Source organism: Elgaria multicarinata, chromosome 3 (genome assembly GCF_023053635.1).
Source record: "Elgaria multicarinata webbii isolate HBS135686 ecotype San Diego chromosome 3, rElgMul1.1.pri, whole genome shotgun sequence".
Classification (NCBI taxonomy): Eukaryota; Metazoa; Chordata; class Lepidosauria; order Squamata; family Anguidae; genus Elgaria; species Elgaria multicarinata.
The window spans coordinates 16,717,124-16,777,382 of NC_086173.1; the positions used below are offsets into that span (position 1 = coordinate 16,717,124).

At 46.4% G+C, this 60,259-nt stretch overlaps 3 protein-coding genes across 4 annotated transcripts; 1 reads left to right on the forward strand and 2 right to left on the reverse strand.

Annotated features, from left to right (window-relative positions):
• Positions 1–283: 283 nt before the first annotated feature.
• ATP6AP1 (ATPase H+ transporting accessory protein 1) lies at positions 284–14,838 on the reverse strand. The gene is made up of 10 exons (XM_063119411.1): positions 14,743–14,838; positions 11,763–11,889; positions 10,540–10,614; positions 7,947–8,140; positions 5,698–5,738; positions 4,929–5,014; positions 3,818–4,053; positions 3,113–3,160; positions 1,543–1,777; positions 284–1,165 (listed from the first exon to the last, which is right to left on the reverse strand). Exons 1-10 carry the CDS (start codon positions 14,835–14,837, stop codon positions 956–958), a joined length of 1,347 nt encoding a protein of 448 aa, XP_062975481.1. The 5' UTR covers position 14,838; the 3' UTR covers positions 284–955.
• An 8,668-nt stretch (positions 14,839–23,506) lies between these two features.
• TAFAZZIN (tafazzin, phospholipid-lysophospholipid transacylase) lies at positions 23,507–38,873 on the reverse strand. 2 transcript variants are annotated; one of them, XM_063119419.1, is made up of 11 exons: positions 38,715–38,873; positions 30,459–30,613; positions 29,281–29,409; positions 28,949–28,994; positions 26,862–26,947; positions 26,383–26,463; positions 26,178–26,219; positions 26,032–26,094; positions 25,140–25,192; positions 24,909–24,986; positions 23,507–24,192 (listed from the first exon to the last, which is right to left on the reverse strand). In XM_063119419.1, exons 2-11 carry the CDS (start codon positions 30,565–30,567, stop codon positions 24,091–24,093), a joined length of 789 nt encoding a protein of 262 aa, XP_062975489.1. In that variant the 5' UTR covers positions 30,568–30,613; positions 38,715–38,873; the 3' UTR covers positions 23,507–24,090. The 2 variants fall into 2 exon arrangements, with proteins under 2 accessions (XP_062975489.1, XP_062975488.1); XM_063119418.1 differs by lacking the exon at positions 38,715–38,873 and adding an exon at positions 32,633–32,843.
• Positions 38,874–39,167: 294 nt separating this feature from the next.
• FAM50A (family with sequence similarity 50 member A) lies at positions 39,168–55,284 on the forward strand. Its single transcript, XM_063119413.1, has 14 exons — positions 39,168–39,274; positions 39,649–39,773; positions 42,641–42,725; positions 42,900–42,999; positions 44,905–45,062; positions 45,247–45,323; positions 45,539–45,605; positions 45,883–45,944; positions 47,253–47,329; positions 48,126–48,180; positions 49,868–49,916; positions 50,555–50,625; positions 50,892–51,002; positions 55,107–55,284. The coding sequence occupies exons 2-14, from the start codon at positions 39,663–39,665 to the stop codon at positions 55,113–55,115; spliced, it is 1,032 nt and encodes a 343-aa protein (XP_062975483.1). The 5' UTR covers positions 39,168–39,274; positions 39,649–39,662; the 3' UTR covers positions 55,116–55,284.
• Positions 55,285–60,259: the final 4,975 nt, after the last annotated feature.

A 60,259-nucleotide genomic window follows, 5' to 3' on the forward strand; every position in this document is an offset into this window, starting at 1 on the left:
ATTAAATGTAATAAATTAATTAAATGTAATAAAGTAATTAAACGTAATAAATAAATAAATAAATACCTTAATGCATCCCCCCCAAAATCACCTGTATGTCTACCCAGTAATGTTGATCTAGCAATATCTAGCATTGGAACCTGCAATAAGACATTGGTTGGGGGAAAAGAGAGAAAGGTAACACGCTCAGTAAGACATTGTCCAAAGGTCCCAAAAAATGTGCTTCTCTACACAGCCCCCAAAAGGAGCTTCCCCCATTCCATGCAAACACACTCTACACAGATTTGTCTTTCTTTTTTATTCATGTCTTTCAAGTTAATAGAACAGCAAGGGGTCATAAGTCAGGAACCCCTCCCACCCCTGATCAAGAGCAGCATGGAGTCCCAAATACTGAGTCACTGTAAACAGAACTAATCACAGGAACCACGTAAATAAATAAGGCAGGGAGGGAGGAGAACCACTTAGAACACAACACAAAGGTTGCCAAAAAGGATTTGGGGAAGGGGCAAGTTAAGAAGACATTTAACACAACAAACTGGGAAAGAATGTACATCACATCACAAGGCAGGCCTGCTTTTATCCCACTGGAAATTGAAGCGGGAATGACAGTGCGTCCCTGAAGAGATTTGTCCTCAGTAAATTTTAGCGCAGATAGTCTCAACACTGCAACACGTGCACCTCCATCCAGCAGGAAAACTATACCTCCCACTTGTTTACAGCATGTCCCCATGGTAGGTTTAGGTTGGGGGAGCTAGAAAGGATTAGAGGCGAAACAAAACAATCAGGGAAAGTTAGTGGGGAAGCAGAAGGGCGAAAAGGGTGAGAAACTGGGACCAATACAGGATTTAACGCATTGTGCTGAGGGTGGGGAAGATCTGATGGCAGATGGAATGAACGGAACAAAGCCCAGCATTGTAAGAAGGCTCCCAAAGGCAGGGAGTACACGATCTGGTGGCTACTCTGTCTGAGGAACAGAGATGGTAGGTCCCTTGGGGTCGTCGAAACGGTCCATGGTCTTGAGGCTCATGACCATGTGGAGGCCATAGGTGAAAATGGCAACGAGAAGTAGGGAGGTCAATAAACCCATCCAGATTCCAGGAGAGAAGAAGCCGGCACAGTCGCTGGCATAGGAGAACTTTTCACTTGTCACATTGTAGCTCTGGATCTGAAGAAATTGGAGTCGGGGGCATTAGTGATGGAGCCTGATTTCTGCCTCCCCGTCACCCCCAGTCCTCCATCCCAATGGCAGCCCAAAACATTCCATGATCACAGGAGAGGGCAAAACACAGGTCTTGTAAAGCTGCCGTTTGCAGGGGATGTGGGGAGGATTTCCTCGGCCCAGCTCTCTGGCGTTCAGTCACAGAAAGCGAGCAATGCCCAGCCACCTCCCATTGCTAAAAGAGCTTGTGAAAGAGGAAGCTGGCCCAAGGGTGAAGGCCCAGGAAAGCACATAACTGAGAAGGCATGGATGGGCTGTCTTCCAGAAGGGCCCAAGCGCTGATCCACTTCGCTAAGCCTCCTAGAATATACCTGAAAGCATACCTGGAAGTTCGTGAACAGCACCTTCCAGTGGCTGGTGTTGCTGCTGGGTACCAAGATGGCCTCTGAGGCTGGCAGACTGCTGACGTGGGCACAGCTGAAAGAATAGTTGCTGGGTGCCGTGACCTGAGTGGCATTGAAGATAGCTGGTGGGTTTGAAGGCCTGACCAGCTCCACAGTGTGGATGGTAAACCAATGCCGTGCAGAAACTGGGTAGAAGATGTTTGTCATGCGGAATCTGGAGCAAGAGGTGGGGGAAGAATGGGGGCAAAGCAGGAGAAGAGCAACTGCCAGTAAAGATTACCTGCAGCAGTTCTTTAAAATCCCATTACTTCCCCATGACTCCATCCCAAACTCACAGGCCAACGCTCTTAAAAGCCAGCTCTAGGATCTCTTTGCAATGGCAGGATCCCACCCCATAACGTAACAATGTATCAGCCTTCCTCAAGTTGACGCCCTCCAGATGTGTTGAGACTACAACTTCCAGCACTGCATCTGGAGGGCACCAGGTTGGGGAAGGTGGCAATGTATAATACCTGGTGAAGTAAGTCCTGTCTCCTTTTACAAGGGACTTCAAAATCCCTATTACGTTACTGCTTCTGCTCTAGAAAGAGAAATGGAATCTAGTTTATATTTCACCTGGCTTGGGGGTGGGGGTGAAGATGGGCTCAGTATTGGGGTGGGGGGAGACACACACATGAAGCCTGACCACAGCATTTTCCTTCTGAGCATTAAAGACACTGCTCAGTTCTTGATTCTAATGTAAAACGAAACGGTGGAACCAAAACTTCAGGAAATGTTATGCTTTAAAGCAGGAGCAGGCAACCTTTTTCCTGTCTAGGGCCACATACCTTCATGGGCCATGTCAGGGGCCACATGTTGGTAGTGGGGAAGGCTACAGCTAGCTGTGGGCAGAACATAAGGAGTGCCCTGATGCTGGATCAGACCAAGGGTCCATCTAGTCCAGCACTCTGTTCACACAGTGGCCAACCAGCCATCGGCCAGGGATGAACAAGCAGGACATGGTGCAACAGCACCCTCCCACCCATGTTCCCCAGCAACTGGTGCACACAAGCTTATTGCCTCGAATACTGGAGATAGCACACAACCATCAGGGCTAGTAGCCATTGAGAGCCTTTGCCTCCAGGAATTTATCCAACCCCCTTTTAAAGTCATCCAAATTAGTGGCCATCACTACACCTTGCGGTCGCGAGTTCCATAATTTAACTATGTGCTGTGTAAAGAAGCCCTTCCTTTTATTTGTCCTGGATCTCCCACCAATCAGACTCATGGGATGACCCTATTGGGCTATAGTATTTTGAGAGAGGGAGAAAAATGTCTCCCTATCCACATTCTCCACACCATGCATAATTTTGTAGACCTCTAACATGTCTCCCCTCAGCCTCCTCTTCTCCAAGCTAAACAATCCCAGCTGATGTAACCTTCCCTCATAGGGGAGATGCACTAGCCCCCTTTCCCCCCCCTCTTTGCCACTCCGTTTTTGTCTCTGCTCCTCTTCCTCCCTACCCAGTGCTCAAAGTCTGAACTGACTGCAGGTGGCCAACATACTTACATGATTGTCAAAGATTTCCCACCCACATCGGGATACTTCAGTACCAACCTAAGAAATGGAGAAAAAACAAAGTTAGTGTTAAAAAGCACCGATGTTCATCAGCCCAAGCCTATGCAGGGGTGTAGAGGTGTGTATACAATGAAGCCAAGTTTCTAGTTCATAAGTGTCTGCAGAGAGATAAACTTTGGATGGAGGGGGGGGGGAATCCCACCAGCCTGCCTCGATGGGCCCCCAGAACTGGTTTTCCTAGTGGTTTGGAGATAAGCCAGGGTAACCTGGCACCCTCCAGATGAGTTGGACTGTAACTCCCATCACCCACAGTCAACACCGCACACAAACCCACTGACTGGGGATGATGGGGGTTGTAGTCCAACACATGTGGGGGGCACCAGGATGGGGGAAGTCGAGAGGGCTTGAGAATCCTCCCTATCATGACCAGCATAAGCAGAATTAAACCCCCCCCCCAAAAAAAAATACAGGCAGATTTGTATGTAAGTAATTTGATTCATTCAAATCAGAATCTGGCTGCTCAGTTTGTGCAAAGCACAGACACAAGTTGATCCTCAGCTGCCAACTTCCAGCAGACCCACACACAAACACCCCACTGTCCCAGCTCATGTGACTGACTCAACCTCTCTCCCTCTATTCTGACTTTCCCTCGTACGCCTCTGATCCCTGACCTGTTACCTCTTGCCCCCAACTCACTCAGAAGCATTGGCACTCCAGCTGGACTCCTCCACGTCGACAACGGCTCTATCCCCAAACGTGAGGTTAGTAAGGTCGTGCCACGTGTCATTAATAGCCACCGAGACGTTGCTGGCCCAGAAGAGGATCTGAGGGGTCCCAGTGGCAGGGAAACGAACTGGCGCAACCACAGTATCCTTCTGGAGCAGCTGCCGGCCCAGCCTCTCGGGGGCCAGATCAGACACGTCCCGGACAACCTGGGAGGGAAGTTTTATTTCAGTTTTACACAATTTTTAAAAATCATTTCACTATTTTATCCTTATGTTCACTGCTCCAGAGTCTGTTTTAGATATGAAGTGGTATTCAAATGTTTTAAGTAAATATTTATAGGCTGCCTTATAGCCAAGTTATCTGGGCTACTTACAAAGATTAAAACAAACAATACACAGGTATTACAAAATCACTTTAATAGAGAGTGGAGGGGGAAACGGGGGTGGGGGAGGAGAGAAAGAAGAGAAATGGGATTGAGAGGAGTTAGAGGGCTGCTATGTATTTCAGAATGAAATGCCTCCCCACAATCTCAGGATGCCTTGTTTCAGGTGCTATAGCCATCCAAAGTCATCCTGGTGGCTACGAGGAACAGGCCCCACTCAGCAGTGGCACCTGGGCTCTAGCACCCTCACCCTAGAGAGGCCTAGGTTTCCCAGGCTCCCTCATTACTGGCTTTCTCACAAAATAAATAGCCTATTTCGAAAAGAGAGCATTTGGATAATCCTGCTCGTTTCAGTTAGATTTTGTATTGGTTTAACGTAGTTTTAATTTGTTGTATTGTAATTGTTAACGTTTCTACTATATAACAGCTTTCCCCAACCTGGGGCCCTCCAGAGGAGTTGGACTGGAACTCCAAGCATCCCCCAACATGAAGTCTGACACCTCTGGAGGGGGGATGCTGCTGTATAACATGTTCCTGTCACAAAGCTACTTCAGAAGCCTGTTTGGGGGACTAAATGGCAGAGTAATAAATGGAACAAATAAAATTAATCAAGTGTCAGGGCATATATTCTCAGGCATGGGGAAAAATACAGAGCAGGAAGCCAACCAAAGTAGCATAAGAATCAGGAAGTCCGTGTACCCGGGAGGGCCGCAAAGCGGTCAGGATGGCTGTATAGGGGACGTCCTCCGATTGCAGGGCACTCAAAACCTGTCCCAGGATTTCATCTGTATGTATGGAAAAAAATATGAAACAATAAGGCTCTAACTCAAAGGCTAGCACAGCCTCCCCCAACCTGGCACCCTCCAGATGTGTTGTACTACAACTCCCAGCATCCCCAGCCAGAAACCTGGCTGGGAATGATAGGAATTGTGATCCAACACATCTGGAGGGAGCCAGGTTGGGGAAGGTTGGCTACGGTCTCTGACCAATGAAAACACAAGCCTGTGAACGAACGTCTGCCTCACACAGCACCGCTTATCTCCTCAGTCTTTGGTCCAGGTTGCCCAACCGCTCTTGGCCTCCCTGAGTCACATCCAGCATCCATATAGAACTGCTGCTATAGCACGTGCATTAATGCAGTCTTCCCCAACCTGGTGCCCTGTAGAAGTGTTGGACCGCAATGGGATTACAGGAGTTGCAATCAAACACATCCGGAGGGCATCAGGTTGGGAAAGGCAGCATTCATCCATTCAAGAAATAGAAAGAGTCAGCTAACAAGCACTTGTTCAGAAAGCCGGATACACAGCCAAGCCCTGAGACAGTAGAACACCAACCAAATTTTAGGCCAAGTTGACCCTGCAGCCATGCCTCACTCAGCGAGTGAAAATTCAGCCCAACGTGCCCAAGCCTCAATGCCTTGAGAGGCCATTCTTCCCCGCTGAGCTTGGGGTTCCACGTTGTTGCTCACCGTTGCTGGTCAGAACTTCTTTCGGGGCCATGAGACTAGAGCTGGAATAGGGAGGAGAGAGAGAGAAGGGAAGTTGCATTGTTAATGTCTCCCCGTTTGGTATGAAACTAGACTGGAGGAGAAGGTCATCAACGGCTACAGTCATGGGCTGAACCCATGGTTTCTTTAAGAGAACATCTTTTGCTTCATCCCAGGGAGAGGGAGAGGAGTTTCTTTGTGTCTGAAAAGGGAGTAGCAAGGGAAATGCCAAGGCTGCGCTGGGCGAGAAGTGCCTGGCATCTGATAACGCCTCCCCGGGCTGGTACTGGGGGGAAAGCAACAAGTTGCAGCTGTGCAATGTCTGAGAGCATTCCCCCCTCCCTTCGGGAGAGGTGTGGATTGCTATGGGGTTTCTATTGGTCAAGGTGGGTCTGGTGACAAGGGGGTCCCAGAAAGGGATAAACAGCCTAGGCACCTAAGGATCCGGCCTCTTTCCTGTGGGTGTTAGGAGGCCAGCGTGTGTGTGGTGAGTCAGAGCATCCAGGCCAGACCAGCTGGATGGCGGAGGCCCCATGCGGCTGCTGAGGGAAGGAGTTTAGCTCGAGTGGCATAAAGCCAAGTCAGGGTGACCAACAAAGGTTGAGTTGCAGAGTTAAGTGTTTTGTTTTGTTTTAGAATAGGTTTGGGTACAATTTGGGCAAGGGATCTTGCCGGAGTTACAGCTGGTGGGGTGGTTAAGTGGGGAGTGAGTGTGAATTCTGTTAGGCTTGAGCGTGTGAAAGGTAAGGGTGAGGTATTAGTCCCTGCTGTCCTATGTGTGTCATTCCTTTGTCCGTGTTTCCACCCCAAACCTCTTAAGTGTGAACCTTAATGTGTGGACCCTTATGAAAGTGTGTAGTGTCAAGAATAAAAGCGTTTGGTCCCTTCTTCTGGAGTGTGGTGTGGTTTCCTTGAGAATCTAGACTGTAAAGGGTTAACAAGCGGCAGTGAAGGGGTTTGTGTCTGGGCTGGCTGAGTCAGACTCCCCGTCTCCGGCCAGAGAATTGCTAAGCCAAACGGAGCAATTCCATTACAGCTACTGGAGGCCACGTGCTACCTCCAATAAGCCTATATACACCAGTTGCTGGGTAACATGGGTGGGAGGGTGCTGTTACACCGTGTCCTGCTTTGTGGGTTCCTGGTTGACAGCTGGTTGGCCACTGTGTGAACAGAGTACTGGACTAGATGGACCCCTGGTCTGATCCAGCAGGGCTCTTATGTTCTTAGTCTCTGTCACAAAGTCAGCTAGACAGGTAGGTTTCACGAATTGGCATTTGGGGCTACGCAGCCTCTTTTCGCCTGGGACAAAAAGGAGTCCATGCCCTTGGGAACGGGTCATCTAGGACTACGAACCAGTGACGGTTATCTGAAAAGCCAGGGTAGCCTTCTCCAAGTTGGTGACCTCCAGATATGTTGGAAAACAACTCCCATAATCCCACAGCCAACTGAGTAGGGAGTTGTATTTCAACACATCTGGAGGGTGCCAGGCTGAGGAAGGTGATGCTTGGAAACAGACTGGTTCAAGGCAGAAGCGGAAGGATGCATCTAAATATACTGGAAGATGTATATGCTGTTGAGTGTCTTTCAGCCTGAGGAAGGAATTCAATTTTGGAAAAGATCTTGTGGGAGGGGGTGCATTCCACTGGTGGGAGGGGCAGAAGGAAAAATAGCTGAGGCTGAATACAAAAGGGGTGGGTCCAAAAGTACCAGAATATTTTAACTTAAAGCTTTCACTGCCAGTAATGATGTCTTAGGAGAGGAATTTCAACCTTTTACAATGGGAAGCCACCAAATGATATGTTGCTATGGGGAAGTGGGAGGGGCCAGGGGAAGGGGGTGTGGTCACCTGGGGAGCCCAGAATGGCTGGATTTGGCCCTAAGGTTCCTCATCCCTGCTGGAGTCAGCAGAAAGACACACGGGCAGGTTGGATAGAGGTGCTTGTAGGCTCTGCAAACACCAGGTTGGAGATGCTGTGATCTTTGGGTGCCAGAGGTGCACAGCCTTAAAGTTCAAATTCAGCAACTACGAGAGCTAGAAACATGCCTTTTAAAATGGCAATACGCTATCCAGACGCTGAATTTAATGCTCAATAGGCAGACTCCGCCCTTGCTAGTCAACCATGCAGATACATGGATGCGCGTATCCCCTCATGGTACCTGGTGATGCAGCAGCTGAGGGCATAGTGGCCTTTGACAATATAAGGAAAGGTGCTGCAAGGCTGGTTACATACCCAGTGGTATACGGCAGTCGTATCAACAGTAGGGACGGCAGGCTGGCGTTGAGCCGCAGTTCCTGGAGGGTGTTCTGATCCACGTGGAGAGGCGAGATGCCCAGCTTGGCCTTCAAAAAGGCCGGGACAGCACTGGCTGCAAACCAGTCCACAGAGGGAAGGACCAAGGAGGAGGGAGCAGCCCCTAGTGCATTCTGTCAGGAAGGCAGGGAGAGAGTCAGGTGCGTTTGCCAGACAACAGCCCCAAGACACACAGCAAGTAACAAGGCAGCCCGTGCTGCTGCTCAGCTCCCATCACAGCCCTGAGCTTACCTGTGCCCTCCCCCACAACTACTCATCTCTTGTAGATTTCTGACTTTCAGCAGCCCGCCCCCCCCGCCCTTCCAGTCTGCTAATGCCAGCGATGCGAAGACACCTCACTCCCCACCTCCAATGTTCAAAGCCCACTCAAAGTCATGCAGGTTTCTAATCCAACGTTTTATTTTCCACCTAGCACAGCCTTCCAAACCTGATGCCCTCCAGGTGTGTTAAGACTACAACTCCCATTCATTGCTGGCGTGGGAATTATGGGAGTCGTAGGCCAACATAGGCAGAGGGCACCAGGTTGGGGAAGACTGAGCTAGGGTGGGGACAGAGCATCCGTCGAATGGTGAGGCTATGCAGGAAAAAGTGACTACTGACACCTCTCAACGCATTTGCATGGCTGCAAACCAATACTAATGAACCATGGATACCACAAATACACTGCAGTGGAGATGCAGTGGAACTATGCTTGCACTGTATTAGCAAGACAGCGGCCTTTAAAAACGAACACCTGCAACATTGTCATCTTGCTTGCACTCAATCAAGAAGGTTAGGCTATCAGGAATGAGCTTGGCCATGTCCTGGAAGCATATATTGGAAAACACCACAGGATTGCTTCTCCTTTGATCGAGCAAATTCTGTTAGGATGCTGCCAGATGGCTGCTTCTCTCAGCAACAGCAATAATTTTTTTAAAAAGCTTGAAAACAAGAGACAGGAGGGGCAAGGGAGAGAGAGAAGGTACTACCGCGAAAAGATGGAAATAACACAGAGATTTGGTACTAGCACCTCTGGCATTTCATCACAGATGAACTATTAGGAATCTAGCATTATACAAGAAGAGCGGCCAACCAGCTGCCTATGGAAGCCCACACAAGGAGCACAGTAGCACTGCCCCGCTCACGCTCCCCAGCAACTGGTGTACAAAGGTATACTGCCTCTGATACTGGAGGCAGCATACAGCCATCAGGACAAGCAGCCATTGACAGCCTTCTCTTCCAAGAGTTTGTCTAATGTCCCTTTTAAAGCCGTCCAGGTTGGTGGCCGTCACTACATCTTGTGGTAATGAGCACCAGCATGACAAGCAAGAGTCCCTGAATCAAAGATCTGTCGCATGGGACGCTCAGTTCATGCACTGTCTGTATCATTACTTCCACGGACATAACTACATATGACACTGAATCATTTCCATCTCTACAGAGAACTTCTCTAAAGTTGCTATGCACTTTTGCAGCATTAAAAAATATCTTACCCTGATGCACAATATTTAGCACCTTCAAGGAAGTCATGTATGTTTTCTACTTTTATAACACTTAATCTTCTAAGATCTCTAAGCGGGGCATATATAAAACCAATCTAAAAACTGTGAAAGAACAATAAAAACAATAAATAATTAAAATTTTAAGATGTATTTCTTTTATGCTTTCCTGTGTAATTTCTTTTCCTAAATAAATATAATTTGTTTTTGTTTTTGCACACCCTGGAAGAGTCAATGCCCAGAAAACGTCTTGGCTTCTTGGAAACAAGTTATTCTCGTATTTATTTGTGATTTAATACAGAAGGGAGTTGGTATGGCACGGATGGAAAACCAGCTGCAGAAAATAAGAAAGGTGTGCACAGACCTTTGTCGGACTTACACCCTGCTGCCGTCATCTTCCAATTCAGCCACTATAGAAAGACCTTACTGATCACCAAGGAAGTAAAATTAGCTACAGCTTTCAGACATTGCAGCTGGAAACAGATATAATCTATTTTTAATTCAGCTCTTCCTCCAAGGAATTCAGGGCAGTATGCAAAGCTCTTCCCCATCAATTTGTCTCACAATAATCCTGTGAGGTAGGCTAAGCTGGGGGGGGGCAGAGGGAGAGAGCCCCTCATGACTAAGTGAAGATTTGAACCCAGTCCCTGAGATTCTAGTCCAACATGCTAACCACTGCACCACACTGTTTCTTCAGTCTTAAAAAAAGAAGGGGAGTTCCACCCCACATCCAGCAAATAGCCTGAGCTTGAGTTATTTTTTCCATTCTTAGATCCTCTGATAAAGAAAAGGAATGACAAGCTGTTCCAATGTATACTGCAGGTCCTGGAAGAAGAGGAATGGAAAAAGAACTCTAGTTGGTTGGACAGGAAATGTGAACAATTATGTTTTTTAAGTTCCTCTTTTTATGTACATTCTTGACAATTCACTAGAATGCAGAGGACTGTTAGAAGTGCCATCATGGGGTGCGGGGGGTGGGGAGGGGGAGAAATGAGTGACTCACCCCAACATACAGTTCATCATTCCTCACTCACCTCCAAATTGGGGAAGGCGCTGTCTGGCTTGTTCCCAAAAACCCCTCCATAGGCTGTAAAATCCTCAATGCTGAGCTGGGAGGGAAGACCAAAGTACCGTTTTAAATATTAACCATGACATTTCTGTATTGCAGTTCAAACAGGTCTTTCCCTTTTGAGTATCCGGAAGCCACCTTCAATTTAGTTCAGACACGCAGAGCAGACAAACAGGGATAAAATGGGAGCAGGGATTTTTGCTGGCTCCCAGGCTCTCCAGATTAGGGGAAAGATGACTCTCACAACCTCCATTCCAAGACTTTTCCCATCATGTTAACAAGGGGTTGACATGAAAAACACACACAGAGAACCCAATCACACCTTCATAAAATTAGTTTCAATCTGCAGAGGGCCCAGCAAAGGAAAGATGGTGATAAATGGAATGAGGAAGTGATAAATGGAAAGTCACACGGCTCCCAGCTCACATGACAAAGAGGCTTCCTTCTCCTTTACTAAAGAAAAAGAAGCTCCTCTTTCTGCTGAGCCACAAAAGGGATGGGAAGCAATCCCCGGACAGTGAAGCCCGTGATGATATTATGAAGGATACTTCCAGAATTGATTCTATGGTCAGGGATTAGAGTGGGACGGGCGACTCAGGAGTCTGAGCAAACCTTTCAGGACTCGATAAGTGGCATGGTGATAGCCCTAGGGCAGGGCTGGGGAACCTCAGGCCCAAGGGCTAAATCCACCCCAGATGGCCAAGCCCCCCTTCCCTTGATTCCCCACTTTCCTCCAACCTCCAATCATTTCAGTTTCCTGGCTTTTGTGCAGTTTTTCCTCCAGTTCTAAAAGTTTGGCATGCTTCTCCTAAGATTTAGTTATTGGCAGTAAGAGATTTGAGCGAAAACATGCTGGCATTTGTCATAATTTTGGTCCCACACCTTTTGCCTTTGATCTTGGCTGCTACCGGAATGTGGCCCCCAAGAGCTTTTTAGAAATTGGATTCGGCCCTCAGGATGAAAGAGGTTCAACACCCCTGCTCTACGCTATGTCCACAGTCAAATAAGTAAAGCTGTCAAGCCAGTAACTGCAATCCACCCCCTCACGGAGGGATCCTGGGAGTTATAGTTATCTGAAGGACTAGAAGAATTCTCATCACCTTCACAAGACAATTCCCATTTGCAGTCTTATCTGTGTTCTCAGTGAAAGAGTTCTGCTGGGGACCAGGAAACAAATAAAGCACTCACTTTCTCCTGAAGGAAGAGCAGGACATTGCGAGGTCCACCGTCTAGTGCCGAGTCCAGCAAAGCTGCAAGCTGAGTTTCTGTCACCACGTGCCCCTCGTGTGGGGCTGCCGAGGGGGACCATAAGGAGCTGTGCTCACAGAAGGGAGATGGTGGAAAAGGTGTCAGAAGAGAGAAGACCTGCCACCCAGGCACCTTAATCTTGCACAGGCACCTTCTGCCAACTCTGGAATATCAGACAGGGCAAGAGTGTCCTCATGTTTTTCATGGGGGTTAAAGGGGCCACTGCTACAGAGAGACTATCAAGAATGAACTTTTCCATCTACTCTGCGCTCCCCCATCAAGACCCCTTAGAAAGTTTCCCAGGCAGGGAAGGAGTGTGGGGAGAAACAGAGTTACTTTGGAAGATAAGGTTATCAACACTACTAGTCCTGATGGTTACATGCTACCTCCAGTATCGGAGGCAGTATGCCTCGCTGTATAACAGTTGCAGTGGGCACATGGGTGGGAGGATGCTGTTGCACTCAAGTCCTGCTTAGGGGCTTCCCGTGGGCAGCTGGTTGACCACTGTGTGAACAGAATACCACACTATATGGGCCTTGGTCTGATCTAGCAGGTTTTTCTTATGTTCTTACGTACTCTTGCTCTTTTGGCATTTAGGGGTGGGGGAGGGATAGGGTTTTGCTTTTAAGCACAAGGAAAGATGTGTTTGGGTTTTAAGATTTTTAGTTCTAAATATGACATTCCTACTCTAAATTTGTAAAGCTGTGTTACACTGTATTGTTTGGTGTGTTTTTATTAACTTTTGTGAGCCACCTTTGGGACCCTTTTGGCACAGGAATAAAACTTTATGCATTACAAAAGAAGCGGCAGAAAAGCCCAGTGAGACTTTGTGTTCAGTATACACATGAGGCTAACTTCAGTTCCAGAGGTGTGTGTGCATGTAGACTGGGTTCAACCATAAACTCATTGAGAAAATCACTGTAGCTTTAGCTCTTGCACTTGTAAAATGAGAAGAAAGCAAATAGTTTGAATAAGGTTTTTTAGATCCTGTCCTCCCAAGGGAAAAAAAAATCATTTGAAGATTTGTTTGTTTGTTTTTTTTGTTTACATCTCAAAATAAGGTGATTTTACTAGCAGTGGCAGACTCAGCTTCTATAGCAACTAAAATTTGAGCCTTTTTTTAACTCTCTATGAGGAATGAATGTAAGTTTTACGGATTATGCACTTGTTTTTGCCATATTTTATTTTTAGTGGTATTTTTGTTGTTTCTCTCTGTAGTTGTTGTAAACCATAATTGTAACAATAAAATTTTATTCATTTATTCATTCACATTCACTGTTCACCCCCATCCATCCTATAGCTAAGGACAGTCTGAAGAAACTTTTAAAAACATCTACCCAACCCTTTCACAATTTGTCACTATACTTGAGCAGTCTCAACTATGAGGGCATGAGGATGAAAGAAAGGGGAGATATTGAATCAAATAGGGAAACACGTGAAAAGAGGGGAAATCAAATGAAAAGAGATGCACCTTTTGGTACTAAGTAACAATATATAGAACAATTCTATGGTGGAAGCAGGGAGAAACTGAGGCAGACGAAACACCCTTTCTATGCCCTGCTAGCTTGTCGTGTCAGGGCTGGTGTAGTTTTTCTCTTGTACCAGGGGGAATGGATCCTATGGATCGACAGCCTTTCCTGTCATGCCCCCCCTTTGGTCCTCTCCAGACACCTTTCTTGGGACAATAGGATCCCACCATTAGTGACTACTCTGGAAAAGCATAAACATTATGTGTTTGTCAAGTATGGACAATGCCATAACTTGGATTGTCTCTCTGCCATATTTGATGCAAGACATAATTAACAAATGGCACTTCTCCTGAAGATGGAATCCTACCACTCTACTAGAGATATCCACCTGTGTGTTGCTTTTATCCGTCCCATCTATGTACATTTAGCCAAGCCGCAGCACCAGAGGAAAAACCAAGCTGCTGCTGTTTCTCTAACTATGCATTTCCCAGCTGTTCTATTTGGGGAAATGCTTCCCACATTATGCTCTTGGTAGTGGTGGGGACAGCAACGGTTATGCTCACTGACAATATGCAATACATATATGTTTTCAGGCATCTATTTTGGATGGGCAGCAGCATCAGGAGCAGAGATTGCCTGCAACCTCGCACTGCTGCACATACATACAACGGCAAACACTTTTGCCTCTATGTAATGTGTGAAGCAGCCCTGAGAGCGTGACACAGAGATGGCCAAGGAAAGTGGTAGAATCGTCTCTCCTCCCTAACTTAATCACCCCAAAACACTTACTTGCTCCTGTAGCCATGCTGATAAGAAATGAGCCAAGAAGAGACTTCCATGAACAGGGTAAAAGCACAACCATTCACCAGCCTGTTCCTCATCCCATGGAGAAGCAGGAGGAAGCCTAGAATCAGCGTTCCATCCTACCCAAACAGTGTACATTTCTACTTTCCCCCCTACTCCCCACGACATCCCCACATTACCCAGTTAGCATGTTACCTCGCTATTCCTGCAACCCACAACATCCCTGAAACAAACGACTAACCACAGCTCTGGGCTCACTTATATTAAAAAAAAATGCAAGTTAATGAATCCCCGTTCCCCTCACGGGCATGAGTCAGAGGTCCACTTTTATCCCCTGTCATAACAGGGGCGCGTTTCACACATTACCCGGGGACGCACACGCGGTAGAGAGTTGCAGCTAATCACTTCTCTCTCACGAGTGCATACACACAGGACACGCGACGGCAAATACTTGCTTGCCATATTCACGCGTGACAATTTCGGTACATGAAGCCAACCTCCGAAGCCGCTACGTGTGAATAAGGCGACCCAGAGCAACCGGAGAGGGTAAGGGGTCAATCTTCCGTGTCCAGCCACCTCCCTGCCCCAACCTCCTGCGAACTTATTCCGCCTCAAGCCCCCGCAGGGCAGCCCAGGGCCCCACCTACCTGCGGCTAGACCAGGCCAGCAAGGGCACCTGCCCTGTCTGCGCGGCCACCAGCCCCAGGCCGAGCAGCAAGAGAGCCGCCGCCTGCAACGCCATCTTCCTTCCTGGCTCCTTTCCGCCCATCGTCCTTCTCCCTCCGTACCCGGCCCGCTGCAGCCAATCAGAACACGAGGGGGAAGTCCTCTGCCATCGGCCAGCCAATGAAGGCGCGAGGCAGGATCAACAAGAGCCAATCAGAACCCCCTTCACTTTGCCTCGGCCTTCCTTCCTCTTGGATCGCAGGTTCCTCCCCCGAGTTTCACCAAACCGACCGGCGAATCCTATCGCGTGTGTACTTGGATGCAAGTCTCACTGCACTCAATGGGGCTTACTCCAGAGTCGGAGTGCATTGGATCTGGGGCCTGGCCCTGCGTTCAGCTGGGAGAAGCCGCGGAGTTTCGTAATCATGGGACGTTAGTGTCTCATCACGCATGGTGAGCTTCTCCCCCATCTCCAGGAAAGGAGGGTATGATTTTTTTTGGCAGGAAGAAAGCAAGAGAACGGAGTGGGTAGTGTTTCCCCTCTGACAGATTTCAATCTTAGCCCAGTGAGTGGGCCTTGAGCATGTGCAGAGTGCATTTCCTTCCTCAGAGGACTTATAGCATGCAGAAGACAGGTGTGAAATTCAGTGGATCCAGTGTCTGGCTAGGAAGCTGTAGTCATAGCTTCAAATCTTCTTGTGCCGGTAAAACTCAGTGGGTGTCTTTTGGCCAGTCAACTTCAGCCTGTCCATCAAGTATGGACAATGCCATAACTTGGATTGTCTCTCTGCCATCTTTGATGCAAGACATAATTAACAAATGGCACTTCCCCTGAAAATGGAATCCTACCACTCTACTGGAGATATTCACCTGCGATATCTCTCAGAGTCGTTGTGAAGATAAAATGATGTCAGGGAGAGAAGAGATCTACATTACCTGAAGTTTCCTGGAGGAAAGGTAGAATATACTTAGTAGCTGTGCTAAGACTGTAGACTCTTCATGGGCTCCCCTTGAAGAGCAATGAGCTAAGCATGAACAGGAATCACCCAAAGGGTTGGATATTAATCATCCAGAAGAATAAGAAGGTCCAAAGAGGTCTGTTCCCTCCACCCCCATATTAGCTTTCTTCTTTGTGCTACACAATTTAGGAACTATATAACTTTGCTAGATGATACTACCTTCATACGAAGTAATTTAAACTTTTAATGCAGCAGCCACAAAATGACTTTTTATACATCCAACATTTCCCTGTGCCCTGCATCTTGAGAGTCCTACATAGAGTTTATTACTAAGATTAAATCACCCTCCTCGTCCTCCTTTGTGTAACATTTAGCCTCATGAAAAGATCTACACATCTCAAGTTTGTTCACAATTTCATGCATTTTTGGTTACCTAAGAGTGTTTACCTATGCATGTTTAGGAGAAAAAAGTCCTACAAATCCTAGCTGGGGAATGCTGGGAGTTGTAGACTTTGTTCTGTCTAAACATGCATAGGATTACACCCTAAAGCTGAGCTTTCCAAACTTTTCATGTTGGTGACACACTTTTTAGACATGCATCATTTCGCGACACAGTAATTCAGTTTTACTAGCAAACCGGAGGTTAAACTGACACATACATAAATTGTAATAATGAAATGTCTGGGGACACAATATATCTCATGAAAACCTTTCATTTATATTTTTAAAAATATATGATTTGTAAGATAATAACATACATTTCCAAGATTGTTGTCATTTATGAGTAACAATATGTAAATATGTGCAAGAATTTTAAAAAATTGAACAACAATAACTACTTACCATTTTAATGAGATGTATGAGGTTGATGGGATGAACACAGCTTTTGAATATTTGGTGGAATATTAGATAAAGACACTTGCATTTTGTCATCAAGCATTTTTAAACTTCCACGTTTCAGTGTCTTTAAGTTTGTCATCGTTGAAAAGGATACTTCACAAATGTATGTAGTAGAAAACTGCAGAAGAATTTTTAATGCTTTTTTCCCTATGTTTGGATGCATTTTTGAAACACGAATCCAAAAGCTGTCTAAGTCACCTTCTTCATACATCATTAACAGACTTCGGTACGTTTGCGCGACACACCTACCATATGAAAAGGAGGACAGGGCTCCTGTATCTTTAACAGTAATGTAGAAAAGGGAATTGCAACAGATGTCAATTGAAGTGGATGAAATGCCCTCTTCATCGCAACAGTTAAAGCTACACTAACTATAGTAGAGTGGCCAGATACAAAAGAGGGCATGGCTTCTGCAGCCTTAACTGTGTTGATGAAGAGAGAATTTCACCCTCTTCAATTGACACCTGCTGAAATTCCCTTTTTTATATTAAAGATACAGGAGCCCTGTCCTCGTCACCCTAACACCTACACACTGCAGCCGACACACCAACGTGTCGCAACACACAGTTTGGAAAGCTGTGCCCTAAAGGTATTATGCATATGGGTGTGCACGGACCCCCCCGCTCCGCTTCACTTCCAGATCCGCGATTTGCGGATCGGGCAGCTTCGCTCCGCCCCCGCTCCGCCCATGTCCGCTCCGCTCCGCTCGGAGCTCCGGATCCGGATCGGAGCTCCGTTTTCCCCCCCCATAGGGTTGCATTGAAAGCTAAAAAAGTAAACAACTTTTTTTCTGTTCAAGTTAGAAACCTCACGTTTGGCACCATGACACCTCATGGACGTATACACATGCACGCCAAGTTTCAAGGGAATGCCATCATCCCCTGATTTTTGGGGAATTTTTGAAAATCGGGCACCCCATTCACACCCCTTTCCATAGCTCCGTCAATTTGCACACTAAAAATCTCAAACTCGCCACCATGAGAGCTTATCCAGGGACACACACGCACACCCAGACTCAAGGCAGTCCCATCATCCCCTGATTTTTGTCGCGGCTCTAACCTCTAACGCACCACCCATTACCCTAATTCACACCCCTTTCGATAGCTCCGTCAATTTGCACGCTAGAAATCTCAAGCTCGGCACCATGATAGCTTATCCATGTGTCCACATGGACACCAAGTTTCAAGGCAATCCCATCATCCCCTGATTTTTGGGGAATTTTTGAAAATCGGGCACCCCATTCACACCCCTTTCCATAGCTCCATCAATTTGCATGTTAGAAACCTCAAACTCGGCACTATGAAAGCTAATCCATGTGTCCACATGGACGCCCAGACTCAAGGCAATCCCATCATCCCCTGATTTTTGGCGCGGCTTAACTCACCCCAAATTGTCCCATTCTACAACTCCGTCAATTTGCACGTTAGAAACCTCAAACTCGGCACCATGATAGCTTATCCACGTGTCCACATGGAAGCCAAGTTTCAAGGGAATCCCATCATCCCCTGATTTTTGGGGAATTTATGAAAATCGGGCACCCCATTCACACCCCTTTCCATAGCTCCATCAATTTGCACGTTAGAAACCTCAAACTCGGCACCATGAAAGCTAATCCATGTGTCCAAATGGACGCCCAGACTCAAGGCAATCCCATCATCCCCTGATTTTTGGCGCGGCTTAAACTTTTTAACTCACCCCAAATCAAGTCCCATTCTACAACTACGTCAATTTGCACGTCAGAAACCTATCCTTTGGTCCCATGACAGATTACCCATGTGTCCCCATGGACGCCAAGTTTCAAGCCAATCCCATCATCCCCTGATGTTAGGGGAAGTTTTGAAAATCCGACACTCCAGTATGTCAGGGATTTTAAAGTTGCAATGCAGACAGCTCAATGGGGCCAGTTGAAAGGAAATCCCAACATGCCATGAGATAACCCTAAATCTTCTTGCACACTTGAAAAATGGATTTTTGAACTTGATAAAGTCTAAGTGAGCACAGGAAGGACTTCTCCCCTGAGTCAAAGCAAGACACATACACCATCCCTGCGAGGCGGGAAGGGGAGAAGGGAGGGAAGGCAGGCAGGCAGGCAGCATGCATTGTAGTGCTTCGCGGACCTCGGGCTCGAAGCGCCTGCCGGTGACGGGATCCTTGTACTCCAGAAACTCACCCATCTGTTTCTGGAGATGCCTGCATACAGGGATCACCTGGCTGAGGAGGGCAGAGCTAGTGCTCAGGGTCTCGGTGGCCTTAAGGAACGGCTTGAGGACCGCCACCAGCTGGGACATGGCGTCCCACTGCTGCTTGCCCAGGGCTGGGTGGACGCCCATGTCCCTGACCCTAAACAAGTCGTGGATGGCACGCTGTTGCTCCACCATACGCTCCAGCATCAGGTAGGTGGAGTTCCAGCGTGTCACCACGTCTTGCACTAGCCTGTGCTGTGGGAGATTCAACTCCTCCTGCTTCTCCAGCAGCAAGCGACTGCCCTTGACGCTGTGGTGGAAATGCCCTGCCACCTTTCTGCAGCTCTCCAGGAGGTTACGGATCCCGGACAGGGGACCGAGGTTGGCCTTGCTGCCCATCCCAAGGCCATCCCTCACCACCAGGTTCAAGACGTGCGCAATGCAGCGGACGCCCTCGAACCCGCCGTCGCGCACCGCCTTCAGCATGTTGGCTCCCCCGTCCGTGACCATGTAACCGCGGGTGACCTTCTGCCCAGCTAGCCACCCATCCACCATGCGGTTCATGGCCTCTGTAATCTCCCCTGCCGTGTGGGACTGGTCCATCACTTGCGTGTGGAGGAGGGCCCAGCAGTAGCCCTCCTTGCCAGTCCCTCTAGTGCTGGATGATGCTTCCTGCCCCACGCCTCCCCACCAGTGAGCCGTCAGGGACAGGTAAGCGTGCACTCCGCCCTCGCTGGACCAAATGTCTGAGGTGAAGTGCACCATCCGTGCCTCTGCCTGGCACAGACGACCCAGCACTAACTCCCTGCAGGAACGGTACAGGGAAGGCACCACCCGCCTGCTCAGGGTGGTGCGACACGGCAGCTTATAGTATGGCACCACAAGCGCCATCAGCCTCTTGAAGCCTGCATTGTCGACGAGGGTGAATGGCTGGTCGTCCAACACCACCATCTCACCGATGCAGGTGGTGATCTGGGTGGGCGTTGGAAAACGCCATCTTGTGGGTCCATACTTCCCCTACCCCATTTCCGGCAGGGTTGCCTGCCTAACCCTTGTGGGGATGGGAGATGGAGAGCTTAGAGTGGCAGTGCCAGCAGCAGCCTTCGGCTTTCCCCTGGAACCAGTCGCCTTGCCTGCCTCTTTCCCCAGCAAGATCGACTGGTGCTGCCTCTGAAGATGCATCTTCATGCTGCTGGTTCCATAATGCCCTGTAGATGAACCCCTGCTTAGGGTGACTTTGCAGTGGCGACAGACAGCAAAGCGGGGATTCGCTCCCAACTCAAAGTGGTCCCACACTATGCTTATCTTTCACTTCCATGGTGACACCACCAATTGCCCGCCTGAGCTCTCTGGTGTTGCCACAGAAACAGGGGTTGCAGCGGAAGAGGTGTGGGATGAGACTGGGGAGAGAGCCTCGGCCTGCTGCTGCTCCTCCTCAGCCCCCACATCCTGGAGGACCACCGCCTCCTCCTCCTCCCCCTCCACTGTGCTGAGGACCTCGTCTAGGAGGTCTGGAGACAGGTCCATCAGCGGGCTCAAAGGATAATGAAGGAGTTGGGGATACTCCTCCTCCTCCTCCTCTAATGGCACTGCTGCTCCCACCCTCAAAAAGAGAACGCCGGGCACAAGTTGCAGAAGAGAGTGGCTCTGCCTGCTCCTTCTCCTGCTTCTGTTGCGGAGCAGCCAGCCAAGGAGTTGCCTGTTTGATTTTCACAGCAGGAGAGGCAGCCTGCTTACTGGTGCCAGCCTGAGCCTTGCCTTGACCACTGCTTTCAGCACGCCCCGCCACAGACATGTGCCTGCTCCCTCTTCTCATGATGATATTACTAATAATAATATCTATAAGAATATACTAATATACTACTACTAATATGTATAAGAATAAAATATTAATACTAATAATAATATGTATAAGAATATACTACTACTAATATGTATAAGAATAAAATATTAATACTAATAATAGTATGTATAAGAATATATGTATAAGAATATAAGAATATGTATAAGAAAATTAATGTATGTAGGGAAATGGGACAAGAAGTGTGTGTATGCTTTGCACAAACAGGATTTGAAATGCTCAATCAGTGGCTGTTGCACTTCACAAACAGTGCACTGCACACACAGCACGCTCACACAATCACACAGTCACACACAGAGTCCAAGTAACAGAGAGAAGAAATAGAGAATAATTTTTTTTGGTATTTTTTTGTATTTTTTGGTATATAGAAGGAAGGAAGATGAAACACAGTCAGGCTTTAAGAGAGGGGAGGGGGGGGACAACCAACCAAACACACACACACACACTCCAAAGTTTAAAAATAAAGTTTATATTAAATCAAAGTAAGGGAAAAACACAGAGCAAACTAAGCTAAAAGTCAGAAAGAAGCAAACAAACACACACACACGCACCAAGCTAAATCCTAATCTATCTCCAAAGTCCAAACACAGCAGCAGCACCTATAACTAACTCCTCTTTCCACGAACGCCAACCCCAAAGAGACACAAAGCAGAAAGGTCTCAGGGTGGCTCTGCCTTAGTCCCCCCTCCAACACTGGGATTGGAGGATGCTTCATGAGGTGATCAATTCTCATCAGGATTGGGAGTTGAATGTGCCTGTCATCGCTTCAAAAAAATCAAACAAAAAAACCCCAAACCGCCGGTTTACTGCGCTGTCCCTGTTTGTTGACCCGATTTTTAAAAAAATATAGCACGTGAACCGCACCACGCAGAGAGCTCAGAGTAGTCTCAAAATGACCCCCATCCACGAGTCTCTAAGCACAAGAATTTTCAGAAAGATAGCATCAAAAACAGCCCAGTTATCCGCGATTCTTTTCCACAATGCAGTCCTATGGGCGAAATGTTTCAAGATGGCGATAGAAGCGGACCGCGGAAACCGGAGCGCTCCGAAAATAGCCGCTTCTCTTCGCCTTGCTTCTAGGGGTCCGCGGTCCGCTTCTACTCCGCCTCTGGGCAAGGCGGAGCAGGCCAATTCGCTCCTGCTTCTGTGCTTCTAATCGGAGCGGAGCACATGCCTATAATATGCAATTATGGATATATATTTTTATTTTTGGACCAACACAGCTTCTTTTGCTTACAGATTTTAAGAGTGTGTACCTAGGCTATTTGTAATTACATGTCCAGCAAAAGCCTTTATTGTATTTTTCTCATAATTCTTGATGTTCACTTACCTGAAATAAATGCATTTATACAATCATCACCTTGTGCTTCTTTCAGTAGTTGAGTGATTTGTTTTTTTCCTTAAGGTTGGCTACTTGGCAATGTGCTCACCTTTAATAGCATTCATTACTCCAGATAAACCATGCTTAGGAAGAGGATGCCACATGCATAACTGATTACTTGTAATGTGCTTTTAGTGGGGCTGCCCTTAAAGATGGCTCATAATTGGAGCAGACTGAAGCAGCCAGAATGCTTGGAGGAACTAGGTGCTCCAATCATGTTACATTAGTTTTTGTGAACCGCCCAGGGAGCTTCGGCTATTGGGCGGTATAAAAATGCAATAAATAAAAATAAATATTTTGTATTGGTTGCATTGGCTGCCTGTTAATTTCTAGACCCAATTTAAGGTGCTAGCGTTAGCTTTTAGGGCCTGAAATAGCTTGGGGAGGACTGCCTGCGCAGATATTTATTTTATTTATTTATTTAGAATATTTATATACCGCTCCACATTGAAAAATTTCGGAGCGGTGTACAAGGTAAAATGAAAATAAAAACAGAATAAAACAGTTAAAACAAAATTTAAAAAGAATCAAAAACAGAAATCCAAGGCTGCATGTTAAAGAAAGGCTTCTTGGAATAAAGATGTTTTCAGGAGGCGCTGAAAAGAGTACAAGGTTGGCGCCTGCCTGACCTCCAGAGGCAGGGAGTTCCACAGGAGGGGCGCCACCATGTGCCTACCCAACTTTCAAGATCAGCATCTGAGGCATTGTTCTGTGATCCACCAGTGAGAGCTATGAGACTAGCAAATATCAGAAACAGGGCTTCTCCGGTGGTGCCCCCTCATACCTTTGGGATGCACTCCCCCGGAAGTGCATGCAGCTCCCCCTTTGATGACCTTTAAGATGATTTTAAAAACATTTATTCTATCTGCATTTTGTTAATTTTAGCATACGGCACAACACCCATTCATTCCACTGACACTTGTACAAGACTGCTTTTCCAATCGACTGTCTCATGGTTTGTTACTGTCTGCCACCCTTAATGCCAGCTGAACTCTGTCCTTTAAGGTGGCCATCTCACTTTGCTGTGCTTCAGGTGAGGCAGGTGTCCACCTAGCATGATTGCTTCAAGTGAGAATTTCTGCAGGTCTTTCTCGCACTTCACGAATACCTTGCCGTGGCATCAGAACCACTCTCCCCCTGCCTCTAAAGGTGGGGCAACTTCACAATGGGTATTTTCTCTGTGTGGTGCTCAGCTCCTCGTGGCATGGAGAGATGCAGAGGTAAAGAACAGGGTGCCCTGTCTACTTTTCAGCAAGATGCCTCCTCCACCTGTTGGCAGTGGGAGAGCCCTGCCCATGGCACTGTCAGCAGGTGTGTTGGAGGGGATGGACCAGAAGAGGCACCCTTCTTTGAATGGGTACATCTCTGTCTAGAGCCAAAGTGTGTGCAGAAATCCATCCTCAGCCTTAACCTACCCTCTTCCCCACACCATATCACCACATAACTCAGCACAGTCTGGAGCAGGGTTTGGAATAATTTACTGGAAAAAGACCACGTATAAAAACCACCTACAGACCAAGACTCCACAAAAAGGAAGGAACTTGCAGAACCCATCACCTGTTGCTCCAGTCCCCACTGAGCTGAGCAAGGGAGGCAGGTGCAGAGGGCGATCACTGCAAGGAAGGGGTAGAGCCTCCCTCCCCCCTCCAAACTCCTCCCCCTGCTCCTGTACATGCACCACCAACATTGACAAACTTGAAGCCCCCACACCTCTGGTTTCTGGCAACAGGGAAGTCCACATACAATAGCAGTTCTCAGACCCTGCCCTTCAGGAGACAGGTATGATGACAGGGTACAAGGCACACCAATGGGGTGTGAGGTTCAACAAGGTATGTGGGGAGCCTTCATCCAACCCTCTGCATGCAACACCAGTCCACTTGCGGTGTGGCATGGCATAGGTGGCAGGTGCAAATGTGGGAGCACTTCATTGAAAAGCAAAAGTCAGAGGTAGTCCATGCAGGGACCTCCTTTCTCCCATAATGCCGCAGGACTGCACAATCCATGCTTCAGTGGAAGGGCCTCCCATGTTCATCCTAGCTACATGGCTAGCCCTGCTGCTTGAAAGTCTGATGCAGTCTTTCGGCCTGGTCTTTCAGCGTCTGGATCTCTTCCTGAATGAAGTCAGTCAATGCTTTGCGCATCTCCATCTATAAGGAGAAGATGTGGTCATGGTCAGCAAGGCCACGCAGCAAATACTGGCTAGCTGCCTATGCAGGGCAGGCAGAAAAGTGGGACTCCACGAACTCTAGCCCACCTCCAATTTGCAGCAATATATTGACAGATACCAGCCCTGTAAACAAATGAATGGACCTGGGGTCTATCCTGAAACATCATTTTGGATCCTTAATACAGTAATTTTTGGCAGAGCTAATTCACAAAAGCAGAGAGGTGGGCAAAGGTTCCGTTTCCCCAATTCCCATCCAGTCCATATCTGCTGCTGCAGAGACATTCTTCAGCTTCTCTTACGAGACAGTCTACTTATTCTTACTGTCTTTCCTCACCAAGGAATATGGCAACCAAATGGTCATGCATCCTTCTCCCCTAACCATCAATAGTTTGGTAGTTTCTCAGATTTTGTGCAGTGTTTCCCCCATTCTTAAAAAGGTCGGAATGCCTTTCATCTTGCTTAGTTTCTGGCAGTAAGAGGTTTAAATTGCAATATGCTGGGGTGGGAGGTATTTTTCGCTCTGCCCCATCAGGAATGTACCTGAAATTGAATTCGGTTCATGGACTGAAAGGTTTCCCAAACCTGCTGCAGAGTACGTTGTCTAAACGTTTATCCAGCTCCGACCCTCAACTCCTGCATTGCTTCAAGCCCTTAACAACACAGGCAGACACCCTAGTACTTCTCCTCCGCACTCACCGCTGATTTGTTCTCTGCCTGCAGGTGCTCTAGCAAGGGCCGAGCACTGAATGGCTTCCCAATCAACACAGTGATCTTCTGTAGCAAGAGGAAGAGAAAGCATTAGCAAACTGGAGGCAAATTCTCTCTCTTCTAAAAGTCATCCACTCCTCTGCCGCTTGGGAGTCCCGCGGGCCTCCTCCTTCTGCAATGCTAGTAGCTCCTCAACCTGCGCATCTCAAAAATACTCACCTGTCCAACGCGGGGCACATAAGGGGATTCATTGGGGAGGACGTCATTCATTCCTAAAGAGATTGAAAGACAACACAAAACAGTCACTTTTGATCCCAGCACCACCCCTAGTAAAGACATCAACAATGACGACATCTGTATTTAATTGTTGCAGAGGGGATAATTTTGTCAGGGGCTGAGAAAAGAGCTTGCAGTACTAAAACTATAGCATTCAGTGTGGATTAGGCACGTAGGTCACACGTATGAATGTTTTCATGCTTGATCAACAGTGGGGAAGCTTTTCAGAAACTCTCCAGTAATGTCGCCACATCATATTCAGAAGAGGGACATCGGAGAAGATCTACAGTCTCTTTCGCACCCATGCCAAAAGAGGAACATTGTTAAGAGCCAACTGAATAGGATTATCCTGGAACAGGAAGCTTGTAACTTTCCTCCCCACAATGAATGGCTAAACCAGCTTTCTATCAGTGCCCTTCTGATGTGTTGGACTGCAACACCCAAAATTCTCAGCCAGCATGGCCAGTTGGAGAAGGCTGGGCTGGTGATGGAGGGAAACATAGGCCTTTTTTAAAAAAAAAAAAAAAAAAGAAGTTGGGACCTGAGAAAACAGAACTGTGGTGGAGTCCTACTCTCTCATGGAGGCAGGACAGAGAGTGTTAACTCTCTTTGAGTGGTAGCTTTGCTTCCAATACCACTGTCTTGTCTAAAAGAAATGCCCCCCTGACAAAATTAACCTTCCTATAAAGCTATTAAAGAAATATAAAACAAACAGGAGTCCTGACCCACACTGAACCCAGCAACCTTATTTCACATCCACCACCTCTGGCATTGCCACCTGCCTGTGGTTAGACTTTGTCCCTCTCCTTTCCCCCTCGCCTGATTCAGGTCTCACCTACATGCCAGAGTGGCAGTATAATGGGGTGCTGGTGGCACTCAGCCAGAAGACGCCCAATACCTGGAAGGATTAAGAGGAAAGGAAATTAGAGAGGATGAATCACCCCACAAAGCTCTCCTCTTCCTCCTCAAAAATGTACTTACCCCATTTGAAGCGCATGAACTCTTGGGTCATGTTTACTTTGCCTGCAAGAGGAAGACGGAGGAAATTCAGGGCAATCAGGAGCACAGTAAGTCGCCCTCTGAAGCCAACAGCCTCACTGCAGAAAGACTGTGCTAACAATATTTTACTGAATGCACCCATGTTCTTCAGGCCCCGGACATGCTCACAGAGGCACTTGCTACCTACCTTCTGGGAACATGTGCACCCAGTCTCCATGATTGAGCTTCTCGAGTATGTAGTCCATGCCTTTCTGATAGACTCCATCACCTGCAAAGTGAAACAAATGTCACATGCAGAGGAAGTTCCTCTCCCTAACCATGCATTCCTAAGCCCTACTCATGCTGCTCCAACCCAACCGTCCTCTCAACCCTAGCTAGAGAAGAAGCTATAAGCATTAAAATGCAGCCTGCTCATGGAGCCCTCTCCCTTTGCAAAGTGACTGGCAATCTTGATCTTCAAAGCCTAGGTCACTACTCTCCCTATTTGACAGATGGCAGGCGGAAAACTCAGGCTGAGAAAATGAAATTGAGGAAACACTACTTCTTAGGCCTGGATTTAGGTACGGCTGCCCACAGCCCTGATCTTGGGTAGACCGCCACTTCATTTGTATCTGAAGTGCTGCTTGCCCCGGCTAACCGGTTCTACCAAGCAAGCCATCTGCTTACCACGACAGATAGGAACACATCGTCCAAGGCTGAAGAAACGAGAATGCAGCTCCTTGGTGAAACAGATGTCTGCAGCTGTCGGGGTCCTGGGAGAGCAAAGACAGAAAGCAAGAGTGTGATAAACTACATCAGAACACGGTCAGCAAAAGTTTCACTTGTACTCTCAGAATAGCTTGGGACCACAATACCTGATGGAACGCCTCTCCCGACATGAACCTACCCGTACACTGCGCTCAACATCTAAGGTCCTCTTCCGAGTGCCTACTCCGAGGGAAGCTCGGAGGATGGCAACAAGGGAGAGGGCCTTTTCGGTGGTGGCCCCCCGACTGTGGAATGATCTCCCCAATGAGGCTCGCCTGGCGCCAACACTGTTATCTTTCAGGCGCCAGGTCAAGACTTTTCTCTTCTCCCAGGCATTTAACAGCATTTAACAACGCTAAGTTTGTTTTCTAACGGCCCCCAGGACTGTTGTTTTGAAATGGATACTGTTGTTTTTATATTGTTGTTTTTATGTTTCTGATGTTTTTTAAATTTTGTATACTTTTTTTTAATGTTTACTGTTTTTAACTTTTGTAAACCATCCAGAGAGCTTCAGCTATGGGGCAGCTATGGAGTCCGGGAATTGGGTAAGCGACCTGTTCTGGATGAGGTGGAACTCCCTCTGAAGGAGCAGGTACGTAGCTTGGGAGTACTCCTTGATCCATCATTGCCACTGGATGCCCAGGTGGACTCTGTGGCATGGAGTACTTGGGGTCAGCTTCGGCTGATCCGCCAGCTACGGCCTTTCCTGGACAGGGACAACCTAGCCACAGTAGGGCTTTCTCTGTGGTGGCACCCCGACTGTGGAATGCCCTGCCCTTGGAGGCCTGATTGGCGCCAACATTGACTGCATTTCGATGCCAAGTAAAAACATGGCTTTTTAACAAAGCCTTTGATGGTTAAACACAATGGCACACATTGTTTTAACTGCTTTTACTGCTTTTAAATTATATACTGTTTTAACTTGGATCATGGTTTAATTTGTTTTTAACTGTGCATATTTATTGTTTTATACTGTATGTTTTTATCTGTACGCCGCTCTGAGATCTTAATGATATAGGGCGGGTGTGGCGTTACACCCCACAAGTCAATTCCAAATGTATGTCTGCAGTTTGTAAGTCTGTGGTTTGTAGAATGTTGGCCTGAGTGGGCGGAGTTAGAATGTCTGGGGAGGGGGAGGAGTGATATATAAGGGAAGGACTGAGGTGAGTTCTTGTTCTTGTTCTTTTCAGGAAACCTTTTCAGGGAGACTTGTTAGGTACTCTTAGAGTCTGTAGTGCTCTCTGTGTTTATGGTACTTAAGTTCTGGGAAATTTGAGAGTCAGTGTAGTGAGTGGTGTCTTTAGAGTGTGGTGTGCACGTAGTGGAAGCATATTAATCAATACTGATAATAAAGAAAGTTCAAGAGTGATTGTGTGAGAAAAAGGAAAGCGCGAATGTGAGAGTGACAGGATTGTATGGAAGGTTTCAAAAAGGTTTTTAAATGTTGTTATTTGAAACAAAGCTTATGAACTTTTAAAAATAAATTTTGATTGTTTTGTTTTTAAAACTACCACAAAAATCCCACGTGTCTGTTTGGCGTTTATCATCTTAAGTTTACACATATAACACCCACTCTGACAATCATTCACCTAAGCAGATATAACTCACAGCGCATTATATTATATATATTACAATCCATTCTCCATTTTAAACCCCTTTCTCCACATAGTTTGGAGGAAGGTGGGCTTTATCCCTTGCCTCAGACGTACCAAGTGGTGGTGCTTGGCTTGAGCAGGGAGTAGCCTCGGCCGGGTCTGGTGTTCAGAGCCTGTATCGCCCCATAAGAAGTGGTGGTAGTGGTAAGGTCTGGTGTTCAGACCGCTCTGAGATCTTAATGATATAGAGCGGGATATAAATGTTTTAAATAAATAAATAAATAAATAAATAAATTATAAATGTAATAAATAAATAAATAAAACGTGAGAGCCGGAATTGAATATGATGGGCAGTGCTGCAGGTATCTAAGAACTTAAAGGAGTACCCATTCCTTCCTTTTTCATACTTACCACCGCATCTTCTGCCAGCCCCAGACATGCCGTAATTTCAGGATACCTGCAGGAGACACGCAGTGGCATTAATACTGGGGACAATCCACACCAAATCACTGCCAGCTCAGGAAAATGCTGCACGCAGAGATCCCGTTTAGGGCTCAGCTTTCTAGTCCTTAACAATGGCAAATTAAACCTCCCTGACGGAGGTCCTAAGTGGATCTTTCTCTTTGCCCACTGGGCTCCAGAATCCAGGAAGGTGATTGGCCCAGTCTCTCAAAGGGAAGACAAGAGCAAATGCCATCCCTTCTTATCCACCAGGTGGCAGCACGTTCTTCCCAGCATCATACCCCACAGGTGTGGATCATCCATGCAGGACTGATGGTTGCAGACTGTGAGGAGGGGAATGCCAGGCTGCCGCTTCTCAATCAGCTCATATAGTACTTCTTCGTTATGGACATTCAGCTTGTTCATGTACCCTGAAGGGAGGACAGTAAGAGGAGAACTTGGTAAGCAGCACAGAACAGGGGGCGTTCCTAGATAGAGCATTGGGAATCTAGAACTCCGATTCCATCTATCCATCCATTCATAATAATATTTAGCATTCATCCAGCACTCTGGAGTGTTTGGCGTATTTCATATAGAGACAGCTTATATGGAGTCAGACCACTGGTCTATCTAGACCCCTATTGTCGACAGTGAATAGCAGAAGCTCTTCAGGGTTTCAAGCAGGTGTTTTTCCCAACCTAACCTGGAGATGCCAGGAATCAAACCCGGGACCTTCTGCATGCCAAGTACGTGCTCTGCCCCTGGGCTACATACGAAGATCCCTGCTGGATCAGACCGAGGGTCCATCTAGTCCAGCATTCTGTTCCTGTCTGTGGGAAGCCTACGAGTAGAGCATACATTTTCCTGCTGTAAGGCAGTGGCCAACCTGCTGTCAGTATTAATACATCCAGGTTTGGGCAGGGGGAGTAGGGAACACTGAAAGAATGGCTTTCCTAAAGTCACTTGCTGAGTTCTAGACAGAAGGGCCAGTTCTCCCTGCAAGGGGAAAGGTGGGTGGGTAGGGAAGAAAACCGAGGGGAAAACAGATCCTGAAGATCTAGGCTTATACAAAGCCTTGCTCCAGGCAAGATTTAGTGGGCTATAATGTGGAGCAAGGGCAAGGGCTGTGAACCAATGGAGCGTGTTAGTAGCCCTCCCCCTCAGTGGCCTAGCATTCCCCCCAACTCCTCTTTCTTGTTCTATACCCATCCCCCTTGCTAATCTAGTCTGAACCTCAAGGGCTCAGTATGATGAGTGCTCTCTCTCCCAATTTCTACGCGCAGTCACAGGAGAAGGATCTTCTGATGTCATGCTGGGCGCTGGATACAGCACAAATCCCCATTGCTTTGCTCCAATCTCCCAACGAGCCTAAATGGTAATGTTGTCCGCCCAGGGGGAGCCCACCAGAGGCCTCTGGCTCCTAGCATTTGCTTGGTCTGTGGCACTAGCCATGCAAGGAGTAGAAGTTCCGAATACTTACTGGTCCAGAAGCAGCTGTAGGTGCCCACCAATCCCATGACCACCCTGCTGGCCAAATTCCAGGGCAGATGGGGGACCCGGGGAAAGGGCCATTTCACTTCAAGGGGCATCTTCCCATCCCGGGCAATCCTCTCAAGGCACCAGCGTCAGCCGCCCCTGCCAGAGAGGAAACAGCAGAGTGCTTTTCAACCTATCGTGGTTCATATGACGCTGAGCTCATAGAGTTCTCCTGTGCAACAGCCCTCCTCTGCAAAGAGATACCTGTCTGAACTTGCAGCTGTCATCACACCCCCACAGACTCACCTGCGCCTAAGGGCGGCCACAAATTAAAGAAGAAAAATTGACCTACATTTCTGCCTGGAGCCTAAACTCCTGCATAGCATAAGGCCAGAAACAGAAAACCAGACCCCCAAACCCCCTCTTTTTGGTACCCCCATGGTTAAAATAGCAAAGATCACCTTTCTCCTTCTCCATTAAGCTAACCATCATCAGAATTAAGAAGAACCATACAACGAAGAGGAATTGTAACTGAAGTGCAATGACACACACATATGTATGACATAAAGCATATGCCATGTAGAAACCACTGTTTTTAATTCCACCCCTACTAAAAATGATTACCAAGGACTTCAATTGACTTGATCCACCCCAACTCCAGAAAAACTAGTTTGGGGGAGTGAAACGGTAGGAAAGATGATGAACAATCAAGCAAGGATTTTTGTTATACACATTAAATAAAGATACTGTGAATGAAAGCTGGGGACTAGGAGCACCCACTAACCCCCAAGTTATACTTGACCCACCCATTCTTCTTTAGATTGGTCCTCCAACCTGGGGACCAACCTTGAGAAGCAAACTAGCACAACCACCTGAATAATTTGTTCTTCACTGGTTTAGGTAGCATCTAGAGCCCTCCAATCTCTGATTCTTTCTGCATCAGATTCTTTCTCCATTGCTTCTCTACCACCTTGTGTAAACTTCATTGCCTTAATCCCAGTTGCAAAGTGTTCATATATACCAATCACCAGTGGTGTAATTAGGGTGGCTGGTCAGGTAAGTGCACTTGGTACAAAGGTCTAGTAATATATTGACAGATGTTAAAGCAATTATGAAGTATATAAGGTATTTTTTTAATCAGTTCAGAACAATTAAGCATGTTTTCAAGATGGTAAAGCCAAACATCAGCTTGCTCAGAGGCTTAGTCAGGGCAACAAATGAAGCAGAGTGGTGGCATTGCAGCTTTTCATTGCTCCCATGCTTGCAACCCAGGAAAGGACATCTGGCTATAGAACACTGTTGAGGACAGGGGAAAACGGAAATTCAGAGATGCATAGCATAGGAGAGCAGGCAGCAGGTTTTCTGCACAATGGATTTTGAGCAGAAGTAGTTTGTCCATGCACTGAACTTGGAATGCTGGCAGTAGCCCCTTTTAAAGTCCACAATCTTCCCTGCCAAGTCAAATTGGGAGCTGGGAGAGAGAACCAGGAGCATGCCAGGACTGATTGTAACACTTAGTTACAGCACTGCCAATTCCCATGCCCATAGTCACCCCAATCCCTTCCTGTAGAGCTGGTCTTTGCATGACGCCTGCTGCCCTGCCTGTCACTTTTACAACCGACCAAGCACTTCCTCCTGCTGAAGGAAGCCAGGCTCTTACTGTGCTCCATGAAACATGGGGAAGGCGGAAGAGCAATGGCAGGCAGCTGCAGAAATCTTACGAAGCCGGATCGGAACTGTGGGCAACATGTTCCCTATCAGTCACCATCTCTTTCCGTCCCTACGAGCAACCCCATCCTAGCTATCCCCAAACGCGTCTTAGCACTTTGCAGCACCACTGAACGCATCACTATATTGAACCACGAGGAGTAAGTGGCCTCTGCTGATGTACCCCCCTGCCTGCTTCTGCTGGTTGCTACCTTGCCTCTGCGAGGTCGCAGGACTATAGCAACAGCAGACAGAAATTGAATAGGTGCAGCTGTCCCCATCTCTGGGATAATAGCACCCTGCTATGCAAGTATTACAGGCCCCCAAATCCTGCGGCCACAAGAAGGGCAGAAAAAGGCGCCGCTTTTGTCGCTTTGCCCCTCCACGAATTATTTTACTCCTTCGCTTATTAGACACGTGTGCTCCCCAACCCACTTAATCCCCGTAGGTCATCCATTACATCCCACTCACCTCTTTCTCCTCTTTGCTGCCGTCAAGCGCGGCAGCTTTTAACCTCCTCTTGCTTCTATTTCAGTAAAAAGGTAGCAGCTAACCCACTTCTCAGCTTCAAAAAAAAGCCCCGGTTTTGCAAGCTCTCTCCACAAAAATACATCTTTAAACATTTAATAGACAAGAAAGCGAGCCGTAAAGCGCTCTCGCAGAATCACGACTATGTGATTGTTGTAAAAGGCTCCCCGAATGACGCATTTTCGGCCAAGCCCATGGAGATAGAAAAAGTGCAGAGAGACACACAGCCTGAGTTTCCGGTAAAAATGTGAAAGCTGCCCTTGAGCTATATATAATTCTCTATGGGCGCAGAATAACGCCGCTTTATCCCGTGACACCAGTATGCTGAAAACTCTGCCCTTTCTACATCTAAGCATTATCCCAGGAAAATGGAGGGATCTCCCTTGCCTGCTCCCAGGATCCCCTGTGTGTATTTTGTATTATGGACATCCAGGGCCGATCCCGGGGGGGGGGGGGAGGCTGGTGTAGAAACAGCTACTATCTAGTTTGCTTTGGAAGTTACACGGTCGAAAACACCACAGTTCAGTTTTAGAGGAGATTTATTCTAATAACTTCTGTGGTAATGTGTTAATCTAGATTTATGGATAAGAGGGAAGAAATTCAGCATTATTAATGTAAGATATGAGTTGGAATTAGCTATAGGACCTTATTTGTCTTTATTTTATTTTTTATTTACCGCTCAATCTTATGCATGTTTTTTTTTTTTAAAAAAGTCCTACAATCCAAGCATTCCCCAGCCAGCCATATTGGCTGGGAAATGCTGGAAGTTGTAGGACTTTTCTCTGTCTAAACATTCATAGGATTGTGCAGTAAATCGCCCAATAACTGGGCGGTGTGCAACACGTTAAAAACATAAAATGCAAAAACATAAAAGCAGCACAAAATGAAACCAGGTTCCTTAGACAAGAAATTTTATATATATACGTTCTGTTCCGTTCGTCTTGCAGCCTGAAATTATCAGTCATTTCAGGCCGCAATCCTACATGTCAGTGATGGGGGGAACCGGAGGCCCTTCAAAGTCGTTAGACTCCCATATCCCATCAGCCCCAGCCAGCATGGCCAATAGTCAGGGTCAATGGGAGTTGGGAGTCCAACAACATCTTGGTAACCACGTTCCCCATCTCTGCTATATACACTTGGGAGTAAATCCCATTGAACTTAATGGGACTTATTCCTGAGTAGAGATGTACAAGATTTCACTTTTTAACATATATATTAAAAAAAGGACCAAACGCAACATTCCAATTAGAATGTGCATGATTGACTCTTTCACTACATAATATTAGGGATGGTGTAAAAGCCGGAACGGAATGGAACAGGCTGGAACAACCCCATTATATTAAAAAACCATACCAAAAACAGTGGCATGTGTTAGCAACACTTGGGAACAATAATTTAGGACTAAAACCATTGCAATATTATATCACTATTAACCCCAGAACTCCCAAAACAACATCCAGAACAGAATGGGATAGCTGGAACGGCCACTTCTGAATGAGTGAAATCAACAAAACTCACCAGTTATGCATAACTCCATGGCAAGGATGCAAGAAGCCACAAAAAGTGCAAAGAAACTGCGTTCTGATATCCGTTCCGCACATAGTGCATATTGCACAAAACGGGCCGGGACAGCAGCTTCCAAGTGAGGTATGTTAACCAAACTCACCAGACACACATTACTAGGTGAGCCTGATATAATAAGCTCCAAAAATTGCCCCCAAACCACATTCAGATACCCGTTCCGGGCAAAAGAGCATATTGCGCAAAACGGGCCGTAATGGCAGCTTCCTGATGAGATAGTCAACCAAACTCAACAGATGCACATGACTAGGTGGGACAGATATAGAAAGCTCCAAAAGTTGCCCTGAAACCACGTTCCGATACTCGTTCCGGGCAAAAGCCCATATTGTACAAAACGGGCCGTAACGGCAGCTTCCCGATATGATAAGTCAACCAAACTCAACAGATGCACATGACTAGGTGGGACAAATATAAAAAACTCAAAAAGTTTCCCCGAAACCACGTTCCGGTACCCGTTCCAGGCAAAAGCCCGTATTGTGCAAAACGAGCCGTAACAGCAGCCTCCCAATGAGTTAAGTCAACCAAACTCACCAGACGCACATAACTAGGTGGGACAGATGGAAAAAGCTCCAAAAGTTGCCCCAAAACCACATTCCGATACCCGTTCCGGGCAAAAGTCCCTATTGCGCAAAATGGGCCATAACAGCAGCTTCCCAACGAGGTAAGTCAACCAAACTCACCAGATGCAAATGACAAGGTGTTACACTTTGTTACACTTTAAATTTCCATATAATGATAGTAATGTGCTGGAGCTTGAGCACCTCAAGGATGCCATGAGCTAAACCGTGAAAGGACACCCAAGACGGGAAGGTCATGGCAGAGAGGTCAGACTAAATACGATCCCTGGGGAAGGTAATGGCAACCCACCCCAGTACTCTTGCCATGAAAACTAAATGGATCAGTACAACCAGAGATATGTCGGTATACCATCGGAAGATAGGACCCCCAGGTCGGAAGATGGTCAAAATGCTACTGGGGAGGAACAGAGGATAAGTTCAACTAGCCCCAGACGTGATGACGCAGCTAGCTCAAAGCCGAAAGGACGGCTAGCGGCCGACAGTGCTGGTGGTGAACGACGAATCCGATGTCCTAAAGGTCAACACACCATAGGAACCTGGAATGTAAGATCTATGAGCCAGGGCAAATTGGACGTGGTTATTGGCGAGATGTCAAGATTAAATATAGATATATTGGGTGTCAGCGAACTGAAATGGACCGGAATGGGCCACTTCACATCAGATCACCACCAGATCTACTACTGTGGACAAGAGGATCACAGAAGAAACGGAGTAGCCTTCATAATTAATAATAAAGTGGCTAAAGCAGTGCTTGGATACAATCCAAAAAATGATAGAATGATCTCAATTCGAATTCAGGGTAAGCCATTTAACATCACAGTGATCCAAATATATGCCCCAACCACAGATGCTGAAGAAGCAGAAATCAGTTCTATGAGGATCTGCAGCACCTACTGGATAATACACCAAAAAGAGATGTTATTTTCGTTACAGGAGACTGGAACGCTAAGGTGGGCAGTCAAATGACATCTGGAATTACAGGTAAGCATGGTCTAGGAGAACAAAATGAAGCGGGACATAGGCTGATAGAATTCTGCCAGGACAACTCACTGTGCATAACAAACACTCTCTTCCAACAACCGAAAAGACGGCTTTATACATGGACTTCACCAGATGGCCGACACCGAAATCAGATTGACTACATCCTTTGCAGCCAAAGGTGGCGGACATCTATACAGACAGTAAAAACAAGACCTGGAGCTGACTGTAGTTCAGATCACGAACTTCTTATTGCACAATTTAGAAACAAACTAAAGAGAATAGGGAAGACCCACAGATCAGTTAGATATGAGCTCACTAATATTCCTAATGAATATGCAGTGGAAGTGAAGAACAGATTTAAGGGACTAGATTTAGTAGATAGGGTCCCGGAAGAACTATGGACAGAAGTTCGCAACATTGTCCAAGAAGTGGCAACAAAAAACATCCCAAAGAAAAAGAAAACCAGGAAGGCAAGACGGCTGTCTGCTGAGACACTGGAAGTAGCCCAAGAAAGAAGGAAAGCAAAAGGCAACAGTGATAGGGGGAGATATGCCCAATTAAATGCAAAATTCCAGAGGTTAGCCAGAAGAGATAAGGAATTATTTTTAAACAAGCAATGTGCGGAAGTGGAAGAAGACAATAGAATAGGAAGGACAAGAGACCTCTTCCAGAAAATTAGAAACATTGGAGGTAAATTCCAGGTAAAAATGGGTATGATCAAAAACAAAGATGGCAAGGACCTAACAGAAACAGAAGAGATCAAGAAAAGGTGGCAAGAATATACGGAAGATTTGTATAGGAAGGATAATAATATCGGGGATAGCTCAGACGGTGTGGTCAGTGAGTTAGAGCCAGACATCCTGAAGAGTGAGGTTGAATGGGCCTTAAGAAGCATTGCTAATAACAAGGCAGCAGGAGACGATGGTATCCCACTTGAACTGTTTAAAATATTGCAAGATGATGCTGTCAAGGTGATGCATGCCATATGCCAGCAAATTTGGAAAACACAAGAATGGCCATCAGACTGGAAAAAATCAACTTATATCCCCATACCAAAAAAGGGAAACACTAAAGAATGTTCCAACTATCGGACAGTGGCACTTATTTCACATGCCAGCAAGGTAATGCTCAAGATCCTGCAAGGTAGACTCCAGCAATTCATGGAGCGAGAATTGCCAGATGTACAAGCTGGGTTTAGAAAGGGCAGAGGAACTAGAGACCAAATTGCCAATATCCGCTGGATAATGGAGAAAGCCAGGGAGTCCCAGAAAAACATCTATTTCTGTTTTATCGACTATTCTAAAGCCTTTGACTGTGTGGATCATAACAAACTGTGGCAAGTTCTTGGTGGTATGGGATACCAAGTCATCTTGTCTGCCTCCTGAGGAATCTGTGTAACGAACAAGTAGCAACGGTAAGAACAGACCACGGAACAACGGACTGGTTTAAGATTGGGAAAGGAGTACGGCAGGGTTGTATACTCTCACCTTACCTATTCAACTTGTATGCAGAACACATCATGCGACGTGCTGGGCTTGACGAATCCAAGGCTGGAGTTAAAATCGCAGGAAGAAACATTAACAATCTCAGATATGCAGATGACACCACTATGATGGCTGAAAGTGAGGAGGAGCTGAGGAGCCTTATGACAAAGGTGGAAGAAGAAAGTGCAAAAGCTGGGTTGCAGTTAAACCTCAAAAAAACCAAGATTATGGCAACCAGCTTGATTGATAGCAGGCAAATAGAGGGAGAAAACGTGGAGGCAGTGACAGACTTTGTATTTCTGGGCGCAAAGATTACTGCAATCGCTGACTGCAGACAGGAAATCAGAAAACGTTTACTTCTTGGGAGGAGAGCAATGACAAATCTCGATAAAATAGTTAAGAGCAGAGACACCACACTGACAACAAAGGTCCGCATAGTTAAAGCAATGGTATTCCCCATAGTAACCTATGGCTGCGAGAGCTGGACCATAAGGAAAGCTGAGCGAAGGAAGATAGATGCTTTTGAACTGTGGTGTTGGAGGAAAATTCTGAGAGTGCCTTGGACTGCAAGAAGATCAAACCAGTCCATACTCCAGGAAATAAAGCCAGACTGCTCACTTGAGGGAATGGTATTAAAGGCAAAACTGAAGTACTTTGGCCACATAATGAGAAGACAGGATACCCTGGAGAAGAGGCTGATGCTAGGGAAAGTGGAAGGCAAAAGGAAGAGGGGCCAACCAAGGGCAAGATGGATGGATGATATTCTGGAGGTGACAGACTTGACCTTGGGGGAGCTAGGGGTGGCAACGGCCGACAGAAAGCTCTGGCGTGGGCTGGTCCATGAAGTCACGAAGAGTCGGAAACGACTGAACGAATAAACAACAACAATATTGCAATGGTTTTAGTTCTAAATTATTGTTCCCAAGTGTTGCTAACACATGCCACTGTTTTTGGTATGGTTTTTTAATATAATGGGGTCGTTCCAGCCTGTTCCGTTCCGGCTTTTACACCGTCCCGTAAAGCAGCACCTAGTAAAAACTGCACCACTTGAATTAGTGTCACACTACTTGGAAAAGCGTAACTTATTATCATTAAGGAAGGTACAGCGGGAGGAACGCCTTGTGGGAGGTGCTTTTAAACTACAACTCCCAGAATCCCCAGCCAGCAAGTGTAGTCCATTCTGCTTTTTGTATTTCAAAGCATACAAAAAACAGAATGACAACGCTTGCTGGCTGGGGATTCTGGGAGTTGTAGTCTGACACACCTAGAGGGAACCAGGTTGGAGAAGGCTGAAACACAATGTCAATAGAGGAAAACACCAATCCAAAAAGGAAGGGGGAAAGACAACTCTGGCTGCAATCCGACAGCCACTTACCCGGGTATAAAACCCTTGGAACTTACTTTTGAGCAGGCATTTACAGGATTGCTCTGTAGGACTGTGTTCTTCAACTACATTTGTGTTGCAATTCAGGGGGAAGGCTCCTAGGAACTGCAACCAACAAGCTGACACTCATAGAGACATAAAAAGATTTAAACAACTTTATTTTTCTCTCTCTCTCTGTGGTGTCTCCTTAGCTAGCAGCAGGTTTACGACGACGCAAATTCCTACAAACAGAAAGAAAGTAGTTACACACGTGGCTGTCCTTATAAATTTCCGGCTCCCTCCTGTTTTCCCACCCCGTGAGCCGCTCCAATGCGACGTATATAGAGAGAGGAGTGTCACCAGAGCGTCGCCACTCTGTGACCGTGGAGACTCCTAGCCAATGGCGGCTTTTGATTTTTCCCGGAGGTTCCGGCGGTGTATCAACGCAGTCATTTTTCTTTCTTCCTGTGTAGAGAGAGAACAGGAAGACTCCTGGCGCGTTTGAATGACGTAGGCAAAGCAGCTGGTGGGCTCTGTGGCTGGCGAAAAGGGTTTTGTGACTACCTGGAGAGGAAGATTTCCCCGTTCTCTTGACCAGGCAAGAATCGCCTCTCTAAACCCTCACCTGGTTACTTTTGCACTTCAGCGTTTCCCCCGCTAGATTTAGAGAGGGGAAACACCCCCCCCCCCACACACACACCGTCTCCTCTTCGCTTCTGATTCACCCTTGTCTCCTACTCTCGGGGTCCCCCTTTGACGTGCTGGGATTTATTTTAAGGGCAGAGCTGTGGGTCAGAGGTAGAGCCAGTACTTTGCCTCTGGCAGGCCCCAGTTTCAATCCCTAGTCACGAAAAGCCTCTTGGGGAGGCTCTGGATTGCCACATAACGGGCCATAGTGGGCCAGAGGGACCAATGGTCTGGCTTGCTACAAAGGCTGCTTTATATGTTCATCTTGTGCTTTGTGGTTCTCAGGTCCATCTACCACCATGGCGCAATACAAAGGTGCTGCCAGTGAGGCTGGCCGGGCACTCCAGCTGATGAAGAAGAGAGAGAGGCAGCGTGAGCACATGGAACAAATGAGGCAGCGCATTGCTGAGGTGAGGGGGAAGAAGGGTGGGTGGGATGCTGTTTTGTCGAACCCTTACAGGAGATGATGCTTGAAGGTGCTGAGGAAGTTGGATGCTACCATAAGGAGTAAGGTCCAGAATTGTTCAAGCAGGGGAGCGGTGGTGGAAGGGGGGCTCTTGGGTGCAAGAAATGGGGGGGAAGGCATCAGGGGCAATGTTCTTTTCTTTGTTGCTAGGTTGCCAGAAAGAGCAGATACAAAGGGCTGCATTCTTGACCATAAAGATGTTTGTGTGTGCTTAAAGATGATGGTGTTTTCCTGTGTGATGCCAAAAGTTTCTTTGATCCCCTTTTGTGCTATTTCTAAAGCTAAAGAGAGCTTAAAATCAAATGTACATTCTAGCAAATATTTGATATCACAGTGATGCTCTAACTCACATCTAAGCTAAGCAGCAAGGGTCAAATCAGTTTCAACCCAAAATGTACCTATCTACTGACAATAGTAACCGATAGCTCTTGCCTTATGATTATAGGTGTGCACACTGCATAACCTCAGTTGGCTCTACTTTTTGTTAACTCACAATCTCCTTCAAGGATATGGATCTATCTTCTTCTGTGAAAAGAGATGAATGGGGGGTACCATGGGTCATTTGGCTGAAATTCTCCACTGCATGCTTTCCCATTCAATCCTCTCTAGAAAGATTTCATAACCCTCCTAGATGTCTTATTGCATTGCCAGTTTTCTCTTAAAGGTTTTTATTTTTCTGGTGTGCGCTTAACATATTTGTCCTGTACTACTATTTCTTCAGTCACCTGTCCTTCCTGACTCCTGTACATTTTGTTTTCGAGACCTTGAGATCCCTATGCAATTGTTTCCCTCTTCTGTGGTCCCCGCCCCCATTTCTTTTCCTGCAAGGCTATGGTTTGCAGTTTTCCTCATTGTGTTACTGTCAGAAATGGTTAATTTTTCTAAACTCCATTGTCACATAACATCTCTTTGCAAGAGACATTTCTTACTGTTTGAGAAAGACCTTTCCCTCCCTTAAAACCTGAGTGTTGCTGCCCTTTCTTTTTCCTCTTATTTGGATAATGACATTAACATATTTAGATAATCCAAGACATCTGCTAATTAAACATTGTTCATTAGCTTTGCTGTGTCCAAGTGAACTAAAACTTAAATGGATAAACCTCTGGCTGTCCCATTCACCTTCTGAAAGAGAAAAATCATCTCAAATGCATGCAGAAATCTCTTGAATAACTTACGTTTTCTGTCTCCAACAAAGAGGGTAAAATAATTCTAGGCATCCAGAAATGTGATACTGGTGCCTTGAAAAATGCAATACACTCAAGCCCTAAGATAAACCCTGTTATTATCTTGAATGTTTGTTCCCACATTACAACCTTAATACCAGACACATACACTTTTAAATCTCCAAATGTGGCAGGAAAAAAGGTAACCACAGCTTCTACCACCAATTCCAGTCCTAACATCTGGCCTCACTTTGTCTGCTGTGGCTAGCAGGACTCCCATGTGTGTCATACTGGGGTGGGAACAAATTCAGCTACCTTGTCTTCCACTATGTTAGGGGATTTAAAGTTATGTGTCTGGGATTAAGCCCTACTTTAATGTTTTTGGAATTACAGAATAAAAAGGAAAATTTTTCATTAAAAGCAATAGAACATAAATGCCACACAGTATGTTTAGTGTAGAGGAGCAAGCTAATTCTTGGTTACTTTGTCCAGTGGCTCTGACTGATTTGTAGGTCCATAGCAGACATTCACAATTGTCTCTTTTTCCCTGTCTTCACCCAGATCCATTCACAGGTACTGACATTGTCTTCATTCTGGACCTGGGTGAACCTACTTTTTTTTTCTGCGATGCGTAGCATTCTAGACTCCTTTGCTTCCTTTTCCTGTCTTTCTCTCATAAGCTATAAAACCTTGAACAATAATGATATACCAGTCTTGAGAGCTTTCCCACCAGGTCTTAATAAAGACAGCTCTGCATCTGACAACGTTCAGCTCCCTTTGCTTGCTTCCCTCTATTCCTTCTTAGTATACAAAAATGCTGTGTACTATTGCTTGGAAGTCTCAAATGGGTGGTCTCCTGTCATCTTGGGCCTTACTGTAGTTCTGCCAACATTCATTTCTTCCAAACATGATTACAGAATTTCCTGCTTGGTCTTTATCCTTTGGGCTTATGCCACCAGCCCTGTAGATCATAGTTTAAAGATCTCCTGTCTGGGTTGCCAAGGCGATGCTCAAAGGTATTCTTTCCAGCTGTATCTCGGAAGCTGTATGTTGTCTCAGCTGTTGGTCCCTTTCTTGTGGAATGTGACTCCTCATGGTCGAAGAAGTGGAATTCCTCCTTGCAACATCGCCTGTACAGCTGCGGGATCTCCTTGAGGATTTGTCCATCCTCAACCAAACTTTTCTCATTGACGAGGATCTTTTCCTTTTCCTATTTAATTGAAGCCTGTAGAAAATGTACGTAATCTGCCCCAAACCTTTGGGTTCTCTTGGGCTATAAATCTCAAGTGCTTAGTGTCACCAAGGGGAGGGCGAGATGTCATGTGAGAGTTTTCTAGATGCCCTCCCTCCACCTGCAGCACAGAGGCTGGTGAGCCAAACTCTGCCTGGTGTAGTTGTACATCTCTGTAAGTTTAATCCAGGGGTAGGCAACTTGTGGCCCTCCAGATGTTGTTGGACTGCAATTCCCATTAGCCCTAGCCAGCATAGCCAATGGCGAAGGATGATGGGAGTTGCAGATCAACAATAACTGGAAGGCCAGAAGTTGCAGGCCCCAGTTTAGTCCAAGAAGGTGGACCTGGACCTGGAACATCACCAGGGGGTCCCAGTTTCATGTTGCAAACCTGATCTGCTCTTTCCCCCATGGCAGGAAAACATCATGAAGTCAAACATCGACAAGAAATTCTCTGCCCATTACGACGCAGTGGAAGCTGAGCTGAAATCCAGCACCGTTGGTGAGTGTGTGTGTGTGAGAGAGATAGACAGAGAGAGAGATCAATGCTGGGCGAAGAACCCAGGAATCCATCTCTCAACAACTGAAATGAGTGGACCCTACCCACATACACCCTGTCCCGTGCTGGGCATTCCAGCCTAGGAGGCCTGATTCCCTGCACTTTTTCTTCTGATAGGCTTGGTGACACTCAATGACATGAAGGCCAAGCAAGAGGCCCTTGTAAAGGAACGGGAGAAGCAGCTGGCAAAGAAGGAGCAGTCCAAGGAGCTGCAGCTGTGAGTGGCGGGTGTGCTGGGTAGGCGGTTGGGTGGGACGGGGAGAAAGCTCTTCTCTTCTTGATGGACGTTGTTCTGTGTGATAGGGTGGCATTTTAGCACTGTAGTGGCTTAGAATCTAAGCTGTGAGCCAGGAGCACCCAGTTCAAGTCCATGTAATACTAGTACAGCTTTCCGCAACCTGTTGCCCTCCAGGTGTGTTGGACTACAACTCCAAGCATCCCCCAGCCAGCACGGCCAATGGTTGGGGAGTATGTGAGTTGTAGTTCAAAACATCTGGAGGGTGCTGAGCTCCCTCTCCAACCCTGCTAGGGCTGGCCATCACTCCGTGGCATTGATTGATTCAGGATAGGTTCAGGATAGGCAGAAGAATGTGCTGCTTCCTGCCTTAGCATCACTAACCTACACAATTCGCTGTCTAATGAATTAAAGTAGCCTCAGTGGGTTTAAAAAGTGTTTGTGCTGATGAACAGAGGAGATGTCAGTCAACTAGCCAAATCTCTCAATACCAGAGACTAGGGGCAATCCAGATAGGGCTGTTGTTTTCATGTCCTCCTCATGAACTTCTGAGAGGCATTTGCCTGGCTACAGTTTGAAACGGGAATATTGGGCTAGTGGTTCTTTGGCTGTTCTTGGATCACATCAGCCACAAAAGTGACTACGTGGCTTTGAACAGGCCACTCAGCATCCCTGCCCCCATATTTGCAATATGGGGATGATGAGAGCGGCCCGCCTTACAAGGCTGTTGTGTGGATTATGGAGATAATGTCTGTGAAGTATTTTCAATTTTATGTTGGTAATTTTTGGGGTGGTTTGATTATTTTATTTTTTAATATTTTAAATATGTTTAAAATTTAAAATATAAATTACACATGCAATAAGAGTCATATGGTATTATGTATAGCAATCAATATAATTGATTGTATATGTGTGATGTATGATAATGATAATAAATAATAATAATGTATTATTTATTCTTATTGACGTTTATTTATTTTATTTACGATATTTATATACTGTTCCATATCTAAAATAGATTCCGAATCAGTGCACATAGGAATAAAAACAGTAAGAAGAAAGGTTAAAAACAGCAAATTAAAATTGTTCAATTTAAAACAAAGGACCAATAACAACGATGGCTGGTCAGTTGAGGAAGGCTTCCTGTTTTCAGGAGGCACCAGAAGCATCCTCATGTTGTCTCCTGCTTGACCTCCAAGAGTAGGGAATTCCAAAGAGAAGGGGCCACCACACTAAAGGCTCTTCTCCTAGTGGACTTCGGTCAGGCCATAGGTCCTTGTGGAACCACCAGGAGCCTGCCCTGCAATGACCTTGGTGCAGGTTGGAGAGGGAGAAGGTGCTCTCTCAGGTATCCTGGTCTGAAGTTGTTTAGGGCTTTGTATACTAGTACCAAAACCTTAAACCTGGCCCGGTAGCCAATAGGCAGCCAGTGCAATTCCCTCAGCAAAGGAGTTACATGCTGAAAAGAGGCAGCTCCTGACAACAGCCGAGCTGCTGCGTTCTGCACTAGCTCCGGCGTCTGGACCAACCTTAAGGGCAGCCTCCTGCGTAGCCCAGCATCTCTGGATTTGTCTCCTCTGGCAGCCTCTTTGTTTGGGAAAGACGGCTGACCTGGGAATGTTCTAGCATCAATAGCTGTTTTCTTTCCTCTTCTGTTCCCTTGATCAGAGATGGGCAACTTATGGTCCTCTGGATGTTTTGACCTACAGCTCCCAGCATCCCTCACCATTAGCTATGCTGGCTACGGCTGATGGAAGGTGTGGGCCAAATTGCCCACCCCTGCTGTTTTTCAACTCCCTGTCCTTCTCAAAAGATCTCGGAACAGGTCCTTTTCCTTCCCCCAGGTCGGCTTGTCCTCTGAAGCTGATTTTGGTTTGCCCCTCGCAGGAAGCTGGAGCGGATGCGGGAACGGGAGCGTAAACAGGAGCAGAAGCGTAAGATCTCAAGCTTGTCCTTCACCCTGGAAGAGGAGGAGGACGACGACGACAACGATGAAGATGATGGGGAAGAGGAGGAAGACGAGGAAGCAGAGTTGGAGCGGGAAGGTGAGGAACAAGAGGCTGGGCATTTGCAGAGGAAAAGGGAAGCCTAGGTAGGCCTGGGATAATGGTGGTAGTTGTAAAATGGGGTGCGGCCACAGAGGACGCAGAGGATGGCTGCTGTCAAGCCCAAGCAGTGGAGTGTCGAGGGTAGCTCTTCATTCATGCCGCCTTCTCCCGCCTCCCTCAGAACTGCCCCCCAAGAAGAAGAAACTGGGGAAGAACCCCGACGTGGACACCAGCTTCCTGCCTGACCGTGACCGTGAGGTATGGTACCGCCCTGCCCTCCGTGAGAGGGCAGGGCAGGAATTGGGTGCTCTTCCTCCCTGGGAGTACCCAACTCCCCTTCCCAGCTGCATCTTCCACGTCACACTGCTCCCTCCTTTCCCCCCTGTGGACGGCTCCCTTTCATACTAGAGTGTTAAACTGACTGCTTTTGCCTCCCCACCCCACCCCCCCACCCCAATCTCGTTGGCTTTCAGGAAGAAGAAAACCGCCTGCGGGAAGAGCTTCGCCAGGAGTGGGAGGCCAAGCAGGAGAAAATCAAGAGTGAGAGATGGGCTGGCCAGCATTCAGAGGGGGCGGCGGGAGGGGGATGGTTACAGGAAAATCCTGGAGGTTTTCCATATCGGTGGTGATTCAAGAGGTTTTGCCTCTGCCCTTCTCTTAACTCTTTAAGGGCGCAATCCTATGCATGTTTAAGCAGAAGAAAGTCCTACAACTCCCAGCATTCCCCAGCCTGTATATCTGGCTGGGGAATGCTGGGATTTGTAGGGCTTTTAGGATTGCACCCTAAACTGTTCCCCCCACTCTCATCTCCGGCCAGGTGAAGAAATTGAAATCACTTTCAGCTACTGGGATGGCTCCGGGCACCGCCGAACTGTCAAGGTGAGCTTTGCTCCCTGCCAAATGGGTCTCTGGTCTCAGCTTAGATAAAGGAGCTGGTGTTTTAGCATGTGGGTTGCTGACAGCCCAGGTCGTTGGCTTTCTCCATTCAGTACACAGACCCACCTTGAGACGTTTGGGGTCCTGGGCCAACTTTTAAACATTGTTGCTCTTCCCCTGCCCGTTCGCCTCCTGCCCCCTTTGGCAGTCTTTCCCTAGACCAAGCATAGAAGTTGTCTATCTCATATATATATATATATATATATATATATATATATACACACACACACACACACACATACACTCCTCCTTCCTCCTCCATGGGGTTCCTAGTGTCTCCTATCCACGGAGCTCATCAGGTGCACACAAAAAGGGACACTTTTTAAATATTTTCTTTGTCATTTCCTATTACACAGCAGAACCAAAATTCCAATGAATAAACTGGCATCCTTAACCCACCACCCCATTCATTAAAAACTACTGTCACAAAATAATTCACCAATGTATCAATTAGAGGTTGACACCTAAATCTTATATATAAAATGCAAACACACTAATTTATATTTATACCTCATAGAGGGAGGAGGAGACAGACAGACTGTAGTGTACTGTTTACAACAGCTTTCCACAAACCTAGTGTTCTCCAGATGTGTTGGACTGCAATTCCCATTATTCCCAGCTGAGTTGCAGTCCAATGCATTTGGGGTGTTATAGGTCCCTTCCATTGAGCAAGGGGTTAGATTTGATGGCCTTATAGATCCCTTCCACTGAGCAGGGAGGTGGATTTGATGGCCTTATAGATCCCTTCCACTGAGCAGGGAGGTTGGATTTGATGGCCTTATAGGACTCTTCCATTGAGCAGGGGGTTGGATTTGATGGCTTTATAGGTCCCTTCCATTGAGCAAGGGTTGGATTTGATGGCTTTATAGGTCCCTTCCATTGAGCAGGGGGTTGGATTTGATGGCCTTATAGATCCGTTTCACTGAGCAGGGAGGTTGGATTTGATGGCCTTATAGGTCCCTTCCATTGAGCCGGGGGTTGGATTTGATGGCCTTATAGGTCCCCCTTCCATTGAACCGGGGGTTGGATTTGATGGCCTTATAGGTTCCTTCCATTGAGCAGGGGGTTGGATTTGACGGCCTTATAGCTCTCATATGATTCTATGAGAAAAAGCAGGATATAAATGTAATACGCCCATGTACACACATGCAATCTTTGAAGTTTCTGCAAGCTATATTTTTGGGTTGGGTTGTGGGAATGCAAGTGAGAGAAATGCATTCCGGACTGACTCTTGTTTTCCCCGCAGTGCAGATGAAGAAGGGCAACACCATTCAGCAGTTTCTACAAAAGGCCCTGGAGATTTTGCGCAAGGACTTCAGTGAACTCCGGTAAAGGCCTCGGCAACGTAGAGGGTTTGCTTATATGGAGCAGGGCGGGAAGACATTATTAGCAGGCCTGCATGGCTACATATCTGCCTCCCTTACACTGTGGCCCTTTTAAAATGTGGGTCACTGTATTCTAGTGGGTATTGGAGCTGGCCCAGGTTGACCTGAGTTCAGATCATGGCCTTGTGTAATGTCACTGCAGCCTCACATCTTCATCTATTAAATGGGAATGATTCGGTGATACATAAGGGAACATTACATAAAGTCAGTAAGAAACCAGCAACACAGACTTGTAACGCAATTGTCATATATAAATTGAAATAACAAGGAGTCTGTGGCACGTTATAGCTTTTGTGGACCCAATCCGCTTCCTCGGATGGCATGGTGTGCATAATATATGCATGGGGTTGTCGGATGAATGAAGAACAGGGAGGTCAGGGGAATTGAAATGCAGAGAGTACAGTCAGTAATAATGACCTTATTAACAGTGACCAGGCACAAAGCGGTTGTTGTGTGATAAGAGACATCCTTCCATTGGTGAGTTGGTGAACACATGGGGTGTGATCAAAAGCCTTTTTGATCAAAAGCCACACAAGATAGAGTTTGAACTCCATGAGGAATTCTTGTTCAACTGTTTCACCACAGTGAAATCTGTTAAATTGTAATAGCAAGCAAACCTCTGGAGAAGTGAATGCTGTTCTAGATCATGTGGGGTTTGGGGATGATAGGGTATTAGACTTTGGGGCGGGGAAAGGGGAAATGCCCCGTTCAAGCTCTGAATAAGTGTCTCCCCCTGCAGGTCAGCTGGTGTGGAGCAGCTTATGTACATCAAGGAAGATCTGATCATCCCACACGTGAGCTGATGCCCTGGGCCTGTCATGTCGCCTCCTCTGCTGCTCAGCACACCCCTATCTTGATGGGGGGCCCATTATCTAAAGCAGACATTCACCATCTTTGTCCTAGGGGTCTAGGAGTCAGAAGCTCTGAGCTGACCTACTTTGCCTTTCCCAGAGTATTCCCAGGGAGGGGGAAGCTTGTTTTAAACTAAAACAAGGAGAAAACAGCCAACAGGCTGTGCATGTGCTCTCAATCTTCCACCATATCATTGGAGATGGTGACAGGCGGTGGGGCGGAATTGGGGGCTCCATGAAAGATAGGAAATGACCAGTTATTTAGATCTTACATTTTTACTACTATCGGTGCCATCTAGAATTTTTTTCTGAGCCCTTTCCAGCTTTGCAGTCCAAGTACTGCTGACCAGGATTTCAGTCTAGCTGGGACAGGGAGTGTACAAACTCCCAATCACACTGTTAGAGGGCATGCTTCAGAACAGTTCCAGGCAACCTGAAGAGTGTATGTATGTAAATATACAGTGTATATGTAAATATACAGTATGTATATATATGTTTTTTCATGTGTAGAGAGAGCGCCTGGGGGGTGGGGGTAGACAGATGAAAGGAAACCTGTTCTTGTTTCCCAAAGTCCCCTGAAAATTAGCTGTCAGTCAGTGCAGTCAATCAATGTGGAAAGCAGGGTGGGACAGAGCCTTGGCTAAGCACTCTTGGACCTGTGGAAGGGATGGGACTTGAGTGAGGGCAGGTGCCACTGCTCGTGACCCCTGAGAAGGGTTGGCTGCAGGAAAGGCAAATGCTATTTTGGGTTGCATTAACAGAAGTATATCTCCCAAATCGTGTGAGGTATTGGTTCCCCTCTATTCGGCCCTGGTTAGGCCTCCTCTTGAGTATTGCGTCCACACTTCAAGAAGATGGCAGACAAGCTGGAGGGTGTTCAGAGGAGGGCAATGAGGATGATCAGGGGTCTGGAAACAAAGCCCTATGAGGAGAGACTGAAAGAACTGGGCATGTTTAGTCTGGAGAAGGGAAGATTGAGGGGAGACATGATAGCACTCTTCAAATACTTGCAAGGTTGTCACGCAGAGGAGGGCCAGGATCTCTTCTCGATCCTCCCAGAGTGCAGGACATGGAATCATGGGCTCAAGTTACAGGAAGCCAGATTCCAGCTGGACATCAGGAAAAACTTCCTGACAGAGCAGTACAACAATGGAACCAATTACCTAGGGGGCTCTCGCACACTAGAGGCATTCAAGATGTAGCTGGACAGCCATCTGTCACGTATGCTTTAAGGTGGATTCCTGCATTGAGCAGGAGGTTGGACTCTGTAGGTCTTATAGGCCCTTTCCAACTCTACTATTCTATGATTCTATGATGTATTTCAAAAGAGTAGACTTCAACATCCATTACTATCACCACCACCCTAGCATTGCTGTGAGGTCTTCCTTTGACCCAAATCAGTGCCCAATGTGGGATGGTTAGGCCAGGCTCAATCACGTCCACCTGAGAAGAAGTAGGATGGCATTCCCACCCACCCTCGCCCAAATTCCCACTTCCTTTGTGCCTTCTGCATCAACACCTGCTGCAGCAAATGCCGCCTGCCGCAAAGATGAATCCATCAGCTGGGTATGGGCTGGGGAATGTTTCTGAGAGCTTTCTTCCCTAAATCCTTTTCTTCTCACCCATCTAGCATCACAGCTTCTATGACTTCATTGTCACCAAGGCTCGAGGGAAAAGCGGTGAGTCTTTTCTGCCCTCCCCCTGTTTGCAGCCCTGGCCTTCCTCGGATAGGAGCCCACCTGGATAGGAGGGTCCAGGGCTATTGTGGTGATCAGAGTCTGAATGGGCTGTGATTGCATGTTGGCTGAGAAAGGGCATTGTCTGAGTGGGAGAAAAGATGCAGCGGTGTAAGTATAGAAGAACAAAAGGGGCAGTTTGCATGGACTCTGACCTGTGATAGGTGGACGATTTGAAAGCGTAGTACAAGGATGCAGAACCTCAGGCCCAGGGGCCAAATCCAGCCCTTCAGGATCCCCCAGATGGCCACACCCCTTTCCCTGGCTCCACCCCCTCCATTCTAGAGAGGATGAAATGGCTCTCCTAAAGCTGAGTTACTGGCAGTGAGAGCTTTCAGCTACAGTAGGCTGGCATTTTTGATCTGGAGCTACTCCATTAATAGAATTTGGCCTTCGGGCTGAATGAGGTCCTGCCCTCCCTGGTTTAATGATTGGGACAGTGGTGGAGAGAAGCTGGAAAGGTATTTGTGTTGCACTGGCCGAAGGGTGAAGGTTGGAGAGTAGGGTTAAGGCTGTAGGGCAGGTGCTACATGTTCCACTATGCGTCTTCCCCACTCTCATGTGTACATTCCCCAAATCAGGGCCGCTCTTCAATTTTGATGTACATGACGACGTTCGGCTTTTGAGCGACGCAACGGTGGAGAAAGATGAGGTGAGGAGAAAGAGACCTGACTTGACTTCGCGAAGTCTCTGGATGCTGTAGGCTTACCTCTGAAAGAACCCTCTACCCAACAAAAGCGCAGCGCTGTTGGCTCTGACGCTGTGGAATCCAGGCAGCTGTCCGCCCTCCTCCTTCCTCCAAACTCTTCTTGTCATTGGGACTTTCTAACTCCCTATTTCCATTCTGAGCTGGTTGGGAAGTGAATTCCCTGCTGCAGGCTCCCGTTGACTGACTCCTCTCTTGTCTGCCTTCCCCAGTCCCATGCTGGCAAAGTGGTGCTTCGCAGCTGGTATGAGAAGAACAAGCACATTTTCCCTGCAAGCCGATGGGAACCCTACGATCCGGAGAAGAAATGGGACAAGTATACGGTAGGGAATGAAGCAAGTTGGTCATGCTGGGAGAAGGATTCTGATGAAGATTGGGAGCCCTGGAGCAAGGAACGTTTGGTGGCCGGGATGTGGGGTGGGGGTTACCTCCAAGTGTGTGGGTAGCTAAAATAAAGTCCTACTAATTTAGACCGATATTAATTTACTTAACACCATTATTTCATCTATGCTGCCTTTCATGGCAATACCCCGCCAAGGCGGCTTGCACCTAGACAGTGCTAAATAACACATCAAAAATCAATCAAACCCTAATCTCTACCATGCAGCATTAAAGCAGCACTAGTGAAAACCTTTTTCTGAGTGCTCAAAAAAAGCTTTGTATGCACTACCGTTAAGCCTTACAACAATCCTGTGAGGTATGCCAGTATCTCTCCCTGTATTTCTGGTGGGGTCTGAAAGCTGAGAGAGAGTGGCTCACTTAAGCTGAAGCAGTGAATTTGCAGCTGAGATTTGACCGCCCAGAGAGCTTCAGCTATTGGGCAGTATAGAAATGTAATAAATAAATAACTTATTCCCTTACCCATCAAAGGCCATACAGCTCAATCGTCTGTCTTCACAAGCTGTCTGTTCCTGGAATTTAACTTGCCAAGTAATCTCCATCCCCTAATGTTTAATCTTCCTCCAAAATATACCATATTTCTTCGATTCTAAGACGCACTTTTTTCCCTAAAGTAACAGCTCTAAAAATTGGGTGCGCCTTAGATTCGATGGCGCCTTAGAATCGAAGAAATACGGTAATTACATTTGTCGAGTCTGCAGCGGGACAGGCGGGGAAAGAGGGTAGGGGGTGAAGAGCGAGCGAGAGAGAAGGGAGTGGAGAGAGAAGCGGGGGGAGAGGGGCAACGTCTCGGAGCATCTCAAACGTTGCCGCCGGGAGCCGGCTGGGAGGGACCCCAGCTCCGGCAGGCCAGCGAGCTTCCAAAGAGCTCGGCCTCGCCTCTGTTAAGGAGATGGGAAGCGGAAAAATCACCTGAGCAGCGCTGGTTGGGCTCGCCCACCCGCCCCCTCCTGTCCGTGTGAATGGTGCAGACCAGCTTTTGAATGCATGTGTGGCTGTCCGTTCCCAGGCAGGGGACGATTGGTTCCTGCTTCCCATTCATGTAACCTGCCTCTATGCGTGTGCGTGTGGGTGCACACGCACGTGTCTGTGTCTCACTCGCTCCCTGTTCCTCTCCCCCTCCGCTGCGTGTATGTACCATAAAATTGCTTTGCTGGCTGATTGGAGAAATTTATTTTTTCTTCGAATGAAAGCTTTTTTTCCCTGTTGGTGGCACTGAAATTAGTGTGCGCCTTAGATTCGATGGCGTCTTACAATCGAAGAAATACGGTACGATCTTCAAATATGGGAGGTTTTGGTTACCACACCCACCTAGTAGCTACCGATAGTCTTGTCCTGTGTAATTGTATCCAATATTCATACAATAGCTTGAGGACAGATTTTTTTGTTGAGTCGCCAGAATAATACTGTTCCAATCTGCGTTTGAATTTGCACCTTTGCATCCCACTGGATCAGAAGGGTAAAAGGCTACAGGCTCAAAGTTTTTCTTTGAAACAAATCAATCAGTTTAGCGATGCACATTGCCAAACAGTATTATCTTTATAGAGTAAATATTATGATTAATTTGAAGAAATAGAAACATTAATATTTCCAAAATATTATAAATGGTTGGAGAAGGTCGTAAGAAAGCAATCAACAAACCAGTATAAATGGTTTAAGAATGGTATTTAAATGTCACTAACAAAACAAAGCCATTTGAATAGTAATGCTAGGCCTACATTTTATTCCAGCCTATAACTTGGATATTATTAGACTATTCCTCTGTGATAAGCCAAACTCCAGTGCAAGGGGTCATGGATCCTTCCATCTTCATCAGAGCCAGAACAATAGAAAGGAAAGGAAAACAAGGGAGGTGGGATTGGAGGATAAACAATAGGAGAAAAGTAGAATGAGGTGGAGTGTGGCAGACCCTTCCTTCTTTTTTCTATACGGGATCCTGAAGTCCATTTTCTATTCATCAGAGATGAGGTCATATCACATCTCATGTTTTACGTCAGTTTGATATTGAAGCATGTGTTCTTCCACCCTGCCTTGCCCACAGTCTTTCTAGGGAAGAAGTCACTAGTGCTCCTTGCATTATCTTCCCATAGCTACCTAAGCACATTCCACATCAGCATCTTCTCCCAAACCAGCCCAATCTGCACGATGCCTGTTGCTGCGCCTTCAACATCTTAGTAGATGCAAAGTGTCCTTTGTCCTTATTTATCATCAGCCCAGATACCAAGGTCACATTTTGGCCGTTACGAAGATTCAGCAAAATTCCAAGCAGATTTTTTTCACAGTGGGCATCCATCTTAATAATGCATTATGTCTGTTCTGGAACCTGCGGAATCCGGTGGTCCCTTGGTTCTAGCAAGGACAAATAAACAAATACTGTATAAGGGCACTGGGAAATTCTCCTGCATAAGCCCCATTGAAATGGTGTCCAAGAGCACCAGTGAAATCTGCAAAGAACTTAAAAGCCTGATAGAGTTTTTTGGGGAGGGGGGAGTTATTGTATCTCTCTCTCTAATATCTCAAAATAGTGAAAAAATGTGGAGGGAAGAAGTTTGAGGGTAAAACTATATGTGGCCTAGTAGCCTGGGGACACCAGATATTAAAGTTTGTTGCATGCAGGTTTAGTAGTCCAGATGGGAGACTGCTGAGACCCCCATGCAAGAGCATGATATAAATATAATAATGATTAAAATAAGGCAATCAATGTATCATTTCTCTTTGGAAAAAAAACAGTAGCAGGCTATGAGTCTCAATAAAGGAACGGTTTCATTATCTTTTTGTTAGCTGCTTTTCAAGCTTCAGCTGAAAGGCAATGGCCTAGAACCTTTAAGTCGGTATAATTGAGAGGCTGTTCAGTCATTTTTCTCTTAGCTGTTTTTCTGCTCAATAGATAGGAGCCCATATTTACACCCCTCCATGGTGCAAAACAGCTTTGAGGGGTGACTGAGTGGGCTAAAGAGCCAGAAAAGAGAGGGTTAAATAGTCTGTGTGTCTTCCCCACCCCCAAACTTATTGTCTCTATGCTGAAACTTGTGGCTGTTCTCTTGTGTGTGTTTTTTTAAAAAAATAGCTCTGTATTGCTTGTAATATGCAGCGTGGCTTATAATTTTCCACGGCAATTGCTCCAGACCTTCATTACTCAGTCCTGTCTGCAAGTTACAGGAGATGGCACTCGTGCTGCAGTTATTTAGTACACCTGCAAAACGATCATCATATTGCATCACCCCATTTAAATGCAGCTGTATTATGGAAAGTACTGAGAACAGTAAGAAGGAATGATCAAGGGGGTGCGGAACTCCCTGCCAGTTGATGTCAGGCAGGTGCCAATATTGCTTTGTTTTCAGCACCTGCCTTCCCTGACTGACCAGCCTTGGTTGTATTGGCACAATCTGATTTTAAAGGTTTAATTGATGGTGATGATCATCAACAACATCATCTTTTATAAACTGCCCAGGGAGCTTCGGCTATGGGGTGGTATAGAAATGTAATAAATCATCATCATCACCATTCCCTTTTATTGTTCACTGGTCAGATATTTTATCGATGTAGAGCGGTATATAAATTGTGTGACGAAATAGCATACATCAACCCAAACAATAAAGGGAGGAGGGCTTTTCAAAAGTTCTGTCATCAACCTCTCTTGGTGTTCAATCCCATCCTGCAGTTTCGTTCAGTGGGTGCCTTGTGATTATGCCTAAGGCCCCGTGATCCCTTTCCCCAGCCGTTACCAGAAATGATGATGCTTAACCCACAAGCTCATGGCCTTGTCCTTTGCATCATTACATTTCCTCTCCCATGTTTACTATTGTGGTCCATGAGGTCATCCACATCCTTTTGTAAATGATCCAGGCGCTTGCCGTTCTATAGTCAGCCCAGGCGCAAAGCAGTACCACGCGGTTGAACTGAGTGAGGGCCTCCTTTAGAGACACACCACTTCACTCGGGTTGCACAAGGGATTAGGGGGGCGACACAGTGCTTCCTACTGCAGTCCAGGGAAGGAATAACTCCCGCCCTCTTTTCCCTCCCCACAGATCCGCTGAGCAACTGACGGAGCAGGCGGTGGTGTTTGTGTCGTATATGGCTGCGTGCTGCTTTCCCAAGCCTGCTGCAGGATCTCCTTTTTAGCCAAGTCCTTCCCCCAAATTCTGCAGCTGCGCTTCATCCTTCACTGTATCAACCTTCGGTAAAATAAATGCTGCCTTTCCCAAACCCGACATGTGTCTCGTTGCACCTCCTGGAATCTACAGGCTGCCAGGCTTCTTGCTCCAGTTCTAAATCTGCAGTCAGAACATGGTTTGTGCCGCGGTTTAGTGCTGGAATCCACTTTCAGTCTTGGCATTAGGTTTTAATGTATAGGTAAAAATAGAGTGATTTCAGAGTGTCCTTCACCACTGAGGGTTGTATGCAATGTTAGTCCTACTTGGAGGAGACCCATTGAAATGAATGGGGCTTAAATTAACCATGACTACCTTAAGTTCAATTAATTTCAGCAGGTCTACTCTAAGTAGGACTAACATTAGAAAAAACCCTAACACTGCAATTCTGTATGCACTTACTTGGGAGTAAGGTCCATTGAACTCAATCGGACTTACTTCTGAGTAGACATAAATAAGATTGCCCTTAAGTGCAACTGGATTTGAGAAAAGGATGTTTTGATACATTTGAGTTCATTATAAAAAAATTAAGCACTGTGTACAATTTAGTTCAAAATGTGACAAATGGTTTAATAAACAATAACTTGCCAAAGGCCATGAGGTTATGTTTATGTTCTGGCATTTTTTTCCTGAATAGGCTGGCCATAGCCTGACCTGTTAACTTCTCATCTTCTAATGAACCTTCCCTGACACTTAGGGCAACCATGCAAATAAGTCAACAAAAGTCTCTAGCCTGCAAATATTTATGCTACCGCCAGCCCTGCCCATAGAAGTCCATTATTTGTGACACATCGGTGTCCGCATCAAAACATCAATAAAAAGCCCAGGCTGGAGACAGAACTAACTCCCTTCTGATTTTCAAATGTTTCCATCCCTAGTTACCTGGAAATTATTCTTGCTCATCACAGGTGACTATGTAAGTGCCTATTTTTAAGCTTGTCTCGGGGTGCATCTCCTTACGTGAACTTAATTAGCGTTGTTAGGACACAGGTGTACAACCCTAGGCTTGGGAGTCAAGTCCAGCCCTCCAGGGTTCTCTGGATGGCTAACCTCTTCCTCTACCCACCTATCATTTTGTGGGTTTCCAGCTTTTGTGCATCCCCCCCCCCCCCATTTTAAAAGGTTGAAATGCCTCTTCAAGGCTTCGTTACTGGCTCAAAGAGCTTTAAGCTAAGACAGGCTCCTATTTTTGTTCCTATTCCTTTTTTTTTTTTTGCCTTTGTTTCCCCCACTACTGGAATGTGGCTACTGAAAACTTCTCTGAAATAGAATTCAGCCATCGGAGTGAAAGAGTTTTGGCCGCATCCCCCCTATGCTAGCCTTTGTTACCTAAAGGCATGATTTATTTATTAACTTCGTTTAGAACCCATGTTTTTGGCTTAAAAGAGCCCCCAAGGTAGCAAGCAATATAAAATCAATTTTAAAAACACACACAAAGTAAAACCTAGAAACTGATTTCTGTAAGGCTGTCCTGGAAGTATAATTCTGAGGCTGCTTTGTAGGAACACATGACAACACTGAGCCTCCCTTAAAAACAAACTTTAATATAGGTGTGATAAAGCCCAACTCAGTTACCATCCATTCCTGTGAAGTAAATCACTATCCCTCCACTCCACCATTTTAGAGATGTTCAGTACAATCCTATGCTTGTTTACCCAAAAGTAAGTCCTATTGAGTCAAATGGGGCTTACATGCAGTGTTAATATGTTTAGGGTAGAAAGCAATAAAAAGTCTGACAGCTTAAGGAATAACAGTGGCCTGGTTCAGACAACACACTAAACCATGCTGCTTAACCACAAAATGGTTAATGCATTCCATTAACCATTTTGTGGTTACACAGCATGGTTTAGCGTGTTGTCTGAACCAGGCCACTGTTTTATTACTAAGCCACGAGCTTTCATGGGCTAAACTCACTACATCAGATGTGAGGATGGAGTTAAGATTAAGATTGCAGCTGAAGCTGTGATTAAGAGCCAAGCTACATCTTCAGGTGGCAGAGCTCTCGATAGACCATCTCATGAATGGTGTCAGGTTGAGAGTTGGAGTCGCTTGTGTTACTTCTGTCATCTTAAAGATCTGGAGATCGAATTCGTGCACCTGGAGTCAAATGGAACGGAGAGCTTCTAGAGTAGACCACAGATGGAGAGAGATCAGAATATTGTGAACGGCCCAGGGAGCTTCGGCTGTTGGGCGGTATGAAAATGCAATAGATAATAATAAAAATAATTGGATTCCTAAAGAGTGATGGGCCACGGTTTGTTTCATCAGCAACAGTTACCTCCTCCCAATGGGCACCAGGTGGCGCTGTAATCACATTGCAACCTAGCTCAACCCTCCCTCAGAGTCTGTTCTATATAGGAGTGAAATGGTCCCCTTCATATTTGTGCAATTCACTTAGAGTGCTGCCATGCACTATATTAGAAGCGAGCGAGATTCCCTCTCCTGGCTATTATGGTTTTGCACCTTTTATTTTAAAATATTCAAAACTACCCCCTTTGATAGTTTTGAGGAATCTTGAACTTTTGGAAATGTCTGTTTTGAGTTCTCCCACCTGGGTTTGAATTGTGTCTTATGTGGTTTTACATGTACATGTGTAGATTGAGCATGGCTAAGAATGTACGCATGTGTAGTGTGTGCTTGTGTGCACACACATATCTATGGCACCTTTTCACTTGTGCATATTACACTTGTGAATACTCCAGACACATGATTTTGCTACTGTATTTCTGCAGTGTTTTTGCAAATACAAAAACCTTACCCATCCGTGTGTGTGTATACACTTGTTTACGAACATATCTCATCATTGCACATGGTCAGATATGCCTATATACTCCTATTAAACTAGCATTCAGTACAAGGAGGCAACTTATTGTAAGACTATACTATTTAGTAGACTATGTGGATCTAAAGTAGAGATGAGGAACCTCATGGTGTTGATTCCAATTCTCTTCAGTACCAGTTATCTTGCCCAATGGCCAGTTAGGATGGATGTTGTAATCCTGAAGCAGGGCTGGGCAGAAGGTAGATTTGGTGGAGTTGCTCCAAAGTGCAGAGATATTGGGCCAAGTTTCTACTTTATGTAAACCAGGAATGTGAAAACTGGCCCTCCAGATGTTTTTAGACTTCCATCAGCCCTAGCCAGGCTGGCCAATGTTAATGGATGATGGGAGTTGTCCAATATCTAGAGGGCCACACGTTCCCCATCTGGATAAAGAAGCAAAAACTCATCATAGATTCCTATGGATCCCAAAAATTCTTGCTAAAAGAATTGATCCAGTTCTCATCTTGCATCTGAAGTATATCATGTCAGACTGGAAGTAAGAGTAAATGATTGAATGCACCATACAAAAAATCAGCTGCACATTAAAAAAAAAAGGCAGGAAGAATCTCACACTAGATCCTTTTCTATTCTATCATGTGAGTTCCCACCTGAAGTAACAAGTGATACAGATAACATGACCAGATGCAAAAGAAGACAGGGCTTCTGCACTATTAATGCTTGTGTAGGAGAGGGAATTTCAGCCTGTGTAGCTTGCATGACAAGCTACTCCTCTTCTACACAACAATGAAACGTGCAAGAGCCCTGTCCTCTTTTGCATCTGGCCACCTACAGTACAGCTCAGACATGGGTTTACCATCTCCAGGAGAATTAGACCTTTGAGAAAGGAGCTTCTACCTCTACTGTTGATTGCAGTGAAATTTCAGCTGATAGCGCAATGGAAAAATAAGAGACCTCCATCTACTCATAGTCGCTTTGAAAGGGTTTGGGGCCTTTTGATCATGGACAAAATTGCTTCCCAAACCAGGAACATAACAAACAACTCTAGTTCAAACCACTGTTGAGAGAGATGGCTCCCATTTTTGTGGTGTATGAAGAATAAAACAAACTTTTAGCAAAAACAAAAGAAAAGAAACCCACCAAGACTTTCATTTACGTCAATGTATACAGCTCTTGCTGTACAGGAAAAAATTAGCACTCTTGTTATTGCATGTTTATTTCTATAAGACCCATGGTGATCTGTCTTACTTACACACACACACACACGCACACCCCTAAGAATGTTGTTATATAGGCACCCCTTTTCTTCCATTGTTTGAGGTTCCATTCTGATTTCTTTTTATCCTCTACTTTTATTGGATCTAATTGACTTAATACAGCGTTGAATTGCAAGTCTGGGCGGAAAACATCACTTTTTTTAACATGACATACTCAACCCACCATAATATTTAGAATTTCTGCCATGCCCCAGAACTGCGGAAGTTGCATTTTAGCTGTCAAGAATCAAAGTATTTGCAGGGGAATGCACTCTGAATATGTTCAGAAGTACTTCTCGTCCTAATGAGTGATCCACGTGTTCTTGCACTGAGCCTCAGCAATGGAAAAACATTGCTTTGGTTCAAATTAAGGCCTGAACCACCACCACTCACTGTCTCTACTGCCCCACCTCCTTTCCCCAGTCTGTTCACTTTGCATAACTAAATATTCGTCTATTGCTTTCTTGTCCTCCAGAACCCCCACATAGCATTGTTGGGACCCCCAGCACTCCCCCAACCCCTTGCTTGTCCCCTCCCCCCCCCCCCCACCGCCTTGCAAACCCAGCACACGTGGCCCTTGCCAGGCTCAGTAGCTGCACCGACATCTGGTTCCCATCAGAGGCCTCGGGCGTGTTGAGTTTCAGTGGTTTCTGTGCGTTTGCGGTGCCAGGCAGCATCCAAGCCCCCGCCCCTTCTCTTTCCTTCCTGGATCCCAGCCCGGGATGGGACGGGACGAGCTCTCCTCCTCCGTTTCTTCTGAGCCGGGACACCCGCACAGCACCCACCCGCGAGACCCGGTTTATGACTCATCTTGAGCGAATGAATGCTAGACGAAGGAACCCGGGGAGGTGGGACAGGGCCCGGGATAGGATTTAGTGTGTATTTGTGTGACAAACGGGAGTATCCTATGTTTCCATCCAACCACCCCCCTTCTCCTCCTCCTCCTCCTCCATACCTGCACTGGACCCAGCTCCACCCACGTTTCGACCTCCCCC

Bases quoted from the DNA above. Each gene is read 5' to 3' on its own strand.
- ATP6AP1 (XM_063119411.1), bottom strand. From the start codon at position 14,837: ATGGCGTTGCAGGCGGCGGCTCTCTTGCTGCTCGGCCTGGGGCTGGTG. The intron at 8,141-10,539 runs GTGAGTGAGGAA...CCTTCCTGACAG, and splicing joins GCGCCTTCCCCAATTTGGAG to AATGCACTAGGGGCTGCTCC. The intron at 4,054-4,928 runs GTACACGGACTT...CTTCCCTCCCAG, and splicing joins CCGCTTTGCGGCCCTCCCGG to GTTGTCCGGGACGTGTCTGA.
- TAFAZZIN (XM_063119419.1), bottom strand. From the start codon at position 30,567: ATGCCCCTTGAAGTGAAATGGCCCTTTCCCCGGGTCCCCCATCTGCCC. The intron at 26,948-28,948 runs GTAAGTATGAAA...TTGCTCTCCCAG, and splicing joins GGCTGGCAGAAGATGCGGTG to GACCCCGACAGCTGCAGACA. The intron at 26,095-26,177 runs GTAAGTACATTT...TAATCCTTCCAG, and splicing joins GTTCATGCGCTTCAAATGGG to GTATTGGGCGTCTTCTGGCT.
- FAM50A (XM_063119413.1), top strand. From the start codon at position 39,663: ATGGCGCAATACAAAGGTGCTGCCAGTGAGGCTGGCCGGGCACTCCAG. The intron at 45,324-45,538 runs GTATGGTACCGC...GTTGGCTTTCAG, and splicing joins TGCCTGACCGTGACCGTGAG to GAAGAAGAAAACCGCCTGCG. The intron at 45,606-45,882 runs GTGAGAGATGGG...ATCTCCGGCCAG, and splicing joins CAAGCAGGAGAAAATCAAGA to GTGAAGAAATTGAAATCACT.